Source organism: Candoia aspera, chromosome 7 (assembly GCF_035149785.1).
Source record: "Candoia aspera isolate rCanAsp1 chromosome 7, rCanAsp1.hap2, whole genome shotgun sequence".
In the NCBI taxonomy this organism is placed as follows: domain Eukaryota; kingdom Metazoa; phylum Chordata; class Lepidosauria; order Squamata; family Boidae; genus Candoia; species Candoia aspera.
The window spans coordinates 66,275,212-66,347,300 of NC_086159.1; the positions used below are offsets into that span (position 1 = coordinate 66,275,212).

Sequence of the window (72,089 nt, forward strand, 5' to 3'; positions counted from 1 at the left end):
TCGTCAGAGCCACGAAGGTGGAAGATCTGCCGAAGCAAAAGTAAAATCATCTTTCAACTTCTTTCTCGGGATTTAGGATGGGGGAAGAGGCTTCGATCTCTTCATAAAGGGTTGATTGGTGATAAAAAGGCAAATAGACACAGAAGCCCATTTTGAGGGAAGGTTAAGGGGCCCGATCCGCGACGATCAGACAAAGAAGCCAGCAACGCCGGCGTTGCATACAGAAAGTGCACGGAAGCGAAATTCGCCTCGGCAGCCCGTGGGCGCTTCTTCCGAGAGCGCTTAAGAACGAAGGGCCAACTTGGCCCAGCGTCTTGCAACCGCCCGAGGCACCCTCGCCCAACTGGCACGATGGCGGCGGAAGCCTGGTTTTCCTGCTTTGTAACGCGCTTGGCAGGTTCGCACAAAGAGAAAGCTCAGCCCAGTTGGAGGGGGAGGAGGCTGGGACCGACCCTTCTTCTTTGCACTATTTCTTCCCCAGCACGAGTGTCGCCTTTCTCTGGCGGCTGCTCCACACAAAGCTGCAGAAAAGGCGCGGGCGCCGCGTTGGAGAACCACGGCGCCAGCGGCGCCGCGCGTGCGCAAATCCTCGCGCATGCTCCCTACGCGCGGACCTGCAAATTCTGAAGGATAACAGATTCTAAGACAGCCGACGGGCGAAGATACCCGGCCGCCCGGCGGCGGCGGCGGCGCTCGCCCAGCCCCGGCCGGAGCGCCCCGGTCATGTCGGCGAAGCCAAAGACGCCGGGCCACTGAAGAGCCATGGGCGAGCGTTCCCCTCCGGCTGGCCGGCGGACCCAGCTCATTTCCTTGCTGGTGCTGGAGCAGCGCGCCCAGGAGGTCACCTTAGACCTGGAGCAGGGGCTCTTGGCGTGGCGGAGCGCGGAGCCGCAGCCGCGCAAGGGGCGAGGTGAGTGGCCGCCGGCGACCTCGCTGGCTTCCGAGCAAAACAGGCGAGCTTGGGAAGGGAAACGGGGCACACCAGCCTGCTCGAGGCACGCCTCGGTCCGGGGCTGGGGGTCCGATCTGGACAGATGCACCTTTGGAAGGCACGGTGCTGAGCGTGTGCAGAGTGCCCTTGCTGACACCCGGAGCAGTCACCTTCTCCTTAACTTTCAAGGTCCAGAAGACCTCAAAGGGTCTTGGGCCCTTTCCTGTGCCTGCTTCTATTCAAGTGGAGAGGACCTTCGATCTACTGTCAAAGGCAACACTTTATGTGTTTGGGGAGTGCCCAGGAAGTTTGGGGTCAGTAGAAGAAGACTGCAGGTACTTGTCCAGGCAGTCACCAGGAGTCAACACTGACTTGAAGACACACACACACACATACACAAACACATAAGCACTATACAAAAGCAGCTGTAGCCCAGAGAGTTTTGGAACCTGATGCACCAGAAATTCGTCTCTTAATTTTAAGAAGTTGCCTTTTGGCATCTGAGTAAAAATAGTGTCTCTGCCTTTGAAAAGTTACTGAAATCCTTAAGCCTTTCAGAACGCTTCTGGCCAGTAAATGAGGGCCCTAATTCCATTCTTTTTTCTGGGGCCTATGAAAGTTGTAGGGCATAATTGTATTCTTTTGCTGTAGAGGAAAAACCTCACACCCTTTTCAGTACTTGTTTCATCATATGTCACCATTATGATCCCGTACTGGGAGAAGAAGGAAAATTAACTGGATTAGTTGGCCCAGTTCTGAAAATGCCTTTTACAAAAGTAGATTGCTGGCAAGAACCTCAACACTAAATAGGAAAGCCACAAGTTTAACTTGTCCATCCCTTCCCCAGCCACCTATGTTTAAGTATTTTGAAAGCAGTTTAACAAAGAAACACACAAATATTTGGCAGCTGTTGCCTTCCCTCATAATGGTAAGTGCAGGATATTTAAACAACTGCTGGGAAACTTTTTATAATGATTTTATTAGTCTTCGGCAATGTATCATTCCTATCTGACACTTTAAAAGGACCAACAAATTGTGGATTGGTTTAATGTTATTTCCATATACTGCACACAACAGCAGGAAACATCTGCTTTCTCTGCCAACGTCTCTAAAGAGCCTGTTGGCACAATCTGTAGAACTTCTACAAATAATCACTAGTATATGTACAAGGGAGCATATATATATTTGAACCCTGTTTGAAAAGTTTGTCTGTTTGAAAGCAACAGCAGTTTGTCTGATCTCAGTGTTGGTAAGAACAACTTTCTGCCGTGCTATGATTGCATGTCTGATATGCCTGGATCAGCTTCCTCAGCTAAAGCCATCAGAGACTTTTTATGGCCACAGAAGCCTTGACTTGCTGTAGCTTCAATGGCAACCACAACAAAAATGCGATTTGGAGAACTTTTGATGTGAATTACCTTTAGTGGCCATGCAGGCAATGGGTGTGTTGGGTGGATGTACTCTAACCTTTTCTCTGAGAGATTTTATACAGTTCTAACTTAACCAAATGTTGAGGTTCAACATAATCTAAAAGGCGGTCTTGTCATGTAAGACTCACCTGTCACTTGTGGTGAATAATGAAGCCAGTCAGCATATCTGGTTATTTTAGAACATACAGCCACCCCAGTGCTTCAGCTTGTTCACAGGTGGTTACATCAATGTCTATTAATGCTTCTTGGCTATTCCCAAGGGCTCTCAAGCAAAGGAACCTCCTCCTATAATTCATCTCTACTACACTCCTACATCAATTTGCTTTCCCCAACCTGGGAACCTTCCACATGAGTGGACATCAAGTTCCTAATCAGCATGTCCCTTGCTGAGAATTCTGGGAGTTGAAATGCACATATCTGGAAAACCCAATCATTCAGCTGGGAAAGGATGTCTTACTGGCTTATCTGAACTACAGTCAGATGAAGCTACAGATCATAATTAAGTGTGATTTTAGAAAGACTTCCCCTCTCTGTAAACCGCCTTGCCTGAAATATGGCATTTTAGCGGGGTGGGGGCAAAGAAAACCTAGATATGATTTACCATTGGCAACAATCCCATATCTTCTCCACACTTTTGTTTGTCCACTGATTGAGAAAAGATGTTGTAAGCTTTTAACTAATAGCACAAGGAGCTGTCCATTTGAAACCATCCTAAGGTTCTGCTTTCAACACAGGCAGATAATTTCTAGCCTTTGTTTCAGAATAGCTCAGGATGTTTATTTCATCAGCAGCACTTGCTGCATAAAAGCTAAAGCCACATCCTTTCTCAATTCTAGACTCCACAGTGTCTGCCTCCCTATACCTTTTTGGCCCTCCTAAGCAAGGTGGTGATTCTGATGCTTTACAGTGATCTCTCTTGTCCTAGTATATAGTTCCTCCTGTATTGGGAATTTTTTTTTTTTTTGCAAGAAATTAGCCTTGTTCCTGGCTTTTTTCAGATAAGCAAACATATTTTGCTTCAGTTGACCTTTGGAAATTAAATATCCCTTGTTTTATTTCTACATGTATATTATATAATATGAATATATCATAATCGTGAATGCATTATAATTTCCATGTAGTTATATTACATGAACATATTATTAATGTATTCATAATCATGAATACATTATATTTCCCATGTATATTATATTACATGAACATCATATTCTATCTCACTGAAGAGCAATATATTCATATATTGCAAAGCACTTAAAGGGATGCTTTGCAGACTACTGGTTGGCACTGTGACACACTGAATTTCCAAACACAGTAATCTGGGTGGTTAACGGTCTCTCACCTCATCTTTGATTACTTTATTATTTAATTGGTAAACAGAAAGCTTTGTTTAAAGTGCCTCTTTGTGGTGATAAATTAAAGCTGAGAAGACACAGAAAACAAGCATTATACCACTCCTCATCTGAGGAGGAACAGCTCCTCAGATGAACAGGAAAAAACTGCAACTTCTGGTAGACTTATTCCTGATTCACAAGAGAAAGTAGCAAAGAAAAAAAAAGTTATGTAGAGTTGCATATTACCTTAAATGCTTTCCCTCATGATTTATACCCTTTTAGAATGACTGAATTTACAGTTAAAAACTGCAGTGGATGGAATGAAACTGAAATTTTTGGAGATGAAGCAGAAATTTTATATCCTGGAAGAGAAAATGTCAGAGTTAAAAACCTTAGTATTCTTCACATGGAAGAAGAATCCCTCACCTTCAAAATCCTGATAAACAGTGTGATATCAATGTTAAAACAGTGTTGAAAGGAAGGATCTTGATGAATTGACCTGTTTAAAGAGTATATACCAATAATTTACCATTTTTAATCATGCATTATGACATTGAGCATCTATAGTTTACTGATGAAGTTATACTATTTTTAACCACAAATAAAGGCCAGATTGCTTATCATATGGGCTTTTGTTTCCATTCAGTACAGAAGACCAGACCTATTGTGAGATTTTTAAGATGTACAATGGAGAATCATATTGTCATGAGCACTGATGGTGAGCAGGAGGGGGCCCCTATCCAAGGGGGAAAACACATGCGTAGCTTAGAGACTTTGAGCTGTCATTCAGAGAAACCCAGAACAGACTCGCCTTGAGTTTTGGGGCTTATCTGTCTGGGCTTTCCCACACTTCTTCAGTTTGGTAGGATTTTCTGTCTACAATAGCAGTAATAAAACACTAGAGACTTTCTCCCCATCTCAGCGTGGTCTTTGCTTAGTCAGGACACATATCCTACTTTTATCTTGACAAGTGGGATCTTTGGAATGGAATGCAAAGAAGATAATAATGTCAATGATTTTCACAGATTTGCCTCAAGAAGCAGTTCAGAAATTATTCAGTAAAGCTCATTTGGCAGCAAAAGAAAAGCGAATTAAACATTTTTCCCCCAGCGGTTTTTTAATTGGTTTATCTATGGATTGCAGCAGGAAGAGGTTTTTTGATCCAAAAATTGCAAAGAAGTTGATTGTTTTGAGATCATCTGAATGAAAAAAAATAGTCTTTTTATTCAATACTTTTCAGAGATGGGCAACCTTGGCTTGGGAGAAGGAGTTTCTGAACTGTATATTGAGAATGCCAGGTTTTTTCAAGATCAAATTAAGGATAGTAGAATATAATCTATGAGACCCATCCCGCTAAATTCAGGGTCTATCTTCCCATACCAAGCCTTACCTCCTTCCTGCCTTACTTGGAGAGTCCTGCCTCAAAAGCAGCCCCTGCCACAGAGCACAAGAATGAGTGAGCTTTGGGGAGGGTGACATTGCTTGCCGTGAAAGGCCTTGTGGTGCCAAATGCACCACCCAGCTGACCAGGCCCCCCTCTTGCTGCCAGTGCTTAAGTAATCCACTTTGCATTTACTGGCAGTTAGTACCCAGGCTTTGCTGGACAGCATCCTCAGCTCCTACAAAGTATCGTTGGAAGATGCAGACAATGACTAGGACAGCCTACAGGTTCCAAGCATGAGATTTTTTTGGAATGTGACTTCCTATTGTTTGGCTAGCTTCATCCTTCATTTCTGCTGACAGTGCAAAAGGTTAAACTATTCAGATTGCAAAGGAACAGTTGGTGCTTGGCTTGGCACTGGATCATTCATTACTCATCAGCAAAGCACCTATAATAGCTATTCTTTGAAATCAAGTTAAAGAAGAACAACATTCTTAAATACATAGTCCTAAACCACCTGAGTGCACAATCTCATTAAATGTGAGAGGTTTAATACATAAAGATTGGGCTCTTAACGCCCTGAATCAGCAGGTGGCTTGGTCAGGCAGGTGTCATGATCCCCAAATCTTTTTTGGAAATCCTTTTTAGCCTGTTTCAGCAAAAGTACAAAAATACTTCTGCTGCTGCTACTTCTCATCAGAGTGTCTCTGTTTTGTCTGAGGAAGGTCAAGTTTTAATAACAGCCTTCAGAGAAGGTGGAGAATGAGATACCTTGACGGAAATCTCATGGAGATCTGTTAAAGTGCCTTACTTATAACAGGGCTATGCAATTTAAATGTATTTTAATAGACTGGATTCATATGCAAGAGATTAACCAATAGCTTTTTTAACCATAGAGCTTGAAATTAAGATGTATTTAAAATGAAATTAGCACCAAACATGCTTAGGATCACAGATAGACTCAGCTGAGAATTCCCCCATGTCAAAGTATATATAAACAGAGTAAGTAAAGTTTGTAATTGCTAGCGTTAACAGTTTCCTTTCTTGTTCTTCAGTTTAGCAGCTTAAGAGAGAGACATTATATACAGGCACACAGACACATAAGTATACATACTGTACCTTTAAATTGGGATCATGCTAAAGCTTAACAAATTCTGTAAAGAAATAACCTATACTATCGGAAAGATTATACTTGTAGAGCATCTTTTGGATTACTTGTATTTAAAGCAAGAGAGGGAGCTTTCTCTACATTTTCCTTTTCTTTCTCCAAGCTCTTCTTGTACAAACTATGAAAGCCTTCTTCACTATTTTGTGAAAATACTTACAAATCTGGCTTAAACTTTGGATATGAAAGTATAGCTCGCTTGAAACACAATTATGACCTTGCAAAATGATGCTAATGTAGTTGTTACTGAAGTTCATTAACCACAGAATTCATAACCCTGTTCAGTTATCTTAATCTGATTGAACTATTGCAGTAAACAGGAAATCCTTTTTGTAATCAAAATATGTTACATTCAAATTAAACATGTAACCACCCAGAGTCCCCCATGGGAGAAGATGGGTGGGGACAAATTTAATAAATAAATAAAAATAAAGTATGAAGCCATGTTTTTCTGTTTTAAACTAAAATAATAAAGCATGCTTTTGAACATTATGAACAATAACACCCCCTAACATTTACCTGAGGAAGACAGGAGAAACAGTCACTTCACAGGCCGCATGAAACAACAGAAGAGGTAGGCTTTAGAAAATGACATAATGTGATTTAAAGGTAATTTTCTACATCTGTTTTCTCAGAATTAAATCCCCTTAAGTCTGTATGAGACTTACTCCTTGGTATGTATCCATAATCCTTTAAATACTTAGACCCCTTACAAAGAAAAGTTGTACACTTAATAGGCCAAGAAGGATTGACTTTTATTTTGTGCATAGCGAATGTAATGGAGAAGTATGAACTAAGCTTTTGAAGGGTTACTTCAAAATGAGCTTGTTAAATCTATGTCAGCCATATGCTGTGTTGGTATAACACATTAGTGTTTGGTTGGTATTCAGGTTGTGTGAACCCAGGGCACTATGGCTAGTTTATATTTCAGTGTGTTGGGTAAGTTCAGTAAACCATGGTTCAGTTAACCATGGGTCGGTATGTTGTACAGAGACAGAGATAGTCCTGCTGAAGGGAAGAAAGGAATTTCTCCCTGAGATTTGCCCACAGTCCCAACCCAATTCTTTGGAAGAAATGTACCTGGCTTTAACAGAACTCATTTCTAAGATGTTTCAGTATTTTGAAACTTAGAAGATTATGCATTCCTTTAGATGGGCTGAATCCTCCTTTACCAAAAAATATCTGCTACAGTCATAAACTGGCAGATCTGGGAGAAAATCTTAACTTTATTTTCTTTCTGACCATTAGCTTTGTATGCCTTGTCAATCAGCCAGAACCCTTTACTACTTCACAAGTGTTTTTACTAGACTACTAGCCTACAATACACATTAGTCATATCTAGTCCTAAAGCAGGGTGGGGGCACCCCAGTTTTTTATGCTTCTTAGAGAAGTTTCTACCTCATGATAGGGGACAAGATAAATATTTTAGGCAGGGAAAATGTATATTTCAGTCCTCTGCCTGTATTATGAAACAGCCAAGATAAAGCTCGCTCCTTTGAGTCTTGAGAAAGAAGCACAGAAGCCACAGCTGCCAAGCAAGAAAACCATTTTTCCTCTTTTGGTGGTTCAGGAAGAGGGTGGAAGGCTGGGGAGATATTGGCTCATCAGCTTTGTAAGTAACGAAAGGAAAGTCTGCCTGAGTCAAACTCAGCTGCCGATAACTTCTTATAATTCTTTAGCAATAATATAGAAGTAGCTTGCTATTGCCTTTTTGGGGAATTTTTTGAAAACCTTCTACTTGGGACTTTTCTGGTGCTGGGTTCATATATTGCAATAAATCAAAATACTGTAGCATTTCTTTAGGTTTGGAGTGAGTACCCAGAACTTACCGGTTATGGCTTAACAAGCAGTTCTAATTGTGGCAGACATAAATGAACTATGGTTCTGAACAGTGTGTGGCCCCAGTGATATAAGCATTCATGACCATTCATATCTTTTGGTGAGATATATGTTTACCAGTAAAGAGGCAATCTGAGAATAGCTCTTAACTTCTCTTAACAATTCCAAGAGATGCATTCATTGCAGAGTTCTGATGCAAGATTTGAAAGCTTTGGAAGATTTTAAAGCAAGATTTGAAATACTGTATACCATTCAAACCCAGATGATGTCAGCTAGGGGTTGGTACCTACAGAGACTCTGGACCATAAGGTGTATGTGGTATTCCATTTAATGATGAAAAAAAAAAGGCTTGGGAAACTTTCTGTGCTGTCGCATATTCACAAATGCTGAAACACATTTTATCCCTAGCAAATCTATCCTCTTATTTCCCTTGATTTCTTAATCTCAGTTAAGATGAATCGCTTCCTCTCTCTGTCATGCCATGTCTGCCCTTTAACATCTTTAGCATTTCCTCCCTTCCTTAGTCTTCCACACATTGTAGGCATGAACTTTTTGTCACTGATTAGTCAACCCTAATATTTTAAATTTATTCAGTTTTTCTCTTGTTGTTTTTACCTTTTAGTTCTTATCCACTTTCAGGAGCAAAGTATGCTCTGTTTTGTATCTCAAATTCATCTTTTCCCATTTTCAAGTTAGAACTGAATAAGTTGGACATAGATAGTTCTTGGGTCACCACATGATTGGACAGAACTTTGTTTTTCCACTCTAGAGTGGAAAAAGGATGAGAATGGTAGCTTGGATTGAAAACATTTAAACTTCTTACTATGTTTTTATCTTCTCTCTCCTCAGCACATCTAGTATGATCATTCTAACATTCTAGGAAATTAATCCAGACGTACTAATTGGTTTTATATACAGCTTTGATGCCTTAATAATATTATTTCATATTTTTGGCCAAGAGACAAAGTTGTTTGGAACAAAATGCAGGTTTTCAGAATCTAAGTAACCTATTTCCACTTTCATTCAGTTGTCAGAAAAGCATTTGACATTCTCAAATGATATCCAGAAATGAGGATCATCAACAGTTTTGTAACCAAGTTTTTCACTGACTGCCATGGAGAGATTTGCTTGGTCAGACAAAAGTCCTCCAGGTTTTCAGCAAAGTTGTTCCCCATTTCAGTGGCAGGGACTGAACCTACAGCCTTTTCCATATGAAACATATTGTCATGAGTACTGATGGTGAGCAGGAGGGGGCCCCTATCCAGGGGGGAAAACGCATGCGTAGTACTGAGGAATTAAGCAGCCATTCAAAGAGACACAGGTCAGACCCGCCTCAACTTTTGGGGTTTATCTGTCTGGGTTTTTCCCACGCTTCTTCAGTTTGTTAGGATTCTGTTTTATGTAGCAGTAATAAACACTAGAGACCTACTCCTCGTCTCAGCGTGATTTCTGACTGTTAGGACACATATGCTCAAACATCATATAGTCCTTCAAATGTCAGTTCCTGCATTGCTGTTCCATGTGATACATGGCATGTGGAACAACTTAAAAATGTTACTCTTGGACACTGTAATATGCATAGCTGGGTTTGTTTGTTTGTTTGTTTGTTTATTTATTTATTCATTCATTCATTCATTCATTCATTCAATTTGTCTCCTCCCATCCAGATTCTTCAATCTGGGCACCTAAAAGGTATGGCTGGAGAATTCTGGGAGTTTGCGTCCATACATTAGGATAGTGTGCTCATGTTGAGGAAGACTGATTTGTAGGTTGATATGTTGCAACTTAAAACTGCTGATCAGGGAAGAGCAAATAAGAGGGCAGTTGTGCATTGCTTAGTGGTCACTCTTTTTGCCCGACAGTGTTGAAGTTGGATTTCCCCAACCTTCAAAGATATTGGACCCATAGCTCCCATAATTTGCAGTAACTTTAATGAATTGCCACAGGGATGATAGGGGTTATAGTTCAGGACAAAACATTGCCAGTTTGAAAAACTGGGCAAGTGTGTTAAAACTAAAACTTCCTTCGTTTCAGTCATTCCCTCCTGGGAATGGTTAATCCAACAAACAAGTCTGCCAGAACTATGATGAGTAATAATTATTACAAGAAATGCTAGGGGTTACAACAGAAGAACTCCAACAAGAATCTACTTTTCAGATGAGGCACACATACGTAGGCAATTTATGGCAACAAAACTCTTGCCTGTTTTCTCACACTTTTATGACCAAAGGGGCTGGAAGCTTGCCACTTTTGTAAAGGTGGAACACTATGCATTTGATTGTGTCACTTTTACAGTATTATATGAGCAAGATAGCTTCTACAGTCTTGGGATTGTAATGCACCATGGAGTCTTTAAACCAGTGTTTTTCAAACTTGGCAACTTTAAAATGTGTGGACTTCAACTCCCAGAATTGCCCAGCCAGAGCGTTGAAGTCCACACACCTTAAAGTTGCCACGCTTGAAAAGCACGACTTTAAACTAATCATTCAGGGCTCAGAGACAGAGCATTGTGTCAGGCATAACACACTGGTTGCTATGCATGCTTTTCAGAGCTAAAGTAGCTCTTGTGCATGCAGTTCATTGTTATTTTTGAAATAAACACAGCTTAGCTAAATATAGCTTTTTCCAGAACTATGTAACTGTCTGGATTTGAAGGAAAAAAGGTGATTCAGCATAAATGTGGGAGTGCATGTAGCACCTATTGACATCTTCTTAAAGCAAAGGGGTCTTTTGGGGAAGATCACATGGCAGCTTTTTTTCTTCGATTTTTTCACCTCCTATAAAAGTTGTGCCTTTGACAGCCATGTGTTCTATATTATGCCTAACCATAAGAAGCAGATCCATATTCTAAAATTTACTCCGAGGCACAAAGAATAGATTTTATTCCTGAACGTTGGCTGCTTGCAACTGTCCCTTTCTTTTATGAAGTCGACAATTGCCATAAACTCCTAAATTATAGTAGCCACAGCCTGCCCTGTGGTGGTTTTCATTTCAGCCCAAATCTCATTATTCTCCTGGCATGATTACTGAGGGGTCTGCCTCCTTTGAAAATGATTTGGGGGGGAAAAAATTGCTTCGAGCCTTACAAGCACAGCACTTCACTCAAAAAGTCCCCGGATGGGAGGAGATGGGCAGGGACAAATGTAATAAATAAATAAATAAATAAAGCATGAAAGCACTGTGTCTTTAGTGCAGTGTTTCTCAACCTTGGCAGCTTGAAGATGTATGGACTTCATCTCCCAGAATTCCCCAGCCAGCATGGGGAAACACTGCTTTGCTGTAACTCTTAAAGCTCCTGCAGAGCCTGGAAAAAAGATGTGTGTGCTTTAATGAGTCAGAGAGATGTGTTGTGCTTATCCAGTGTTTGAAGCACATCCATAGAATAATTTCTGCAGGGCGCACAGTCGTAGAAGCCACTAATTTGATATACTAAGCACGCTAAGTCCTGGATAGTATTTGGATGAGCACCAGGAAGTTCCAGGGTTGTAAGCTAGACTGAGAAGGTGGCAGTGGCAAACCACTTCCATCCAGTTATCCAGAGACTTACATGGCCATGGCATGAAGGCACCAGGAGCCAAATTCAACTTGGGGAAGATTTTTACTTTAGTTCTTTTTTTGTACTATAATAAACAAAATGTTTATTGTCATATAAAGATTGCCATCCTCTTGTCCGGGGCACAAAGAATCTAGTGCTGAGAACTCTAAAATAATACCGAATAACTAGACTCACATCACTGATTTCTTTCCACATTTTAAAATAAGAGTATATGCATGTCACTTGGATTCCCTCCCCCATCCAGTATTCCTCCAAGTCTCCCACAGTGAAATCCTTTCATTTTTGGCTCTACCAAAAAAGATACAGCGCAGTACATATTTACCTGGGAGATATGTCCAAGAATGGGCATGCACTTTAAGTATGTTTTGGGAGACTTCCCATCCTCTGGCGTAAAAGGCTGGAAACATCTTGTTACACTGAAAGGCTAGGACTAGGTCTGTTCAAGACTGTGGAGAAATGTCTTAGAGCTTTGAATAATACTAGACCAGAAAGGCCAAAACTTGGCATAAGATGGGGAGCCTATTATCTCCTATTTGCCTTTGATCAGCCTTGTTTTTCCAACTTGTCAATTGGGTTTTTAAAAAGTATGTATTCTCTCAATCCTCTGAACAGACTTATTTTGATTTCAGAAATTGTAAGAAAGGATTTCACTCCCCACAGACACTCCTTCCTTTCACAAAATGTATTTTGGGTTTTTCTGTTTTTCTTGAGCAACGTGCTTAATTTAAATATTCCTCTGGAGTGAATGCCTAAAGACCATTTATGCTTTTGGTACAAAGATCCTGTTCTGGTCTCAGGCTTCCCATAGACTTCTCATTGGCCAACATGAGCAGAAAACGCTGCATGAGCGATTCCTTTGGTCCAGTTTGTTTGTTTTAATGCCCTTCCTTTTTTGCAGAGAGCTATGCTGTGCCCATTTCTGAGATCATTGCTGTCGAAGAAAAAGAAAGGGAAGCGAAACCATCTTATCCCGGAAGATGGCAAAAAATGGCAAAGCCGCACGCATTCATTGGTAAAACAATAACCAATGTTTTAAAGCAAATAATTTTTAAATGAGTAGAGTCTGAGGTATAATAAATGTCACATGCAACAATTAACATGCTGGGTTTGCATAATATATGGAACCAAACAAGCTGGATTTACACAACTTCCTAAGTTATTCTCCCTCCCCACATGCACGCACAAACACACACAGAAAGTAAAATATCCTGATGAAACTTAACGTTCCTCTTCTATAATAGCTACAATTGTGACTACCTTATCAACAAGTCGCATGCCAATTGAAATAGGTTATCACTAGACAGATAGTCTGAATTCACTCGCCCTTCCCCCCACATTTGCTACACTGGAGCATCCAAAATTATTTCTATGCAGAAATCCCTCTTTGCAGAAAGGGGATTATTAAGTTGTCTTTTAAAAACAAGTCTTTTTTTTTCCATTTTCATATTTCATCTCTTGCCATTTGGTTCCTTGAACTCTGGATTTTTACCATGCCACCTGTTCAGATTTCAAAACTTTCATAAATGCTGCAAAGTAACGTTTGCCTGACTTTCATAGTCTCTACGTTATATATAACAATATCCAAATATTCTGAATTGATGACATAGTTTTAAACACCCCAACGTAGACAACTAAATGAATAAAGAAATAAACTGTGCCCAAATTGTTAGAGTTTCCTTTCTTTCTCTGCACTTTTAAAACTCATAGGCATGACTGTCTGTGACAAATGAGCACTGACAGGGTTTTTTTTTACACACAGTCTTTGAAAAGTTACCTTCTTTACAGAATTAAAAGCATCTTCTCTCTTTATAAAATGAGCTTTTAATTGGGAAGCCTCAACCCATTTCTCTGATCTTCCATACCACAAAAAGCCTCTGTAGATTAATAATTGTGGGGCGGGGGGGAACCCCTGAACTACAAATAAGTTCAGTGTTGTTGGTATAATGTAATGGTTGAGTATTGGATTTGGACCATGGACACCTGGTTCAATCCCCACTTGACTGCAGAGAGCTCACATGTTTGGGCTCAGCCCACCCTTACAGAGTGGTTGTTACAGGGATAAAATGAGGGGAGACCCCCACCTTGAATTCTCAGGGAAAAAGTGGGAGAGAAATTCAATCAGTCAGTCAAGTGTCCTTAGCCAGCACATTCTGCTTCTCTTTCCATCCATACGTACGTAATATGCAGAAAATAGGACTGAATTGCTTATTTGCTGCTTTAGCTGAAGGCGTGTACATAGCACTCCCTTATCTTATTTTTTTCCACAACAACAACATTGTAATGTAGGCAGGGCTGAAAGTGAAAGACCAATGCAAAGTCACCCAGAGAGCATCTGTGGATGTAGGAGGATTACAACCTGGGGGTCCCCACTCCTAATCCAACACCTTAACCATAACACCCCCCTGGCCCTCAGTTATTTTCTAGGATCGTTGGTAAATTGGGGCTGTATACATTCCCCTAGAAACCTTGGGGAATATATATAAATATAAATATAATCCTCTCCAAAAGCTGCTGCTGAAATGTGATTCTGAACAGAATGAAAAGGGGGAGAAGGGGAAATTTAATGCATGGGATGTATTCAACTGCATTTAACCTATTTGATTAAGTTTAGACCAGTGTTTTCCAAACTTGGCAACTTTAAGATGTGTGGACTTCAACTCCCAGAATGCTGGGAGTTGAAGTCCACACATCTTAAAGTTGCCAAGTTTGGAAAACACTAATTTAGACTTATATTTAAATTAAATCAAAAAAATTTTTTTCCTGGTCTCTCTCACTTCTTTGTCTTGGCACTACTACTTTTTGGTGTGTAGCTCTAGCCACTCATAAATCCAGTGTGGACTGTAAGCCAAAAAAGGTTGTATTCCCCTGTTACAATAGGTTTACTACACATTATGTAGTAATATGTAACATTATTGCAATCTGTGCAAGATATGGGAGGGGACAGAGAAGGAGCAGAACTTTGCTGTAAGTTGGGCACATGTTTTATGCCATTGCAGATAAATTTAGTCCAGCTAAGACTTCCTCACCTGGGAAAGACACTATCTCAAAGGTTGGCAGGGAGGCATCTGATGATGGATTCCTCACCCACCCTGCCCAGGTTTCAAGTCTTTTCTTTTTCTCGGGGTCCATGGCCTTAATCAACTAACACACAGGAACTTCTTTAAACGTTCTCAAATGCTGTATAAATGCTCCGGGTTATTATATTTGAGCAACATTGCTTGTATGGAACTGTGATTCTCTCGTGTGTGTATGTGTATGTTTTGCAGTGTATTACGTAAAGAGGGCGCAGCATCACCGCTGGCGGTGCAGCGAAGTGACTTTCTGGTGTACTGATGAACATCTCTGTAATCAGTGGATATGTATGCTGAAAGAACTACTTGATTCACAGAGTACGTTGCAGATGAAGAATGCCATTCCTTTGGTTCTTTTTTTCCACGGGGCTAACCAATTTTTGAGAAGGGAAAAAAAATCAGGCCAATAAAGATGGGGGCTTTTACACTGTTTTTGCCTACATTTTGAATAAGGTGGGAAATTGCATGAGTGCAAGCAAAGCAAAAGTGCCTTGTCTTTACACTAGCTGAGGTGTATTTAGCTGGAATATGTGAAGAGGCATGATCCATTCTCCAGCTATTGACATCATGGGGAGTACAATCCTTAACAAGGTTTTATCTATTTTCTAGGCAGACTAATGTGCTTAAATAACATTTGAACCTTAGAAGAGATGTCTTTGGAATGAGAAAACTTCAATAGTGGAACTCATTATTGGCCAGCTCTCCCTCTGGAAGTCTTTCAGTAATGACTGGGAGGTCCTGAGCTGAGATGGCCTTAGCGTTAGATTCCCTTCCCTGAGCAGAAAGAGAGATTTGAGGGTCTGTAGTTCAGCTACTTCTAGAGTAGTTGAAGGACAAATAGCCTCATGGCCTGCTTTCTCTTTTTCATGTTGGCAGCCTCCAGACCAAAGCACTTGCTTGTATATATTAATCCACATAGTGGAAAATTGCAAGGAGAGAGAATATATGAACAAAAAGTGGCTCCGTTGTTTAATCTGGCTTCCATCTCCGCTGATGTTATAGGTGAGTTATGCATTTGGGTTTACTGGCTCCTCTAAATAACTGCTTTGAATTACAGGATCAGTTTCCCCCATAAAGCAGACTTCCCCAACCCAGTGCCCTCCAGAAGTGTTGAAGAAATCCAGGAGTGGTGGTTCTAATGCACTTTAGTATACTAAGTTGGAAACAGCTTCTTTTAGAAATATTCTGACAAGTGGTTTCCAGATGCTGTTCCTGTGGGTATTAAACTCCAAAGTGCTTGTCTACATAAAGAGGCGTTTCGGTGTTCTCTCTTGAACTTGAAGGGCATACGCAGAGCTTGGCACAATTAAGCCAATTGATTGGCTGCCTTGTTTCATTATACTTAACTGCAGCCCATAATTTTGCATCTGTCAGGAAAACCATTTGGCCTAGTGAAAGAGAGGTATCTACTCTCTAAATGATCCTCATTTTGACCAACCCCCCATTCCAGCATGCCTTCTGGATAGACCCTGTTCATCTGTGTTGCTTTTCAAAATATTGCTTTGAACAGCAGCTGCCACTTCCCACCTGAAATTCTGCCCCCCCCCTTCTTCCCTTTGGAAATGGCTCCTGAAGTCTGTTCAAGAAAGTCACTTAAATGGACTCAATGTGCAAGCAAAGGCCTCTCAGTACAGATAATCTGAGTAGATGGCTGTCCTTAATCAACTGGTACAATGTAATTCTCAAACACTGTTAGCATGGTTTTATCCATTTCTGTAATGTTTGAATAAAGCTTTCAATAAGACTTCCTTAGGAATAATCTTAAAGTAACTTTGTTACTGTTTGGCAGCAAAAGTTTGAGGCTGTACATACATATCAAGTGCCTTCATGCCAGTAATCACAGTGCAACCCAGGAAAACCACACCTAATGCCAAGAAGACATTGAAATAGTAATTACACAAATCACTGGGCCCATCTTAGATTGTACGCTTGAGCTGCTATATTTGCACAACCCTTTGAAGTCCAGGGCAAGATTGTCCAACCATGCCTATAATCACAATGCTGTCCTTATCACACTATTTTCATTTTCAGTAAGCAACATTATTCAGAGTGCATAAAAGGGACAGGAAATTGTAAGAAGAAATTACAGGAATGAGATAAGAAAAAGGGGGGGGGGAAACACCATGGCTAAAACTAGTTTACATCAACCCTATTCGCAAAGAGGTAAAACTGAAGATTACAAAACTACAGATGATGAGAATGGAGTCCATGGGGATTGAGGATGATAGATTTTGGAGGCTCTGGTCGTCCTGTCTTCCCATGAGCACATCCTCCCTCTTCCTCCCATAAAGGCAATCTGTGCAAGATACATTCATCTTTGCTTGGTGACGGCTGATCTTGCTGGCTCAACCCAGTTGCAAAATTCCACTTGCTCCACTGGAGACTATTTGTTTAGTCCAGTGCTTCTCAAACTTGGCCACTTGAAGATGTGTGGACTTCAACTCCCAGAATTTCCTGGCCAGCACATCTTCAAGTGGCCAAGGTTAGAAGCACTGATTTAGCCCATTCCAGCTCTTTCCAAAACAATGTTTCAGTTCCACCAAAATCACTCTGCATTTTCTCTGAATCTTAACCATTCCTTACACCAATTACATTGTTGCAGCTATCTTATATGATACACACACACACATATCATACAATATATTTCTCTCATCATTTTTTACAATACTCTTTCTCTTATATACATTTTTTCTCATTCACAGCCCTTTTCACTTGATCATTGCATCAGGGATCACGTCTCATACTTTGTTAGCGTATACTGGATGAGGAACTGAAACACTACTGTTTCTCACCCAATACAATCTGGATGAGAAGATAAGCGCACAGGGACAACCCTTAACAGCACACCAGCGTATGACCTGAGTTGCCATACCCAAAGTTGTGTTCTTGGGCAGTTCCTTACCTCTTTTTCAAACCAGACAGATATTTAAGCCAAATAACGCTTCCCAAATTCAGAAGAGCCCTATCCCAGAAAGGATTTAATGCCCTTTGCAACAGCTGCTTTTGAAAGGAAATTACAGGAAGTCTGTACTGGTATGTGGAAATGGGAGACCTTGGGAAACAAGAGAGATGTACTTTCAGACTTGCAAGATTGATGTCAGCCTTACAAGGTAGTCCAGATAAGAAGCACACCCAGAAGTACTAGCTCTAACTTTATTGTAAGGTTACATTAACAGCTGTTCCTCCTGTCTCCCAAGGTCATTCCCGTATACCATTACAGAGTCTCATTCAAACCATTCAAATTAGGATCCCTAATCTAGAGACACCCTTTCATACCAACATACTGTTGTACACATCCCACCACCTAGGAGTTATATGCAGTGTACTGACACACATTCAGGTTGCAAGACAGACCATTTTGAGCAGTACTGCTAAGTAGTAATTTAGCATCCTCCTCTCTTGCTGGGTCACTTTTCATCAAACCCTGATAATTATCATGCTGAAAAATGCTTCTAAATGATTAAGCAAAAGCACCTGCCAGAATGAGTTGCTGAAGTACTTCCCACAAATTAATCTATCTATGGAGTCCTTGGTGCTCTCTGAGCCTTGTTGTTTTCTTGCAGATGTTTCATTGCCAGACTAGGCAACATCTTCAGTGCCCTGAAGATGTTGTCTAGTCTGGCAATGAAACATCTGCAAGAAAATAACAAGGCTCAGAGAGCAACAAGGACTCCACAGTTCAACCCTGAGCTACAAATATTCGCTTCTATTAATCTATCTATGTAAAGTAACTGATTTTTCTGGACTCCTGCTTCTTTAAGGTTCTGCTCATTACTGGCTAAAAGAAAGCTGCATTTTTCATTACAGAGGTTTTGTTGTATTCTTTTAAGGAAGTTAATTGCCACTTAGTAGCTGCTAATTTTTTTAGTGTTTTCTCTTACACGACTGCTTAATATTAACTTCCCTATATTTCTGTAATGGCCCATTTTCCCCTTGGGTTTGCCCCAAGAAATTACAATTGCTAAGTTAACTACTACAGTGCAGATTCTTTCGTACAGCTCAGTTATCTGACATGTCAGCGTTGGGTCAACATGGTTTACACAGGCATTGCCTAGTATTTGCTAGTGGAGATGCCTTCAGCTCTATTATTTTATTTGATAAATTTATATCTGTCCTGTTCTCCAGAAGCTCAAAGGAGCTTCTAATATGATATTTTTTCATATCAGCTGCACAAAAACAACTCTGGGAAATAGGTTGGGCTGAGGGAATGTGACTAATATAAGTCAACCTCTGAGTTTCCAGGGCTGAGGATGGGTTTGAACCCCATTCTTGTCCAAAATCTTCACCTCTAAACCAGACTTGACTATCCACTCTAAGACTGGCCACTGAGCTGTATTTATCCACCCAGAGTCATATATTTGAGATGGGCAGCTATATAAATCTATCAACTAAATGAAAGGTAGACTAGCCTCCTCGTGGTGCACCCCAGGCAACGTGACTTGTCACGGCTAAATGGTCTACACATCTGGCTGCTGGACCTCACAAGGATTTCCCAGCAAGAAAAAGCAGCATGAACACCGAATTGCTATGCCCTACAATTAAAAAAAAAACAACTAAAAGAAATAAAAATAATACTTGCTGGGTTTTTGCCAGATGAAACTTTCCAATTTTAAGAGATGCCATGAAGATCTCACCCTTTCAGAAAATAACTGCCATGGTGGACGTGGCCATTTACAAAAGGGGAAACTCATGATGCTAAAAGAAATGCTGCCAAAGAACATCAATATTCACCCTGAGAAGTTTTATTTTTGAATTACAAGAATCTTTTGGAAAATATAAAGTCAGATGAAGCAAGGACCTCAGCTACAGCTTTATTGGACCTGTGCTACTCAGTGCCTTTGGCAAAAACGCACTTTCCATCAGCTGGAAAAAAATGAACCCCAACCAAAACTGTTCTAAATGATCACCAGCAGTTGGATACATTCAAAAATTGTTTCATGGGCGTAACTGATTTTATCCATTCTGTTGCAAATATGACATCTTAAACTACTGGTCCATTTTTCCTCACACAGTCACCGAACATGCCAATCATGCTAAGGATAACTTACTTGAAGTTCATCTGGAGAAATATGATGGGTAAGTTCTCTTTCTCTCACATTTTCTTCTTGGGCTTAGAAGAAATGTACAGACAGGCTATTCTCTGTTTGCAACCAACAGGATGAACCAGGAGCTTCAGGGTGGGGGGAGGGAGCGCTGAAAGGGTGAAGATGGTGGCTAGAACCACATAATGGAAGCCTCACCCCTTGTTAACATGCAGGGCTTTGATCATGCACTTACGACCACCATCTTGACTTCTTTGACTCCCTCCCAGTGATGCCCCTGGGATGAACTGTTTTGTAAGTCATTTGTACTCTTTAACATGCAGCCGGCTTCCCTTTGGCGTCTCTGTTTCTGAATTTGTCTGTTTTGCCAAGCTTCTGCTTAACCTACCTTCCCCGCCGCATTCATAAACGTAACCCCAAGGAATCAGCTTTGCTTTATCTGCTCAGTGCAACGTGCGTTATATTTTGTGGCTGTGGAATGGAGGCGGGCTCACAGCCCGCTGAAGCTTGCGGGGCGTGTAAGTGGCGTTCACATGTGTCTACTCTGTGTCTTCAAAGAGGTACAGACAAGCCTAATACCTTTCCAGCTTGTTAAAATAGAGTCAAAACTCTCTCAGGCAGGGACATGCAAATTAAATAAAAATCAGGGTTAAGCAAGTTAAGGACATGTTCACATATTCTAAAACCGAAGCACATACTTTCACCCATACAAGTATACGGAACATGCATGCATGCACGCACACACAGGCACATTCATAAAATATACGCACACGCATACGCTCACACCTAGCCATCAGCACACCCACACTTTCAAATAAAACAAATCCTCTTTATAACTCCCAAGAGTCACAAGATGTGGCAGTATATAATTTTCATAAATAAATAAATATTGAGCTGGACCTCCAACAGCCACATGGGCTGTTTGCTTTTACGTAAATGGCTAGCGTTTTCTGGGATAGTTTCTCGACTTTACAATGTAGCCCTTCACTGTTGGGCCATCCGAGTGCAGTATCCGGTCTCCTGTCCAAGTGATAGCCAGGTCTGAACCTCCTTTGCTTTGTTTGAGATCCCCCACAGTCAGCTGGATGCTGCTGCTTTACTATTGCTTTTGCCATTGTTATTTTTTACTTTCCTGACATACCTGATTGAAACTGAAAATTATGTGCTCATCTCAGGACCTTATGCTCAGCCCTGGACTGAGGAATTCTGACAATCTTTTCCCACTGAAAATTGGACTGGTTTGCACAGTATACCTTCGTTCACTTTGTAACAGAGGTATTGATTTCAGTGGAACTAGCCAATGGTTCTCAGGAGATCATGTGGCTCTTCGTGCCATGTCTTGGACTGGCCCAGGAGGGTCTCGAGAATGGGCTCTGGGACAGATTCAGCCCTTACTCCCATCTCCCTGGTGCTCCATGACATCTTGCTATTCCATCAGCTCCTCTCAGGCTCCTTCCCTGTGGAGGGAACATGCTGACTTGAGATCAGCCCTGCCTTTGTGTGTTCTCATGCTGACCTCTGCAAACACTGCAATGCAATGTTTGCAGCATCTCCCCTAGAGCTGCTGAGTGGGGCAGCTTCCCACCCGTCCTGCCTGCGAGCTTCCTCCTTCCAAAAATGGCCAGTTTGCATGCCGCCCCAGCAAAAAGCAACTGCGGTGGGGATGGGGCAGATGCTGCTCTCTCCTGTTTTTGGCATTCCTCCCTCAACTGGTTGGAGAGGAGCACTGGGTGACTCAAAGAGGGGGAGGAAAGGGCGTGGCTGGGGGCCACTCAGCAGCACACTGGGAAGACTGAAGCAGGTGGCCATGTGGAAGGGACCTTAGGAGACAAGAGAAGTAATGCAATGCACTGCTTAGAACTGAATTAATTAAATATTAATTAAATTAATTAAAAATTAAAATTAATTAAGAATTAAACATTAAAAGTTAATTAAGGATTAAAAATTAATGTGATAAACTGCCTAGAATTAGTATTAAAATTAGAGAGAGCCAAGTTCAAATCTGTACTCCATCGTAAAGGCTATTGGATGAACAGTAAAGAATCACAGACATCAGTGATTGGCCCAAAATCAGGAGGAGTCTGGTCGCACCTTTTCTGACACACATTTTATTAAAAGGCATCCGATGCATCTGACTAAATGAACTGTGGCTTACAAATTTGTTAGTCGGAAAAGGTACAGCCAGACTCCTGATTTTGGGCCATTGTAGACTAACATGGCTCTCCTCCTACAATGAATGCATCAATGATTTGAATTTCTGGGAAGATGCGAGAGACAGAAATTTGAAAAATTAAAAAGAAGTCAGGTCAGCATTTTGGAAGAGTAAAGGGGGTTATCTCTCCAGTTAACCACTTTGAGAGGGCCGAAATGAGTGTGTTGGTGCATATAGCCATGTGTCTAACAATCATTCTCCAGACTTGGGTGATACATACTTGAAAGGGCTAGACCTGGCTAATACTTGAATGGTAGGCTGACAGAAAATCCCAGGACTATAGGCTAGATGACATTTGAAGATAAAAAGTACTCTACAACATGAGGATGGCAGACCCCTTCCACAGGGTCCTGTCAAAGTATACTCCTTCAATGGGTTTTCATAGTTATCTGGCATGAAGCTCAACTCAGTGGAGTGTTATCTGAAAGGCAAACTGGGAAAGATGAAAACAAGTTTGTTCCCAAAGAAAAGTAATATAAGGCAAAAGTAGAGTATGAATACTATCATGTTACATGTTTCCATGAAATACAACATTTACATTTCATATCAGGCAAACTACTGATGCTTAGAAACATACACATAGGCAGACGATACAAATATACACTAAAGAAAACCATACAACACAAATCTACATGACATTATCCAAGCCAACCAGTCAACCAATTAACTCGCACCACAGGCAATTACTAACAAGCAGCTTCATCACTTCCTTCTGATTCCAGAACGTGTCCCCCCTCCCCATCCAACTCCCCAATTCTTTATTCCATGTGGCTTGGTGTGACAGCAGCTCTTCACAATACTTATTTCTAAAAATGGCTAACAGGCCTGTGTGAGGGCCAAAGCATTCTTGGTAACAAAGATGGAGGCCAATGCACTGCCCAGAGTTGGGCAGCATATAAATATAATTTAATTTTTGATGATGATGATGATTTGGCAGTATACTCAGCTTCTCAGATAACTTTTTAATTAAAAAATACTCTAATTAAATCAAGAGAGAAAAGAAGCATGGCTGGTGGTCATCAGGGGAAATACCAATGGGTAGCATGACCAAGACTCCCAAAATGAAAACTACCCCAAGATAAAAAAGGAGGAAGGTCCATGTGACCCATTATTGGGCAGAGCTAAATGCTACAGCTTGAGCAGACAGCAAAGCAGTGCTGCAACTGCTTTCTAATTGTTTGGTTGAAATAGGGATAATTTATTCCCTGCTTACAAGGGACGCGGTGGCGCTGCGGGTTAAACCGCTGAGCTGTCGATCGGAAGGTCGGCGGTTCGAAACCGCGCGGCGGGGTGAGCTCCCGTTGCTCGTCCCAGCTTCTGCACACCAAGCAGTTCGAAAACATGCAAATGTGAGTAGATTAATTGGTACCGCTTCGGCGGGAAGGTAACGGCGTTCCGTGAGTCATGCTGGCCACATGACCCGGAAGTGTCCTATGGACAACGCCGGCTCCAAGGCTTTGAAACGGAGATGAGCACCGCCCCCTAGAGTCGGACACGACTGGACTTTACGTCAAGGGAAACCTTTACCTTTACTATTCCCTGCTTAATGAAAGCCAAGTTCTCAGTCAACAAATCTTGCTGCAAAATTGCATAATACCTAAGAATTCTGTGTAACATACAAAGTATTTATATATAGTAAATTTAAAAATTTTAACGACTCTTTGAGGGCGAGGGAAGGTTATTTCATATACATAGCCACACCAGTTGATTTCTCTTTAGTTCACTATGCTTGTGTATCCTATCTGCGGTCCAACAGAACTGGATTTGCCTAGGCAATGCTACATTGGTTTTGTTGGCTTTTGTTGTGAAAAGGGAAGGAATCCCCTTGATCCACAGACCTTTTTCTCACTTTAAATGCTGTAACACAATGTCCAGGCATGCACAGAGTGCTGGATTGGGGGAACCTTGTATGAATGCTAATTCAGAATCTTCCCATACCTGTTTATAGTATAATTAATTAAATCCCCAGATACTTGGCTAATGGAAGGTCTTCTAACAAAGTTTTAATCCTTCTCTAATTACTAAAACATTGAGTCAAGTGATATTGAGAGAAGCAATTCCCTTAGACCTGGAGATTGTAGGAGAGGACGGGCATCTTGTATCATTCTGGATGCATGGAATATATATGTGGGCATTGTAATTGTTATAGACAAACTGGCTGGTGGGTACAAGCTGACCAATCACCAGCATTCTCTACCAGACCAGTATCCATTCTAGCTGCACTATTTCTCCTTGTGGCCCCCTTTAAGTAAACAAGAGACTGACTAAGTACTTACACTTCTTTTTTTTTTGGTCCCCTCTCCCTTGTGGCTGGAAAAATTTATATTTAGATTTTTCCAGAGATGACAAACACCTCCCAGAAGATGATAAGGCAGAGAACGCAGAGCTGAAAGAAAAGCTGGCTTTCCTTCCAGCTAAACATGGCCTGCACAGCTTTTTGTCTCTCGTTGCAACAGGCTAGGGTGAATTACTGAACTGCTGGAGAACTCAGCAGCCTGCGATGAAATCACACATTAGTCTTGGTTTGAAGGAGAGCTGTGTCTGTCAGCTTCACATAGATTGGGCTCAAACTGTCAGCACAGCATTCCTGCAGCAGTTTTGCAAATGGCAACTGCTCCACTGTTAAGTGTTTTGCTTTTTTTTCTGATGGATGATTTTTTTCTTTTCCTGCCAAGCATATATCCCTATCATTAAAAAAAAAACAGCCTCAAAGACATTTTGTGCTGTGAGACAATTTTAATGGTTTTGACTTCCATTAACCTCTAACAAGGCCAGCACTTTTCCCCAACTGGATTAACACAGCAGAGCCTACACACTGTATTCAGACAGCTGACTCCATTCCTTTTATCCATATCTGTTCTTCAGACTCAAATACAGAACCCAAATTCTATAATGAACCAGCTTAAGGCAATGTTTCCCAACCTTGGGAACTTTAAGAAGTCTGGACTTCAACTCCCAGAATTCCCTAGCCAGCTGGCTGGGGAATTCTGGGAGTTGAAGTCCAGGCATCTTAAAGTTCCCAAAACACTGCCTTAAGTCATTAAATATGCTAACAGGATTTTCTTGTAAAAAAACAACACTGGCACATTAACACTTTTGCTGCTGTGGCTGAAGCTTATTTTTACTCCTGGGCAAGCCCCCCCTAGGCGAATGGGAGGGGGGGCTCCTCTCATTCATTCCAGTGCTTCTTGTAGAGCCAAGCACCATACAGGATTGTACTGTGATTAAAAAGCAAGTACCCGTTCTTTACTCCATTTGTTCCCGAGTAAAAATGACTCAGGAAGGCAAATGCAGTTTTCCATAGATCCATGGGCACAGTCCCACTTTTCACTGATGCCCACTGGAAAAATATGTTTGGCTTTCTATGGAGCAGCATTATTCCCATGTGTCCAAATTAAGGGATTCAGCCAATGCTAGCAAACCCCTGGAAGCAGTTTTTTAATGACCACTAATGTGACAGCCACTGAGGAGCAGTAGTGTGATAGGAAGCCTAACAGACCTTGGGAATACAGAAAAGAGGGCAGGACAGCTCAGGGAGGGAACAGACCCACTGCAGAAGAGAATATTGAGTCCAAGGGAGGGGGAAGCACAAGAAGGAGACTCATAGTGACTCCATCTTAATTATACCTTGTGTGGGGGTGGGGGTGTCTTTGAGTCAGCGTTGACTCCTGGCAACTGCCTGGATGAGTCCCAGCAATCTTCTTGACAAGATTTTTGGGAATGGTTAGCCCTTGCCTTCTTCTTCCCAGGGCTGAGGGAGAGACACTGGCCCAAGGTCACCCAGCTGACTTTGTGTCTAAGCCAAGGCCAGAACTCACAGTCTCCTGATTTCTAGCCTGATGCCATAGCCACCACACAAACTGGCTGTTAATTACACTTGGCATAAGTTACGTGGGAGAATTACTTTGGTAGGCTTGCACGATATATTACCCTACCAGCAATAAAATCTTTCCAGAAATCCAAGTGGATCTTGTCCCCTGAGTTGGCCAGCCTTGCAGGGCTTCACAAACAGTTCAGAAGTTGGACTAGGAGCAAGGGAGATCCAGATTCAAGTCTGTCCTCAGCCATGGCAGCTATTAGGTGACTTTTAGGCTCCCTGACCCAGTGAGCTACCTAGAGTCATTGGGAGTTGGGCGGCATACAAGTTTAATTTATTATTATTACTTCATAGAGTTGTTGTTATTGTTATTGTGGGGAAAAGTAGGAGGATGGGATGACACCTTGATTCCTGATTGAAAGGCAGATGTAAATCTAATAAATACATAATGAGTCTAACTTTGTTTACATTTGGTTACAGGTAGTCCTCGGTTAACAACTGACCTGTTCAGTGACCGTTCAAAGTGAGGACTACCTGTATTTGTTTATTTTGCATTAGTTATATCCAGTCTTCCAGTCCCTCACAGAATTTCAGTGGCAACTCACAATCACAAATTAAAACCAGCAGCAAGCAAAATGAGTTTTGTGTGATCTGGTGCCTTTCAACTGTGTTGAGCTTCAACTCTCATTATTCTCTCATTGGTTGTACAACTGTGATCTAATCTGTCCAATATATCAATGTTAGGTAATCTGGTATCTCCAGAAATTTTGGACTATATGATTAATAATTCCTTATAATTATTATAACAACTCCTTATAATTCCTGGCTGTTAACCATTACAACTAAGGAAGTTGTAATTAAAACATTTGGGGAGCACAAGGTTGTATTTTCCAATCATAGTTTATTGCAAGCCAACAGCCAGGATTTAAGAGCCATGGCAGCTGCTCAGATCAACTGCAGCATATAGAAGCATGTCACTGAATGCCAATGCGATACATGCTTTAGATCTACTGATGCTGGTGATCACAATTCACGAATAAGTCCACAAATGGAGCACTTTTTAAATATTTTGTTATACTGATGAAACTTCTATCATACCATTATATTTTTCAGTGGGCCTCCATCCATGCAACCAAACATAATGCTTAAAGCAGCCCTATATGAATGGATTATTATAATCATGCTTGCTACTGTCACAGCAGAATCTGTCCATGTGAGATGGCCACTTGGGAGGACTTCTTGAAGTCCCCTTGTCAAGGGGAAGATGCTTTTCAATGAGTGTGGCATATCCAGCTGGGGTAATCATTGATATGATCCAGTCATGGGAAATTTGAGGTCTAGGCACAATATCCAATCATCAAAGATGACAAAGTATCAGATATGTGGGAAAGATCTGTAAAATTAGCTACTCCCTTCACAGAGTTTCCATACTGCCCATGGAAGTAGACAGATGAAATGCTTTCCCATCTGCATATACAGCTTGAGTAGCTTTTAATAAAATAGTTATTTTTACATTGGGGCCTTTGACACATTCATGTATTGACTGTCAGTGTGAGTTTTAATTTGTGTGTTTTCCGGCAGTGTTGTTTGTGTTGGTGGGGACGGAATGTTCAGTGAAGTGATACATGGTCTAATTGGAAGATCTCAGAAGGATTCAGGCATAGATCAAAATAATCCCAAAGCACAGTTAGTCCAATGCAATATCAGGATTGGCATAATTCCTGCTGGTAAGAACTGCAACATGGTGAACTTTTACTGTACATTGTTATAATAAATTTACCACCTTGGACCAAAATGAAAAAGCAGTATTATTTATGTGGGGCAGCATAATGGTCAGCTAGGAACCTCAACACACACGGAGCCTTGCCTAGAACTAGAACTAGAACTAGAATTAGGCTTAGCTTAGATTGCCTAATATTTATTGAAACCTGTTCACACATGCATTTGTGAAGGGAAAATGGGGGTATAGAAATGAACAGAAAGGCAGTATTCCTCCTCAACTTCTCTAAGGTCATCCAAACTTATGGATGGGATGAATCCACTGAGAACCAGACTAGAGCCCAGGACTTGCACCTTTTTCTAGAGATTCAGTCTATGTATATGAATGCATAAACAGTTGTAATATTGTGGCACAATTAAGATTTCAAGGGACATCAAACCTTCATAGAACCTCAAAGACGCTATACCCATGTTCTTTCCCTTGTTTTGGAGATGCCACTTGAAATCCAGAAGGGGTCTCCGGGTGCAGAGAAAATTCTTTGGTTCTAGAACCATGAAAAGCATACCTTGTATCACAGTTCTTATTATGTGGAAGTCTTTGAATAGGATCAGAACAATATGGATGCATGAAACGTGGAGAGTATCAGACTGGAGAAGGCCAATTTAGGGGATGAGTTTTGTTTTAATGCAAAAGCTCCCTGTTTTGTGCTTTGTGAAGATTACTTATTGTCATATGATTTATGATTTGTCAGCATACTCCTTTTATGGGATTCTCCATTCTCATAATAAATTCTAGCCTCTAAGTCATATGAGACCTTAACAGTTGCTAGTATACCCAAACTGATAATTAGTAGTATAAAAAGTCTAAGAAAGCAAGAAAAGCATATACAGCATGATTTCTTTATAAATTGACATGCTAAGCTTTTGCATTTGTTACGTTCAATTTAGACAGCTAAAAAAACAAGTTAATATTTTAAATGGTTAGAACATTCCCAACTGTCTTCAACGGCTACCTGCTGTATTTCAGACTGTGTAATGAAGGTTTGTCATTACTGTGTGCGAAAGCACCGGTGAAGAAAAAACTTTAAATCTTGAAGAACTTTAAATCTCAAAAAACAGCATTTGCATGGAAAAGGAAAACAAACCAGGGGATAATGATAGAGCAACCATGTCTGGGCTGCAAAAATCCCACTGATCCTTCCCAGCAAAGAGGTAGAGTCTTCTGTATCTTTTGCTACCAACTAGCCATCATCTGGATTTTTGCAGCCCAGATATGGTACGTATCCCAACACTGTCAATTAGAGTTTCTAAATAATCTTCAAGGCAGTTTATTTTTTAATCTCTGGCTGCTCTTATTTTACAACTGAGCACTAGATTTCAACCTGGTTTCAAGAATCTCTCTTTCGAGAGGATCGGAAGAAAGACTCTTTTTCCAGAAAATTGATTTCCCCATACTCTTTATTTTCTGCCTGAAAATATACCTCTATTGCTTAGAGACCATTATGAATTATAGTTCCTTTTAGATGGGGATAAGTGTTCAAATTAACAGTTAATACAATTAAACCTGTGCTTTCTGGTGGGCTGTCAGCCTGCACTGTTGACGTATTCTATTGGAACCAGTTGACTCTGCCTTGATGTTAATTCACTTGCAGAGGATCCATTGGCATTCACTGTTGTGTAAAAGGTAACCAAAAATGTAGCTGGTTCTGCTTGTTCAACTGCACTTAGTCTGCCTATTTGATAAATCAAACTTTTGTTTAAAGTACACACTATGTATAGTTATTTTGTTCCACTCTTGGAAAGGATTTTCACTGCAGCTTTGTAACAAGGAATCAGTGTCTCTTTCCATCTCATTTGAAGCATTGCCTGGCTTATCAAACAGAGTATAGGAAAGCAAACTCCATAACTACGGCTTTCCAAGCTCCATAAAACAGGTAGCAAGAGAGCAAAATGTGCTTCCAATTCACTGAAGGAAGAAAACTTTGCCCTGAATATCCTTGAACGAATATCCAAATTTTTGCCAATGTCAACACACACAAGATGGTAACCACATGGAAGTTGTAAAGGTCTGGAAATCCAGATAACCCCTTTGCAATAACTTGATAAAACGTTATCTTTATAGATCACCCACCTTGGGTTTGGAGAGGGTGGCTAGCTGTATAATACGGTTGTTTTCTTCTCTTTTGAACTTCAGAACTATCATGGTACAGTAGTTCCCACAGAAGCTAGACGGCTGACTGAACAGCTGAAATCTGTGGCTCTGTGTGGTAGCTTAATCCTCAGTTAAGATGATTTTGTCTTCATAATGTTGAATTACAGATGATGTAAGGTTTGTTTATTTTCCAGGTTCAACAGATTGCATATGCTATGCAACAGTTGGCATCAATGATCCAGTGACATCTGCATTACATATCATTGTGGGTAAGTGTTAGTTTGCTTTCAGGCTCATTGACAACATTTTAAAGACCCCAAGCAAGTTTGTCCAGCATCGTTACTACTTTTGGCAAATGGAGATTGGCTGCAAAGCCAAAACATAGTTGCTGACCACTAAGGTGTCACTAATGCCAGCTGAGGATTTCTCAGAAGCTCTGCTATACCACTAAAATTTGTGATATGATGCTGGCATAGAAGAAATGGCAGTTGGACGTGGCCAGGAAAACATTCTGCTGGTGGAAAGTTATGTTGGGGGACCACTTCAGTTTACAGCCACCCACCTCTCAAAAGCACAGCTGATAGACAGCAGAACATTAGTATCATCTGTTCTATGGGAGCTTTACGTAGTATATCTCCTTGAGGTTATTTATTACCTTCATATGTGACCAGCCTCTAGCTGATTGAGAGTTGGACACTAGCAGTGTTTCCATGTATTCTGTGGAGAGGTTTGCCAAGATATATTTTCAGACTGTATGTATTTTCTATTTTCATTCCATGTTAGCCATAAGTAGAATATGGTGGTCATTATCCTAGTACAGGAGCATCATAATGCTCCTCAGTATAACTAGAATGAATTGCTTTGCTAGACAGTCGCAAGAGTCATAATAGCAGAGCCTTAGTTTGCTGACTAAATTAGTAATTATTAGTTAACACAATGTTTTCAGCATTTGCATTAGAGATCTTCCATCTCAACTATTATATCAATCACTGTAGAACCTCCTCTGATATTTTTATATACATAAAGAGAATGGGGCTTTTTTGCAGACTGTCTTATTTTACAAATGAATACCTCTTGTCAATAGGAGATAATCAACCTCTGGACATTTGTTCAGTACATCGCAATAATACATTTCTGAAATACTGTGTATCACTATTGGGGTATGGTTTTTATGGAGATGTATTAAAAGACAGTGAAGAGAAGCGCTGGATGGGTCCTGCCAGATACGATTTCTCAGGTAACATCTTCTATTTTTTTTGCATCCATCCCGTTTATATAAACTTACTGAAAACCAAGTAGTCAATAGATCTCCCCTCCCGCTGCTTTTTAAAAAAAATCTGTTTGATTAAAATTGCAATATATTTAATTAAATCACTGTTCCAGTGTTATGTTGTGGTTAGTTTTGGACTAGGACTGTAGAGACCTTGGTTCAAGCCCTCTCCTAGCTGTGGAAAATCAATAGCTGACTTTGGATCAGCCACTCTCTTAACATAACCTACCTCCCACTTTGGTCTTATTGTGAAGAAAAATGAAGAGAGGTAATCATGTATGCCACCTTGGAGGAAAAAAATGAGATATAAATCTAACAATTTTGAACTTTTTTTTTTCCTATCCCACCTTTCCTTCAGGAGCTCTGAGTAGTATCCCTAGCACAAATTTTTCCCACAGCAACAACCCAGTGTGGTAGGATCGGCTGACTGGCCAGAAATGACCCAGTTAGTTTTTCCAAGCTGAAGGTGGACTTGAGCCTGGGTTTGGGCTTAAAGTTTCCTGTCACAAACCCAGTCATTTGTGACTTATGCAGTGAATCTTGGTTTGATGCAGATCATCCATAGCTCTAACCCATACAATTGTTAGTTTTGTTTTTAGCTTATCAAATTATGTGACTCTAGCCAGTGTAGTTAACAAAACATAGTTCATTGCTTAGAGTGATGCCTGCACTCAACAAAGTCTAGTTAAGCAAATCATAACTTGATGTATTACTGTGATTGGTACTGGCTGATCAGGTCACTCCTCTGTACTACTTGACATCACTTCTATATCATAGTGGTCTGTGTCTGGAAGACGTGGCAGGCGTTGCTTTCCAGATCATTGAGTTTCCATGATAGGAGGTTTATACAGATCACATTTAGATGGTACCTAAAGGAGATCTGAGAGCCAGTTAGTCTAGTGGTTAAGGCAATGGGCTAGAAACCAGGAGACTGTGAGTTCTACTCCGACCTTAGGCATGAAAGCCAGCTGAGTGACTTTGGACCAGTCACTCTCTCTCAGCCCTAGGACAGAGGCAATGGCAAACCACTTCTGAAATCTTACCAAGAAAACTGAAGGGACTAGTCCAGGCAGTTGCTGAGGATAGGACACAATTTAATGGTGAGGAAGAGGAGGAGGAGATGATTGTTTACTAAGAAAGAAGTGACAGGTATGGCTCTAGAGCGTGACTCTCCAAGGAAAAGAATCAAATGGATAACTGCATTAATACTGAGTGCAGAGGTGGAAATTTAACCCAATAAAAATGGCCTTTATGTAAAGAGAACATGTAGACAATGCCAAGATGTTGCATGTAAAAGATCCTTATCTGGTACACCGAGAGAGCAAATAGCATGAAACATTCACAGAATAATGAGCAGATGTAAAATAAGTGTTTCTTCCAGCTCTATGGGAGAATAGGAGAAGACAACAATTAATTATTTCTTCAATCTTTTCTCCCCTTCCAAGGTTTCAAGACTTTCCTCTCCCATCATTGTTATGAGGGGACAGTATCCCTCTTACCAGCAGCACATGCCCTGGGTTCTCCAAGAGATAAGAAACCCTGCAGAACTGGGTAGGCTAAATAACTCAATTCACCTTGAATGCCCTCTGAGTAGAGAGAGAGTAATACATTTGCTAATGTGGCTAAATTCATTTTAAAAATGTAGAAAAAGAAGTTGAGTTAATCAGGCCCAGTGTTCACAAAGGCGATTCTAAGTTGTCAGGCATGAAGTTTTCCACTTACCTAAATTACATTTGAAACACTATTTATGACACACTGACATGCAGCAAAATGAATGGTGTCCTGTTAAGTCCATTTTGTCTACAGAGAAGAAGAAATATTTACTTACACACACACACACACAATTAGAATTTTTCAATACAGAAGTTATGTTTTCAATACAAATGTTAAATCACTTTTGTTCTTCAGGTGCCGTGTTTGCAAGCAAAGTAAACTACAGCTGGAGAAAGAACAGAAGAAGAAGGAAAAGGAGATTAAAAGTAATTTTATAGTTTGTGGGACCTGGGTTATTAATAGTTAGATTTGCTCATTTAGTTTCTAATGCCTCTGTTATTTGGATGACAAATATACAGAAAGATTCAAAATCAGAATGAGAAAAGACTGAATTTAGCTACTGTAGAAAGCCAGAGAAGACTCAGAGGGGTTTATGACCAGACAGAAAAATCTTTCTTCAGATGTATTCTGTTTACTGTTATTCTTTATTCAGTACAAATGCTGATTTACAGCAGATGCTGCAGTTGGCAATGGCTTTCTTTGGTACAGCTTGTAAAGCTATAGTAAATGCAGTATGTTCAATTACCAAACTTGGAACCAAAGGAAGGCTGAAATCTGACTGTATTTATCTTGGTATAAGAGCCACTGAGGTGATTTGGACTTAGTTCTGAGTTGATGTCCACTCTTATGAACTGTAATATAGCTGAACCAGTTTTCACTGAAATCAGTGGAATTCAAGTCAAAAATAATTTGTTCCATTAATTTATCCCCATGTAAAGTGGGGTATTTCAAGCAATACTGGAAAGGAGGAGGAGAAAGAAAAATCTTATTTTTTTCTACCATCATAGAATGGTTATTGAAATACTTTCAGTATCTGTCTGTTATTATCAAGTGATAATGATTATATGTCATCAAGATAGTGTTGACTCTTAGTGACCACAGAGAGAGTTTTTCTTCATGATGATCTAACCTGGTCCTTCAGGTCTTCCAACAGCGGACTCTTTGCCACTGTAACTGAGTCTATCCACCTTGCTGCTAGTCATTCTCTTCTCTTTCCTTCCACCTTTCTCAACATTAGAGCCTTTCCCAGAGAGCTAGGTCTTTGTATAATGTGTCCAGAGTAGGGTAATTTGAGCCTGGTCATTTGTGCCGCAAGTGAGAACTTGGTTTGATTTGTTTGGTGATCCATTTGTTTGTTTTCTTGGCTGTCCATTGTATTCTCAGAAGTTTTCTCCAACACCAAAGTTCAAAAGCATCAATATTTTTTCTGTCCTGCTTCTTCAAAGTCCAACTTTTGCTTCCATAGACTGTCACAGGGAAAACCATTGCCTGCACTAATCTGATCTTTGTAGGTATAGACACATCTCAGCATCTGAGTATCTTTTCCAAGTACTTCATGGATGCTCTATCAAGTGCTAGTCTGTGGCATATTTCTTGACTGCTAGTTCCCTTACTGTTGATATTATCAAGTAGATTTCCAGTTTTCAGCTGACTTCTCAACTCTCGAAGAAACCGCTTGATCTTGCTTCACTCCATGCTGTAAAAGATTCCTGATTTCAGTTAAAGTACAAGAACTGACCAGACTGGGTATTCTTACTAGTTTACAATTCTATTTCAAACCCACGCCAACACTGAAAAAAAAATCTAATCGAAATTCTTGGAATATTGGAAACATAAAACATGAAAACATTAAGCATCCCTGAACTAGGAATGGCCTTTAGACCCTGCTAAAATCCCAAGTCCTATCTCCTATGTGTAACATTACAACTGTTGGTTGGGGTTGAAATGAACAACGATTTATCCATCTGGACTATATTAGAAGAAAGAGCTATATAGGCTGCCTTGAATTCCTGGAAGACAGATTATAAGAAGCAATAAACAAATAAATATGAGGCTTAGAGACCTGTCAATAATATTGGAGCTTTTGAGAAGAAATCAGCACTAATATCCAAACTTGGATTCTAGTTAAAAACAGTTCATGCTGTTCTCTGAAGTCCTATTCTGCTGGGGACCCTGGGTTGAACTATACTTTATATTAATGCTGCTTTAAAAAAATAATGCAAAACATAACTAAATTTATTTTGAAGGAAAAGCAGTCACAGGACTGCCTGGCTAGAATCTCAGACACTGTGCTCCCAATACGTCTGACAGGTATCAGGTTGGGAAAATTGCCATACATTACTGCACCCATTATGGAGTCAACAATGTCTTAGAACATATTTCAAAATCCAAATGATACCAAGTTGAAGATTTGAGTTTCAACTCCTATGTAAATATATCTCTTTCAGGGGATGAGGAAGGAGAATGGAAGGTTATTAGAGGGAAGTTTCTAGCCATCAATGCTGTAAATATTAGTTGTGCCTGTCCACGGAGTCCTAAAGGCCTTTCACCAGCTGCTCACCTGGCAGATGGCTCTGCAGACCTCATTCTAGTTCATAAATGCTCCCGGTTCAATTTTCTAAGGTACCTCTTAAGGCATACAAACCACCATGATCAGGTGCGTATTTTTCTCTTCAACAGTTGAACAGAGGCACAAGCTAATGTAGATTAATAGTCTTGTGGTGAAACACAAAACAGTTGTGTAGTTTACAAGAAGTACGGATAATAGCTAGACTTTCTGCAACTTACAAGTCAGTGAGTGCTTCATCCCAACATCCTCCAGTTATGTATTGTGCATACTTGGAGGCAGGGAACCTAATTGGGTGGTTATTTTCACTGATACTGCTTAGTCCTTGCCAGCTTCATGGATGGGGCTATATAAACGCATAGAATCCAGCACCCCTTCTGACTAAGTGGTCTCCAATTAAACTTTTCCCTCACTTTTAAATAAGTGAACATCTGTCATTCATCCCTTTGTAAAATAAATAAATAATGCAGAGCTTTTGGTGACCCTACTGAAGTAGGAATCGAAACCTGCCCACCAAGTACGGCAGCTCCATCTATACCAAGAGCGGGATGGGAACAGCATCGCACTGATACTTTTTAAGGGCAGCTCTGAGACTGCAGGAAAGTGGGTCCCATGTGTCTATTACACCCCAAGCCCAGGGATAACTCAGACGCGGAGAAATGAAGACAACTCCCAGACTCAGAATTAGGGAGACATTATCTTCTTCTCAAGATAAGAAATCTGTATTTGGTTTTGGGAAAGAGGAGGTAAAGACCATGGTTTCAAAAGCCAGCCTAGAACATTCTCTGGCCTCATCAATAACAGCTCTCATTTTTGGTTCACAATTCAGGGGCATTTTGCTGTTATTAAGAGCAGGTGCAGTGAACAACGACAACCTCGATCTAATAAGTAAAAGTAGAAAAAAGTGAAGCCATTCAAGGGGAAATTAACTACCAACACCCAGACTGGGTGTGTCACGAGGAACAATGCACAACCAAAGTTTGCGTAGCAACTTATTTATGAATTCATTCCATATAATTCAGTGAAGGATTGTTGGACGTGCATCAGTTGAATGATTAACAAGCGGAGTTTTCCAATATTAAACTGAATCTGTAATAGGACACGTTCTAGGAATAATAACCAGTGTTGGGGAAATGTTACTAAGAATCCTGTAGGTACTGTGTTGGTTGCTAATCCTAACAATGCCAAAGTGATGACACATGCACTGTAATGCTATGAGACAAGTTACACCCTTTCGTACTTGTGCCATAATGTGGCTCACAAACACTTAAGGGGCAGTATTTGCGCATTTAATCCCTTGCCCCCCCCCTGCAGCTATGCCTAATAACCTAGTTCTTCTTTTCACTTGGTGATGGCCTCTTTCTCTCTCCATGAACTTCTCTGGGTAGCATTGGACAATGTTTCACAGTTTTCCTTCTGTAAAATGGGGCATAATAGAATTCTTGAAGAAGGAGCAGATCTAAAATTGCTTGTATATAACAAATCTGCTTCTGCTTCTGCTTCTGCAATGGCATTCAACCAGTTTAATGTAGCTCAGGTGAAAATGGCAGCAAATACAAAAATTACCTGCTTCATCTACAGAAACTGTTTTCTACATACTGTATAGTTTTTTCTGCCGGGTAGAGAAAAGGTTGTTAAGGAAATTGGATTTTATAGCGCAATTATCATAATCCAGACTTAGATATGCATAAACCTATTGAAATGAATGTCTGAGTACACCTAACTATATTTTACGTTTCAGTGCTAAGTGTCATTTAAACAAAATTTTAGTTAAATGCTATTTAGACAAAAAATCTCAGAAGACTGACATGTCTTTTGACAATTTTTAAGGCAACAAATGCTGTAAATTGCTTCCTGTAATTTCTCTGCAGTTTGACTTCAGCTTTGTGGAGGTTTATCGGATTAAACAGTTTCGCTTTACATCAAAGCACCTTGATGACGGTGACAATGACGACCAGGATACACGGAAAAAGCACTTTGGTCAGTTCTGTAGAGACCACCCAGCTTGCTGTTGCCTCCCTCCCAGCAGTACCTGGAACTGTGATGGAGAAACCCTGGATTGTTCCACTGTTGAAGTCAAGTGAGAACCTTTCTTTGAAAAAATGAATCTATGAATATAAAGAGATTAGAGCAATGTTTCTCAACCTTGGGAACTTGGTGTTGAGAAGCTCCCAGAATTTCCCAGCCAGTTGACATCCACACATCTTAAATTCCCAAAGTTAAGAAACACTGGATTAGAGTGTCATTTATGCATTAGTTCTTTCCCTGATAGGGTTTGAAAAATTGACAGCGTACTTTCACTGCCAATAGAAATCTGGTGTTTTTTACATATGCCTAGCTGTGCACTCTTAATTTTAAAAAATGAGATGTTTTACATCCTCTCACCTCAAAAATGTCAACGAGTTTTATTAAACAGAACTTTAGACTCCTATTTACTGCCTCTCACGGCAGTTCCCAGGACAGGAGAATGTTTCTTTCAGTGCTGAAAGAAAAGGTTAAACCTCCTGTTTTAAAAAAGTCATCTTCCCAGCCAGAGTCCAGTGCATGATAAAAAGAGATAATGATAGTTTGTTCAACCAAACTTAGTTAAACAATACCTAATTAGTCCTGGGGAATTCATTACTACAGAATCTGGTGACAGTCACTAATGTGGATAGTTTTGAAAGGGGATTAGAGAAATTCACAGAATACAAGTCTATCAAGGGCTACTGATCTTGAGACTCAGGGTTGGGAGCAACCTGAATCCATTGGTCTGGTTCAAACAGTACACTAAGATATATACTATAATTTACAAATTTCAGGCCAAATCCCAAGCAACTCCGTTTCTGACTTATATCTGAACCCAAAGTGTATATTCTTTGGCCTCAAGGTGCTAGAGCTCAGTCCAGTCAATCTAAAAGTTAATAAGAGATAAGAATGTATATGTGAAAATATCTTAATTTTGGCTGGATTATTCCATTTATTAATTACTGGAACTTATCCAAATAAAAAAATAGATGGGGAAAACATAAGATATAGTTGTACTTGGTATCTCAAGTTGCCATTCTGAAGAGGTTGTTACATTGAATGACTGAGAGTTTTTAATTGTTAATTGTTATTAATGATTGGCAGATTAGAATTGATGCAATTTTATCACATGAAAACTTCTACAATTTCTTACATTTGCAGGGTTCACTGCCAATTAATTAAACTCTTTGCAAGAGGAATAGAAAAAAATCTCAAACCTGAATCAACTTACAAGCAACTTACCTGAGCAATTAATTTAAGTCAACATTCCAAAAACATGAAGTAAAAGAAGGCAACATACAGACAAACAAGCATTTCAAGCATGTTAATAAATGTTTTTAAACTTGATACATTTTTCCGGTCAAATTTTAATTTTGGATTGATTTCTTTTCAATTAATGTCTTCAAAGATGGTGGATTATTTTAAATTATTTTAACGTAGAGCAGGGAAGGAGGTTTTTGGCTGATACTTGCTTTCTTTGTTACAAAAGTATTCTGTGGTCCCTTGTAGTAATAACTAGACAATGCAACTTGATGACATTACTTTGGCCTTGAAAATAAGTCTACAAAAGTAAGTAGATTAACTTGCTGAAAGTTTGTCTGCTGTGTTTCTAAGCTAGATGCTCCTTCTCTTAGGTCAGGATAGAAAAACAGATTATTATTATTATTTAATATAGCCGCCCACTCCAGTAAGTAATGGGCAAATTCTTTTATTTTTTTTAAATGGTTTCTGCCAAGCAAGAAAACTAGAAGCTTAGAGCCAGTGGCACAGTTCCATTCATCTCCTTTCAGTACAGTATCAAGAGTGGATTGGTGAAAGAGAAATGGAAAAGTTTGTTTCTCAATCTTGGCAGCTCTAAGATGTGTGGACTTCATCTCCCAGAATTCCCCAGGCAGCATGTAACTTGTTTCATGCACACTACTATTGCTACTGGACAGAACTGCCTCGTTATTTTTACCAATTGGTAGGCTAGTTACCTTTTTTAATTTAATATTGTTACATTTCTTTGGAACCCATTTAAATGAACACAGTATTTATACAGGAGATCACTTTCTCTGAAAGGAAAAAAAAATCTGGATATAACTGAATATCAGTTCAGGTTTCAGGTGGGTAATCAATTGCATGTTTAAATTAATCCCCTGCTAAAACAGTGTTCTTTATATCTAGCATGTATAAGAAAAATAAAAAAAAATAGACTACCTCCCTGATATCCTAGGCTTCTACCTGCACACAGAGCATTTGATTCTACATCTCTAGCCTGAAGGGTATTGTCAAGTAAACCCCCTCGGTTTTGCTGATAAACAAACTGGCCAGAAAGTGCTAGTATCACCTTTTACATGGTTTTGTAATGACCAAACAATATTTAAATGCTTAGACTGAGTCTAATAGCTGGTTAAAAAACTACTGAATTCATATAGAATTTAACAGATGGATACTATATTTATTTTGATATTCTGGATTGGTACATGATATTGTGGAGTGAAACTGCCACTGGTATAATCCTAAGTCCTCTTTGCAAGGGAGTTTGTGTTACAGAAGGAAAAATAGGACTTCTGCACAGGGGCCCACAAAGATAATGAAAATATATTCATACCCTTTGTAGAAGTTTTATATATTATTTGGACCAAACTTTGCTTTGTTCTGCTGTCTTTGAAATTGTATAGCTGAGAGGTCTGTTTTGAATAATTATTTTTTTATTTTTCTTCTATGTGTTTGTTTTTCTTGAGAATGCTCCATTCTTCTGTTCCCCCACCCCCTCAGTGGATTTAAAAGGAAGCAAGTACTGTTGAATTCAGTGGGAGCTGATTTCCATATAAATGTATAATATTCATTGTGAGAATTGTAGGATTCCTTGTATTTTCTTAGATGTCTATAATATCCAGTTAACATAAATGTAATGTTTGATAATAAGTCATTGTTCCATTACTGTACACATCAGTAATGGTAAACAAGTGTAGTGAACATATTTCTACAATCCTCCATAGGTTAGTTCAGTAATTTGGGATACAGCAGCCAGTTATTTCAATGAAATGTTTCTCATGAACAATATCCACTGGTTACCTTCCTGGGTCCCCAACCCACCCCAAAATTAATTGCTTGGAAATTGGTCCTGCTGAGATTATATTTAGCTGCTAGACATGTGAATAGACAACTAAGTGATTGCCACCAAAAACATCTGTATAACTCAAAATTGTGTCATTGCTGAATTATTATTTCTTTTGCCAACTTTGGTTCTACTCCAATGCTCCCAAGTTATTTTCCATTCAGTTAAATGAAGGAAGTATCTTTGTTGGATATTTCTTTGTACCTAATGCTTCCTTTACTGGAAATTCAATGAAATGGAGACCTAGTTTTTGAATCATTTTTAATGTACACTTGCTTAAGTTTCCCAGATATGTTTGTAACTCTAACTCTAGTTTATGGTCTTCAGCAGTATGATCTACCCTTTCAACATCAATATTGGCTTGAGTAAAAGAAAAGGGTTCTGTTCTCTTTAACATGTTTTAGGATAGGTTTAATATTGATTGGTATCCCAACAATTCAAAAAAGCCAGGTAAATAGCAGGGTTATTTTGCCAGCAAAGGGATGAATTGTGTAGTGACAAGTATTTGCTGGGAAATGTTCCAAGAACAGGAACAAATAAAAAAGTATGACTATTCCAAATTTTCAATAATCAAGTTTTGAAACAGAATCAGTAACGTTAAAAAAAAAAACCTCAGTAAACAAGCTGTTTAAAGGTTGGCTTGTAGTAATTTTACAATTATAAGATTAGCATGAGGTAATCTGCTTAAATAGCTTTCTGCCTTCCCTGGGGTGAGGGCACTGTTATATAGACAATTTTATTAGGACTGATCAACATATCAGCTCAATGTAGTTGACCAGACCTTATATTGTTACCAATATTCTGTGTCACACAGAACCCAGTTGTAGCTATAAAAGTGACTTTTCAAAATCAGAAAACAACGTGACTATCCAGCACAGTTGCGAACTCATGCTAAGCAGACATCGGAGTGATCACTGTTTCCTCAAACTGTTACAAAGCACAATTCATGCTTCATGTAGTGCATTAAGTATTTCTTATTATAAAGCAATTTCTCTCTATATAGAATGCAATCCTCTGAATGCTGATTTGAGAGTAACCTCATTAAACTAGCTGGGGCTTGGTGCTTAGAAAATGTACAAAGAGGTATTCTATCTGACTTCTTAAAGCTTAGTTTAAAAGTACAATCAGCATTCTTAACATGCCTATGTTTGGTGGAGAGCTCCATGTTGCTGTGGGGATGAATTTATCAGTCTTGCTGGTTTCAAGATTGAAATGCAACTTTGTTTTTAAACTGAAAAATATTTCTGGAAATAAAATTATACTGCAGATGTCATGTGCATTCCTCTTGTATCTGTCCAAGTTCCTGTATTCTCACTTTATCTAAACAACTTTTCTCTCCTGCTGAGTCACAACACTACCAACCATCCTTGACTCAGCAAAGAACTATATTCTGCTTGTATTGCTTCTGTTTCAAGATGCTGCAGTCACCTGACTTCCTTCCAAGGCAGCCTTTCTCAACCTTAGCAACTTTAAGATGTATGGACTTCAGCTCCCAGAATTCCCCAGCCAGCCATGCTGGGAGTTGAAGTCCACACATCTTAAAGTTGCTAAGGTTGAGAAAGGCTGCTCCACGGTAACAGGTGATAGATTTTATACACCTTGAAGCTGCTCTTGGATGATGTGGGATAACAGAACAGCTGAGGATAATCTGTCCCACTTGTGGGCTGTAGATGACATGAAGGGGGCTTCAGGAGATCCAGCAGAAGTAAGTTGTCAGAATATATTTGTGTTGTAATCAGGTTCCAGTGGAGAAAGGCATACAGTTTCTCTGTTGCAGCCATCAATGAGCCATTCCCCAAATTCCCTCCGAGATCATAATGTCGGCCTCTGCACTTTACTATATTGCCCCTTGGGGTGTAAATGTTCTCTGCAGCAGTCATGCAAGAGGGTCACTTGGAAATATCAATCACTGTTTCCCTTTCCAAAACAATGAGGAACAAAATTAGCCACCCACCTTATAGGTTGTTCTTGTGGGGAAAATAGGATTATGCACACCACCATGAGTGGTACAAATAAAGATCGGATATAAATCTAGATGATGATCTGAAATTAATAGAGTATGTGGATAATCTTCATATATCCAAATTTACCCCTACCCAGTACAGAGTGGCATTTGGGGCTCTCCCAAGGCTTGGAGGGAACAGAAATGAACCAAATAATTGTTTCTCCTCTACTTCTGAAAATGAAGTAAAATCCAGCTCCATAATAGCCAAATAGATGAATGGCAGCTCAACTGTTCAGAATATATATTTTAAAAGCTAAGGTGGTATTGTGCTGGGTAGAAAGAAGCAAGAAAAACCAAAGGGTTTTACATAGTGAACCTGTAAGAAAGGGATCCCTATCTATTACAGCTTTCCTCATCTTCAGCTTGGAACTCAACTGTTCACTCTAACTGAAAACCAGCCTTTTCAGTCCGGGGCCTTCAGATATGTTGAGACTTCAGCTCCTAGAATTCCCACCTCGCATAGGATTTCTGGGAGTTGTAGTCCCAATACATCTGGAAGCCCCAGACTTGGGAGTATTTATCTGTTTGATTTTTATCCCTCTTTTCAGTCAGGCACTCAAGGCAGCATACATAATGTGCCCTCCTCCTCCTCCGTTCAAAGCTATGGCAGGGTACCCAAACCATGCTAAGCCATGTTTTGTTAACTAAGCCACAACTAGCTAATTCACACAACACGCCAACTCAAAACCAAACAAACCACATTATGAGTTAGTAAAGGTGTAGAGAAAGTATGGCCACAGGCTGCATGTAACCTATCAGGGTGACTTCATTCTATGCACTCCCACTGCATTCTCCACCCCAACCATGACACTCCCCTTCATCCCTTACTTAATGTATCTGGAGCACAGCAGCAGCAGCCCCTAGCTGATCTTGACTGAAGTTGAAAAGCTAAACAAGGTTGCACCTGATTAGTACCTGGTTGGAAAACCATCAGGAAGTTCCAGAGCAGTAGAGTAGACTAGGAAGTTTGAAATAACATCCCAGAAGAAGACAATAGCAAAACACTTCTGTACTACTATCAAGAAAAACTTCATGTGGGTGTCCATGGAGTCACCAAGTATGGAGGTTGACTTGAAAGTAGCTTGACTATGTGTGCATATGTAAGTTCGTTAATGTTTGAGTATATGAATGTGCATTTATGTATGAGTATGCTTGTGAATGTAGATTTGTGAGAATCTTTGAATTTGTATGTGTGTGTGTGTGTATATGCGCATTTTACTTTATTCTGATTCTGTTTCCATTTGAAGGCCTTTCTCACTGTCTCCATGACTCCACCCACTTTGTAAATTGGGCATATTGCTGGATTCACACATTACACTAATTCATTCGCTTGTTTAATGTTCCTAGAGTGTATACAACTGAGGGTAAGAAGTGTAAGGATAGAAGTATGTACAGTGCAGTTTTATAAATATCTACTCAGAAATAAGCTCATTGAATTCAGTGTGGCTTACTTTTAGGTAAGGGAACTGTAGATTGGAACCCTCAAGTATAAGATTACAATTGTAGACTGCCTCACTTGGAAACAGGTTTTGTGCTTTGGAAATGTGAAACATTATATTGTATATATGCAGCACTGCCAAAAGAAATAGAATAATCAGGGGAACCACCTGTTTGCAAGAGTGCTTTAAAATTCCTGCACGTATGTTTTCTTGTTATTAAAATACCACATGAAGTTTAGGATCAATTTCAAATCTATTTGCTAGTCAGCTACATTTATGTCTAATGAGTAACTAAAGTAAAGGCTACAGCATTGCTTGGTAACCACAGTTATTCAAATCGGGGGAAATGAATGCATAAACATCCATAATTTTGGAGTCTGCAGTGTGGAATGATTTAAAGGCAATATTCAAAGCCAAAGTCTCAGCAAGGCAAATTAAACCATAATTTCCACAGAAATACAGAAATCACAGTACTTTGAGTTTACAAGTCAGCATTTTAGAGGAACATATGTTTAGATTGCTTCTAATTATTCTCATTAGATGCAGCATATATTATTTTCTATATAGACAAATATTCAGCCTTATGCACACATATATTTTACATTTCTCTCATTTAAATAAAAATCCAGATGATAGACTGATACATGAAATACCAACTATTACCAACTAAGTATTCTGCACAATCCTGCCTCAAAAATAACTCATTACCTTTTTGTCAAAGGAAGACTAAAGTCAGATCAGAAGAGACTGATAACATACTAGACACCTGCTTCTTCTCCATTTCCTGTTTTTATATGACATTGTTTGAGGAACAATTTTGGAGAATTCAAAAGCCTGCACACACTTCTATGGTGGATAGATTGATCTTAACAAATGCATCAGGATGGAATGTCTAGCAGACCCCTGGGAACACAGAGGGAGCAGGAGGACCATTATAGAAAAGATTCCTTAGTCCAGGGAAAGAGGGAAGTATACAAAAGAAACTCAGAGTAACTCTGACTTTAATTACACTAGGTGTTGATCTGGAGAACTGCTGTGGCAGGCTTTCAAGATTGTTACAATATCCTACTAACAATAAAGATCATTCCCGAAATCCAAGTGCTTCTTGTTTCCTGAGTTTCTCCAAGGGCTTGACAGATATATCCAAGTGTTGATTTTGGAATTATTTCTTTTATTGATGAACAAATCTGGCTAACATTCTCTGGCAACTGAAGAATAGAACCATTCATCTATTGTACCTCAACCATTGTATATATTGTAGGTAAAGGTAAAGGTTTCCCTTGACATTAAGTCCAGTCGTGTCCGACTCTAGGGGGCGGTGCTCATCTCCATTTCAAAGCCTAAGAGCCAGCGTTTGTCCGGAGAACCCTTCCGTGGTCATGTGGCCAGCATGACTAAACAGAACGCCATTACCTGCCTGCTGAAGCGGTACCTATTAATCTACTCACATTTGCATGTTTTCGAACTGCTAGGTTGGCAGGAGCTGGGACTAGCAACGGGAGCTCACCCTGTCACGCAGATTTGAACCGCCGACCTTCTGATCAGCAAGCTCAGCGGTTTAACCCGCAGCACCACCGCGTCCCGTATATATTGTGATATGGCTTTAAATTTAAGTTACAGGAGATCAGATGTTCTAAAGCCTCAAGACTAGCCCAAAATATTGAGGCAAATAAAACAGCTCTCAGAAGCCAATTAGACTGATAGGTAAATTGATTTGTGATTGCAGCAGAACAGTAACCATCACAGCTGAGAAGAGCAACAATCAGCAACAACCCACCCACTCTGTCCATAAAAACTCAACTGTTTCTCATTATTTGCCACCAGGGGCCTTTGATTCATTCTACTGATAGGGCTTGGCTACAGTTTTCTTGTGTTTTATTTTACTAGGAGGCAGGTCAGGGACAAAGAGGTACTTTGCTGTTATCATTGTGCCTTGACACTATTCCAGAACCTACCCATTGATCCAAATCGGCCTTCTGCCTGCCTTTATTATGCACAGTAGCTGACATTAGAATGGGCATGGGTGTTTCAGACTTTTTCAGGATATAAGGTGGCCATCAATCTGCCAGTTGCACCTTCTGAAAACAAGATGATTAACTGAATGGGACCAATCAGATCATTTTTATTCCAGGCCTGCAAAGTCAGAGAATTTTGTCCTGACATCCACACAATGACAGATCTGTCAGCTACATTTGTGGAGCTTGACATCACCAATGGATGGACAATCACTACCAAAAGGTTAGGACCATGACCAGAGAACACCTCCCTGTTCATCCTCATCAACAAGGTTAGCAGAGATCAGAGGCAGCAGTTGTGAGGGCTGAAGTGGGAGCCAGTGCTTCTAAAGGAGAGCACAATCATGGAAACATGTAACAACTCATTGGCTTCAGGGCTATCACATTCTGTGCCAAAAGCCTATAACACTGTGGAAAAAGCAGAAAGCAAAAGCAATGAGTTTGAACATTTTGGCTGTAAGAAGTTCTGACATCACTGGTGCTGGGAAATCAACTGTTTCATATGGCATGATTTGTGTCTGCAATAAAGTTTCTCACTGAGCCAAGATTGGGTGGTGACACCTCTGCCCAGTCTAGCCAAGGAAACACGTAAGCTATGCAGTATCACTAGTTCTGTGACTCTTCCTGAGTCCTAGTTAGTAGAACCTGACAGCACTTGGCACTGTAGAACAAGGGCCCCTCACTCCACTGTTCAATCCCCCCTGGAAGGGTGTTCTGCCACTGTATACTGTTTTATGTTTACAAGCAGTTGCAAGTCATTGTCAGTGGAGAAATAACTTCCTTCACATTGATCTCATCCAATATTGGCTACCAGATCTGGCCTGCCAAAATCCAGCCAACCACTACAGCAGAGGAAAGCAAAGGCTTTAGAGTATTCTGGGGGCATCCAGAGTTTTGTAACCCATTCTTCAACCAGAATGTACACATACAACACCTTCCTCTTGATGCAGAGGAGAATGAGAGGAAAAGAAACCAAGTGCGTTTTATTATTATTATTATTGCAGAGCTGGAGTGCAGCTGGCTGTTTTTGAGCGTAAGAATGAAGCCAACAGCCAGAGGTTCTCAGGGCAATTATGTCCACAAACAGAACCCCTCAGCTTTAAGGCCATAAGGTACTGGGCAAAGTGTGTGTGTGTCTTCCTGGCTGCTATTTTTCTGTCATTTGTTGTTTTTTAACTCGTCTTTTACTGTTTTAATTGTGAGCCACCAAGTGTCATGTATATGAGATGGGTGGCCTATAAATTTACTAAATTAATAAATGTGGAAAAGGCAACCAAAAGAAACAATGAGTAAATGACTATGGATATAAGAGGGAACTGCACCCTCACCCTGACAGGACAATCAACTATCTCATAATTGATTGTAGTTTGCAATATAGTTTCTTACCTAATCACCCAGAGTATTACACAGGGAGATAAGAGGGGGGAAAAATAGCATGTGCATCCTGATGTCATCATGCAAGTGATACAACTTGGGTATTCACATCAGGCGTTATGATGCAACTAATGCAAGTCACATCATCTGCACAATGATGTCATAATGTGTGTCATTGCTTTGACGTAATCACAGCTTGCAACAGACTCCTTTCTCTAGCTGTGTTGAGTGCCTGAGTTTGAACTTAGAAGCCTAGTTAAACCATATAAAATAGGGTGTCTGAGAATAATTGCTGAGTCTAACTGCAGTTGAGACCTTCTAATCTGGTTAGTTCCAGCATCTCACACTTTCTCACATACTGTACAGGGAAATCCCTATCCTAGGCCACATCTCTATCCCTGGTTGCCAAGTTTTTTAATACCTACCTTTAGGACTCCCTTTGCAGGGTAACTTCTACCACACACCAAAGTTATCTATTAAGAAACAGCAATGGGAGTTGGGTCTTTTGGCACTCAGGAGCTCTTCTGAAATCTCATCAGATTTATATTTCAAAAACCTATTTTTATGCAAATATGGTTTGGTTTAGGCTAAGCCTGTGGTTTGCAAATCATGACTTACAGCAGTATGACCTAGCAAAGCATGGTTTATTTGGAAAGCTCTGATTAAAACAAACCAGGGCTTAACACTGCATGAACCCAGCCAGAAATACTGAAAGACATTTTGGTTTCTGAGATAAAAAATCCCAATAGAATGTTAAAAATACACCAAACTAAAGAACTGAGCATTTATTATTTCCGATTGTCATACCACGTAATTGGCATATTGATATAGGCTGAAAGGAGGGACATTCTGTGAAATAATAATAGTAATAGTAATAGTAATATTATATTACTTGCAATTATAATAACTACAATCTCAGATCTTTGCTTATGGCAGGCTGCTTTGTCTGCCCAGTAGGAAACCCTGCTCAGTCTTAAAGATAAAAATACATTTCCTCTGGGATCAGCTTTTGCTGAAAAGATCCTGATCCGTTAGATGGAGTTGCAGTCTTGGGGATCCACAGCTGGATCCAAATGCTGCACAAGCAAACCCATTCCCATTGCTGCAGCAGCACAAATGGTTTTTTTTACTAGCAAAAGAACTAAAATAGACAGGCAAAAAAACCCACAAGGAGAATGTAATATTCTGCCTCTTCATATTCCTTGTGCAAAACTTCAGCCTGATTTTTTGAATAAAAAACAAGAGGCCTTAAATGCTGTGTTCCCATGACTACGGAACCAGTCTATTTATTTATCAAATTTTGTCACCACCCATCTCCCCCAAAAGGAGGATTCTGGGCAGCATACAATAAAGCTAAAAATATTAAAACAACAATAAAAGATAAATTACATAACATATCAAGTATAAAATAAAATCTACCCTGTTGAGCTGACAGAAAATGGCCAGGGATGCCCCAGTTGAACCGGGAGCAAGTCTTTGTAGAAGCCCAGTCACAGGTCCCTGAGAAACAGTCTCATCCTGTCTTTAAAAAAAAAGTCTGGAAACATGGAAATAAAAGAATTTAAGCCACTGCAGATAGAGTTTGGAGAGACTTACCTACCACCCGCTTCCAGCTCTCTCTTCAGTATGGCAGTGGGGAAGTGATAAAAGGAGAGTTCCTAGACAAATTGTGTTTTTGCAAGCTCCTTTAGATACTCTTCTCCAGGCTGCAGGGGTGACTATGGGGTGTGGTTAAAAAAAAAAAGTCAAGATGGTAACTGCAACAGTGCAATTGAAGCTCCACCTGTTTTTTTGTACATCACACATAAAGAATAGGCAGAGCTTTAGTTCCCCTGTCACAGCCACCATCTTGATTTTTTTCACCACATCCTGCAGAGACCCCTGCCATGCTGACAGTAGAAGTTAAACATCTGTTCTGCATTTGCACAACAGCCCTGAACAACCGCAGTGCAGAATTAGGTTAAAACTAACCATCTCTAATTTCTCTGCTGACTGCATTCTGATGTTTGCTCAACAGATTAGTTTGCCTGTTGGGTGAACAGAGCAAAGAGACCCTCTGTGAGCAAGCTAGCAAATTAATTAAATACCTAATCCAAAGCTAATTGTGAGCCAGGTGCTACTGTTGAAGAAAATTCATTCCTTTACCCAATTAAAGTATACCAACAAGTAAAGAAAAAGTTTTCCTTTTTAGAAGCTTCTTTAACAGCAATCGGTGGATTTCTCCTGCAGGATCAGATGCCAATGACTCAGTGAGCAATTTTTCCACCAAAAAGCCCAGGAATATCTTCACCCAGGAGATCTTCAATGATCTCCATTTTTCATCTATTCAAAAGAGCCTTAGTAGAACCCTGATAGATCAGAGCAAGAATCCATGGTCTTTTGTATATTTTTTCAGCAAGATGGTCATAAACCAGACATGAAGGAAAGAGACTTTTGCTGCCAAAGTCTTACTTTTATTGAGGTTCCATTAGCTATCACCACAAATATTTACTAAACCGATTCTCTGTCAACTACTCCATACAAGACTAACAGTAGCACCGGCAGAGTGAAGTGTGTTCTGATCCAAAACCTTTACTTTTCCATAGTACCCATGATCTAGCATCACTATGAGGCACTGTGGGAAACTGTAAATAGCAGCTAGACCCAGCCAACCAGTTTGGAGCACAGCTGTTGAAGTCAAATGAATTTACCAGGAATCACTGGCAGAGAGGATCCACCAGAAAACCTTTTGTGAAGTCTGTCTTCCAGCTTCTCAAACGTTTTCCCCCCCTGGAATAAAGGCTTTTGATTTTCTAGTTTTTACTGATCTGAAGACACTCTTCCCCACAAAATAAGTTCCCTCATAAAGTCTTCCTTTAGGACTCAGTTGAAGAATGGGAAAGAGGCAAAGGACCTCTAAAAAGAGGATGGTACAATGAAAGACAGGACACCTACATATGCACACTTCATAGCCGCCTCCAGTTAGAAGATCCCTGCATCATACTAAGAGAACTTCCGCCAAATTTGCTTTTTCTTGGAAAACTGTTTTCCCCATGCAACTGAATAAGCATGGTCAAAAAGACAGAAGGCATTTTTAACATAAATTGTATTAAAAGATTTTTTACAATAATAAACGACAAACATACATTATAAATTTATAGAAAAGGAAAAGAGTGAGGAAAGATATAAAACAAGTGAAAAAGGAAAGTAAATAGAGAAAAAGAAAAGTAAAATACACAAAGAAGCAGCTTCTGATCTTCTTTACAGCAGTTACAAAAGAATTTATCATCTATCCTCCTCTTTAAGATTACATCATAATTCTCTTCCCATATTCGGCCTTTTCTAATCATCAAATCCATAAGTCACCAATTCATTTTTTTCCGTTTTCAGCAAAAAGTCCATAATGAGTTTCTAATCACTAATAAATGTACATGTTACCTTCTCCCTAATCAAACTGCAAATTCTGTCATCTTCACCAGCCATTCCTCCGTTGTGAGTATTTCAGAAACTTTCCTTCTAAAGAGACTGAAGGCATTTTTGACACCACACCAGTTCCCAGCAAATCTGGACTGGCCTTGAGTCTTTGTTAGGGCTTGGAGCTTCCTGCACAAATACCACAAGCTGCCCCAACCCTCAGCTCTCTTCCTGCTAACATTGACTTGAAACCTGTACTGAGGTGTATATGGAACCACCTGATCCATCCCCTTACAACGTGCCTGACAAAGAATCAGAATCAAAAGACAAATGGAGATCCATTTTCACCACTCTTGAGAACTTTGCCTTGATAAAGAAGAAACAGTTCACTTAGCAAGACTAAGCATAAAAAATGGGCATCTGGTTGGCATTTTTTCATCAGCCAAAAGGCCCATGCAGAGATTTACCAGTAATACCCAGTGGTCATTACATAAATGACGTTTACTATAATTTAGTTAGGCTGATCAATAGCCAAGGTGGAAATCTGTGGCGATAAACATATATAAAAAGTGTGGAAGCTTGACTTTGTCTTCTAGCTCCCCCTGCTGTAAATTTCCTTTTCAATCCTTGCATTTCAGAAAACTCTCTTATGCTTCATACAGTTCTACGTTTGAATGTTTGTCTCTAATGTGATGGCCGGCCTATTTTATAGCACTCCTCTCGTCTTCCTCTTATACACGCCATGCTCTAATTCTCTTGAATCTCTGAGACTTTCCTGCTCAGCCATATAGAATGCAACCTCCAGATTCCCAAATTATCTTAAAGCACAAAACACAGTTTTTGCCATGGAATCAAACAAGTACAGATCTGGAAATACCTATATCAGGGTTTCTCAACCAGGGTTCCATGGCACCCTAGGGTTCCACGAGAGGTCACTAGGGTTCCCTGGGAGATCACGATTTATTTAAAAAATTATTTCAAATTCGGGCAACTTCACATTAAAGTAGTAAGTTTCATTCTTTATTTTTAGTTTAAGAACACTGTTTGTGCATGTATACAGGCCTACACGTGAAACGGTTATAATAATTTTGTAACTTCTGGCCTATATTTGAGCCTGAATGTGCAGGGGTTCTCTGAGGCCTGAAAAACATTTCAAGGGTTGCTCCAGGGTGAAAAGATTGAGAAAGGCTACCCTATATTGTAAGACTCCCAGTAACCCCAAAGCAGTAGATTAGGCCAGGCTGCTTTCATATTATTGCCAAGAAAATAAAATGGATGTGCCCATGTAGTTAGCAGTGTTCATGAGATGTGTAGGCCAAAATCAGCAAGCTGGCACACAGAATGTTGTGATGCAAGCCTTGCTTCTTTTACACACACATTGCATGCATGCTCAAAAGGGGCAGGACTTGCATCACAATGCTCACTTTACCATCTTGCAGATTTTGATCTACCCCTCTCCCTCCTGCTGGACCCAGCTGCATGCAGTCCCCAGGAATCGAGCTTGATGCAAGTCTTTTCCATTTTAATAATATTTAGATCTACACAGCCTAAAGTAGAAAATGAGCCAGAACAGATTTACAACAGGCATGGTAAAGTATCTTTCCTGCCTCACTTGGGGAAAACAGGGGATAAAGATGCTTAACCGAGAAAGTTGTCCATCAAAGGCAAAGCCTCTCCAAGGGTACTTGGCTTTGCTATGAAGGCAATGGCTTGTAGCTGGTTGATTACCAAATCCAAGCCGCTTCTCCTTTGAAGCCCTCAGTGTGTGACCTCTCCATTAGCTTAAAGCTTTGAGGTTCAAAGGAGTCTTAACAAAGTCTTTACAGCCTAGGTGGGAAAATACACTATAGCAGTATTTCTCAACCTCGGGGACTTTCAGAAGTGTGGACTTCCAGAATTCCCCAGCCAGCCATTATAGAGAGCAACCTTGGTTTTCACTCACCTTTAGACACATACACAATAGATACAGAACCATTAAGGACTAAGTGTAGACTATCTGCCAAGTCCAAGCTGAATCCCAACTGACTACAGAGTAACTGAAGCCATTTTTTTCAGGAAATGATTGGATAACATAAGGATTTCCATAGTCAGGGAAGACAGGAACAGGGAACAGAGTCACCGAATACAAGTAAGCAGAACCCCTCCTGGCAGCATGCAGGAATATCATTTTTATGCTGCACTAAATAACAGATCTATTCAGCCTGCATGAAGGCTAGCGTTTAATTTCTTCTGTAAGAGCAAACACCTACTTATTCAAACGTAAAGTGGAAGCAAAGAAGTGGCAGCATTGCAACCGAAACTCTCCCCACGACCTGAGTTCGATCCCAGGAAAGCTGGATTCTCTCTGGGTAGCCGGCTCAGGTCGACTCAGCCTTCCATCCTTCCGAAGTTGGTAAAATGAGTTTCCAGCTTGCTGGGGAAGGTGACGACTGGGGAAGGCAATGGCAAACCACCCTGCTATAGTCTGCCAAGAAAATGTCACAAAAGCAGTGCCCCCTCAAAAGGTCAGACATGACTCGGTGCTTGCACAGGGGACCTTTCACCTTTCACCTTCACAATCGAAAGTGGCTTTTTTTTTATCAGCATCCAGTTTCTCATAAGTTTGGGGAAAATGAACTGGGAAATGAATAGTGATGCTTCTACATTGCAAAGGTTGTGGAAAGTTCTTGGAGGACTTGCCCGCGCCCCACACAAACTTCCAGAATGCAATATGCCTAAATAAGAGGAGTGAGTTTCTTCTGCAGCCTAAAAGACAAAGATTCCTCTTAGGGTTCAAGTTTGAAAAAACAAAGCTGTATATTAAGAGATGATGATTCCTTCTGCCCTTCTGTTAAGCCAACCTGTGAGTAGTGAGCCTCAGGATTAGGCATTGTAGAACCTCAACAGGGCAACTCTACCATCTTCATCTCCAGTCCAACCACATTTATCTCCCAGATATTGTTATAGATCTTGCTTCCCAGTTGAGCCAATTTTTTTATAGCAGGATATTTATTTATTTAAAGCATTTTTAAACCCTCCTCTTTAGCCAACTAGGCTTCTACAATCAGTTGGGAGAGGGGGAAGAGACCTTCCTGTCTGGAAAATAATGATCTAAAAGATAAAACACAACAGAATGCAAGAATCGGGAAGGAAGAGGGGGAAAAACACATTCCAGCATTGATTCTTAAATTTAAATATCGATTCTTAAATTACAACCAGCTCAGTTCAGTGCAAAAGGTGAATGGAGCTTATGGCTCTCCTTTTGATTTGCCTTTAACAAAACAGCCACTAGAAATGTCAGCAAATATTGATTTAATTTGATATTTTATAGAACAGTATACAGAGGGATGCTCTGTTATAATTTCTGAAAATGAACTAATGGAGGTATACAATTCATAACCCAGCATTTTATTCAAAAAAGAACATTGTTTTTACACTTGGATGTGGCCCCATGTTAGACTGGAGTTATATACTGCATTAAGCCAACTCTGATTGATTCAACAAGTTTAAAATAATTCATGATTTAATGCAGGGGCAAGCTATCATTTTCAGACAGGGGGCTAAACTTTAGGTAAGACCTATGGGGCCATCCTCCAATGATGTAATGGTCTCATAATTTGGGAGGGGTAAACATTTTTGGCCTGTTAGAAGAGGTCAGGGATACTTCTAAAAATGAAAATGGTTGCATCAACTTTGGCTTTTAATTTGCTGAAAGATTATATCTTGGGACAAATTTGGGGCTATGTGAATACATGTCCCACCACCCTTTTGTTGTAGCATTTGTGTAGAACACAACCTTAGCACTGAAATTAAAAAGAACTGTCTCCACTGCACTGGGAATATGGACTGAATTGGATTCACACACCATATGAAGCCAAAAATAAACAAATGCCAGTTATGTGTGAATCAAGCTGCATTCTTTCATGTCTGTCAACACCTGTAATGAAATGATTCCTCTTCTTCAACATCCTTGTTCATCAGGCTAGTGTGATTCTTTCTCAGCAAGGCTTTTTCCCCTTATACACTTGAACAACTGAAACATTAATCCTACTCACCAATTTCCTTGGCAGGGATGTGTTACTGAAAGATGTGTTACTTATCTTCAATGCATGTCCCTGAAAAAAGGAGAGAAAAATCATCAGCTGTCTCCCACAGTTCTGAAATAGAGATGATACAGGGACATTTTAGTTGAGCTTTTAGGCAACTTTCTGATAAATTTCTCTTAGCCAAAGAGCCTTGTTACCTTTCGTTGGAAGGATTCAAGCAGACCCCCCCACTTCTCTTCCAAACTGCCATTTTTGAACCACTTCTTCCCCCAAAAATGCTTCCCACCAAAAACACTTCCCCAAACCAGGTAAGCTACTCAGAAGGTGTCTTTATGTTCTCATTTCTGAGTCACTCATTGCTTTTTATAGGACCTCCATGCTTTTCCCTTAATTTTTTCATCTCTTGCAGTTTATGGACTTTGCCTTTTCTCATCTCTTCAGGGTCATCTGCTAAGAACGCCTCTTTAGCAGAGACCTCCTAGATAGAAAGAATTACTTCTTTCCCTCTTTCCCCATCCCTCTGTTCTACAGTTTGCCCCTTTCTTCACAAACTTGGCTATAAGGAGCAAACAGGAGGGATGGAAGCTTATATTTCATTCCAGGATGAGCAGACCAAGATTCCACCACAAAATCCTGACCAAAATGCCTGTATTCCCACCCCATGGCTTCCCAGATGATGAAGCACTCCATGAACTGGCTACTTGACACCAGACCAGCCTTACAGCTACCTCAAGTCTAAGACCAGATCTACATCAAGTCTTCAAATAGAAGAACATCCTCCAGTCAAAATGGGAAAGAGCTCTGCAAATCTTACCAAAGGCTTCAGGTGCTTAGGGAAAGCTGATGTCCCTTTCTGCACACTCCCACCCAAATGCTGGTAAGAATCAAAGAAGGAAACATGAGAAGCTGAATTATAAGTGAGATTATGGGGGGGGGGGTCTCTCTCTCTCTCTGCCACGTTTGGTTTCCTTTTTTCTTTCCCACTGAAGGCAAGAGCTCCCATTTTTCTTTGTAATTAGTGTCCCAAGTGTTCAAGCTGCCTTAGTTAAACATTTGCAACACCAAGAAAGGAGTCTGTTATTCCTGTTTCCCCAGGAAACTTTCCTGTTTCCCCAGCCAGGGTGTTAGTCTGGGCAAGTGCTTGCTGCTCATTCACTGTGTTAGCACACAAGCCTAAGAGGGAACACACTGGAAGCTGAAAGGAAGGGTGTGGATTCTCCTTTTGCCCCACCTGGCGTTTTAGCGCAGGCATGAGGTAACATCCTCCTGCAGACAACATACAGTAAATGCATCTGACTTCTGGGCCAGGGCTCTAAGTCAGATTCCCTCCCATAAAGTGGCATGAGATTTGATATGAGGAACTCAGCCTGCAATATTACCATCATAACTTTGTATCCAGCATTTTAGAACAAGTGGCATGTGATACAGCTCCAAAGCAATTGGTTCCCTACATGTAGAAATGCTAGGACTAGACAAATAGTTTCCAGAATACGTTAGTTCTAAACCAGATTCTTGTAGCCTAAGGTGATGTTTGTGCAGTAACCAGGACAGAACACTATACCGTTGCACCTGAGAGCCAAAGAAAAGATCCATTCTGCATCTACAAGACCCCAAAGCTGCAAGAAGCCATGGACTGAACCTCTGACTTCTACGGGGGATCATGCTGGTTGCTGGAATCATCTGAAGCATCACTTCAGTGGGGCTTTGAGGCATGGACTTAATCTTTTAATCACCCTTTTTAGCCAAAATGTGAACTGGAAAACACAAGTTAAGGACCAATTCTTCTAAGCCTCTCCCCAAAAGGAGAGTCCTTTCAATTCCAGATCTGCCTCAACAAACTGCTCATCATGCTTGACCACTTCAGTATCTCAACTTGTGCTTCCAGTGCAACTTGACCTTGCACCAAGAGGAAAAACCAGACCTTCACTCTCCAGACTTAGAAGAGGGGGGACGCTTGTTTTGCTTTCTTATCTCTCTTTCCTACACAGGCACCTCCAACGACTGTGGAGACAGAACACCCTGACCCAGACTCTGCCCCTGGCGGAAGCCCAGCATCCCTTTGAACTTGGTGACGCCTGTAGTGGTGGACCACAGTGTCACTGCCCCCACCCCGGCTACCGCAGATCAAGCTCATGAAGGATCCAGAGGCTGACCAGTGGAGCTTGAAAGCTTTCTAGGACTCTGAACTATCTGGGACTTTGAAATTAGCAAATTGGGCTTTCTAATTAATTGCTTTAAAAAATATTTGGTAATACACAGATTTCTGCCTGGATGAGGGGGAGGGACCAGTTGGGGAAATAAAAACAATGTTTCTGGGAATTGTAAGCCTTGTGATAATAGGAATATTTGTCTGCTGTCTTGCCCAATGTTTATTCCCTTGCTTAGAATGTTTTAGGAAAGTTGTCCCCAAACAAAAACCAGCCTCCTCCCTTTCCCCAAACAGGTATTTTTTCATGATGATGCAGATTGACAAAAGGGACAACTTTGATTCATACAACGATCTACACCTTTGATTCACTATCTGGTTGTGCAGAAAAGGAAAAAAAATTTTTTTTCTTTTGCACAAGAGGAGGGATTGTTGGAAGGGTTCAAGCAACCCCCCCCCCACTTCCAAACTGCCATTTTCAAACCAAGTCTTACCCCAATAGATGCTTCCCGCCAAAAACACTTCCCCAAACTAGGTAAGAAGATGGAAACTTCAGGACAAAAGACTAAGATTAAAAATAGAAGGGAAACGACTTAAACATAAAATATTACAATAGAATAATAGGAGAATACCAACATGAGCCCAGAGGAACCTCCTGACAACCTGATCAAATTCCCCCACAAGCCGATAAGGCCAGGAAACTGAGGGGACAAAGGCAGAGAGGCAACATGCCTTAGCATAAGTAAAGGAAAAGGGGCTTCCCCTCAGAATAACAATAATCTAAACCCAACTGGCAAAAGCCACAGCCCGGCAGAGAGCTTAATTGGTCCAAGAGCAAGAAACCACAGAAAAATAGAGGGCGCAATCACAGGAATGCCTCTGATCTCTAGTCTCTCAGAATTCTTAGAGAGCACCCCCTTTCCAGGAAACCAACTAAGGAAAATCTGGCTAAGACAAAACATTGTCTTTTAGCACTCTTTTCACTAACAATAAGACCGGCGTCCCTCTATAAAGGGCTGGTGGGGAAATACAAGGGTGGCCACCTCTGACAGCTGACTTCCTTGTATTTCACATTCTTGGACAATAAAGCAATCACTTCTGTTCAAGCAACTGCCTGCGTATCTTCATTCCCAGCTCAGAACGGACCCTAGTAAGATTTCCTTCCAACTTTTTTAAACAATAAAATAATTTAATTAACTACAAGTTCATCCTTTGCTTCTTGTACTTGACCAAGGGTCCAAGGAGATTTATACCACTGATAGTCCTACCCCACTTTGGAGAAGATTTTCCTTTAAGCTTATCAAACATAATGGTTAATGAGATCAAGTTAGCAACCTTTTAAATACAAACATCTGTTCATGTACACAAGATAGTGCTTGTGATGTTTGTGGTAATACTTCACAATCAGAGGGAAGCATTCATTTTATCCAGATTTCTCCAAATTGGCACTGCAATTCCTATCCAGGACAGAACTGTACCACAACTAGAGGATCTCAGGTTGGGGAAGCCTGATTTAATCTTTCCACAAACTCTAAGGAATGTGCCTGTTTTTTCCAGTGGTTTCACACTCTGACAGAAGCAAAGGAACAGAGTTGACACTATACTGACATGCCACAAAAGAGACACATCCTTTTTAAAAGGTTTTGTTTGCTAAGAAAAGAGTGTGCAGCCACCTGTTTAATTAACTGTCTCAAAATGACAAAGACAAATTCTCCACACTTTATCTGTGTATTTCCTTGTACCACAATTAAGCTTGTGTACTTAACATAGCACGGAAGCAAAGTAAAGCTGAAAGTTGGAATCATTAAATAAAGAAGCACAAAAATCCAAGGGGTAGCTAAAAAACAGCAATGCAAAGACATTTTTAAAGGGTTATCATGCCATTTGGATATGATGCTATGCCATGCATTTGAACTGTTAACATGTATAATAGCAATATGTGTTCTTTTAATAATGCAGCAGTTGCATCATTAACAACATTGAATGGGGTGGTGAAGCGTTACTCCACTCAACTATACTAAAAAGGCAGCTAAGGCCACTTCCTTGCTAGCAGATTGTAGCATCATCCAATCATCACTGTTTCTAGTATCATCCAACAGTTATGAAGTCAGACTTTGTACTGCCTCAGTGATGGCTTGGTGATGCTATCGGTTATAAGTAAGGAAAAGCTGAAGCTTGATCATGATTTGCAAGCCTGAGATAATGCCAGACCCAGAGGTTTGAGGGGAATATAGCCCCTGGGGGAGGCTTACATTACCCAATACATTAAATCCATGGTGTGCAGTTTATAGCTTAGTGCTGGGATCCCCAGCATGGTGCTTAGGGGCATCAGTGCTCCCTAAACTACCTTCCTTGGTGTCTTGCAATCCCCTCCCCAACTCTACTTCTTAAAAGCGTTATTAAACATTATTTTAATTTTAAACAAAAATTAAAAGGAACATAGCATGCTGCAAAGCAAAGCATGACCATCAAAATGAAGAATATCTTGAAATATGTTTAAAGCAGTGAGTGGTTCCAATTCAGTGCTTTGCTTGAAAATATGCCCAACTGCCTAGAAAAAAAGGAACAGGTAAACTGGGAATTCATAGTGAATATTCTGTAGAACTGCAGAAGGTGGCAAGTGATAAACTTACTAGCCTGGTATATTGATTTTTTTTAAAATAGTAATTTTATTAAGAATTATACTTACAAGAAAAAAACTAATACAGACTAAAGAAAAAAAAATAGAAGGTGCAGAAAAAGAGAAAATAGAGAAAAAAAGAAAAGAAAAAATAATATAGTAAGGAAAAAGAAAGATATAAGGAAATTACTTCCCCCTTCATCACAAGTATAAACAATTCTAATAACTTATCACTTTCTCTTAAAATACAACAAATGATCTCTTCTTCCCATATCCCATCGCTTATCTATAAACAAATCCTTAAAACCTCGTCATTTCAGTCCTGATCAGCAAAAGTTCATTAAGGGTTACCAGGAATAACAACATTTCTATTTTAACCTTGATCAAATGAACCAACTTTATATCCCTTCCTTTCACTTTTAACGATCTTGATCTTTAGTCCCTTCAAATAATGTTCTAGAACTTGATTGTTTTTTCATTTTTTCTTTGTCCCTTCTCACAAAATTCTTCAAAGCTTTAACAAGCCTCTTTTGTAAATCCAGTATAGGAAAATTATCGTCACTCTCTTGGTTTGTTATTTGTATATCCCTTTTAATTATTAAGACATCAGCTAGTTTCTTTTGTATGTTCAGTGTAGCATCTTTTTCCATGCCATTCTCATAGCCTGTCATTTTTAAATCCGCTTTCAGATCAGTCTTGGTCTTGTCCAATAAAATGTGTTCCTCTTCCATAACATCTTCTAAACACAGTCTCTATATAGAGACAGACACTTAAAATTAACTTCTGGGTCCATTGCTTGAAAATATCCTCCAATATGTCCAGTGTTAAAATATTTTGCTCCATTCTGTATTGGTAAGTCAAATTTAAGTGTTCTTCCCCTTTAATTGTAATCTTTAATTGCTTCTAGTTTCCTCTAGAATCCAACCTTAAAAGATCATCCTATCATGTTTTTTTTTAAGAATTCAAAGCTAAAGCATTTTCCCATGGGAAGGATTCTTATAATTAATTTGAAAATCTTATTTCAAATCCATCTGGACCATTAGTCTGTTTGTAACTTTCCAAAATCAAAGTTTTAATCACCCTTTTGCTGTTTATTCAAAAAACAGATTTTTAAAAAATCCTTAAACTTGTATATAAAACTTCTTTCGCTAATGATTGAAGGAAACTCACCTGGTGTTTTCAGACTTCTGGATCCAAAGGTTCCTAATTGTCCTAACTACCAGGAAACACACTGAGACAATGAACTGGTCTCTAATATTTATTACTAGTACTTAACAAGAATCCTAACAAACTGAAGAAGCGTGGGGAAAACCCAGACATATAACCCCCAAGGGTTAAGGCGGTCCCGATCTGTGTCTCTTTGAATGGCTGCCCAATTCCTCAGTGCTACGCATGCGCTTGACAGTCTGGGTGGGAGCCCCCTGCTCGCCATCCTTACTCATGACACTAATAGCTGAAAAACTGTTAACAAGCAATTTCCAAATGTAGTTAGAAAAGGAAGTGTGCGAACCCAGGGTCCTTTTGAAGGTGCCAACCATGATTTGAACAAGATGGCTATTCCCTTATCTCCCAGAGCTCTAAACTCACCAGGAGCATCCATCTGGTGCACTTGTTGGTGATCTCAAGTCTTCTCCTTGTCTGGAGAGGAATTATGAAGAGCCAATCTCCTTGCCGGATCTTCATTCCATTGCAGTTGTCAGCTCCACTTTTAGTGGACCTGTCGTCATTTCGCCATTTCTTCCCCAGAAGAAGTCCAGTGTGTTGATATTTTGCTAGTGACAGCCTCCTTTGTTGTTGTTTTTTAACATGTCCTGCATTTTTCAATACCATCAATGATCCTTGATTCTGGTCTTATGAGACAGCCAGAAAAAATTCTGTTTTTTGAACATAGTGCTTCTACTGCTTCCATCTGCCTTCCCTGTGTTTTTCAAGGGCCTCGGGATGTACTGGGTCCTCTATCAGATAGCACTTCATAGGCAGGAATTGGTGAGGTTGTCAAACTTGCCACCAGCCCATGGTGAGATTTTACATCCTGCCGACTACAGAAATATCTGTGTGGTTTACAATAAAAAGGTAATTCTGAAAGCTAAGTTTAAAATTTGGCCTCTACGGATAGCAGATGATCTGCCTTGCCTTGCAGGGATGTGCCTGCGTGAAGCATTCCGGCTGGGCCAATCCATCCCATCTGGCTTTTTGTTCTGATGGAAAGCAATCTTCAGAAGTGGGTGGTTGTCACACTTCCTGAGGTCCTTCAGAGAGGTGGTTTAAATCTTCATTAAAGCAAAGATCCCTTTGAAGAGCTCCCTAGCTGTATTAAAACTGAGTTTTAAATACCAACCATTAAAGCTGTCCAAAGACAATAAGAGCCCTTAAAAAATGTGAACAGAAAGGATAGCTTCTCAACTCCATAGGGAGTGCATTCCAGAGGACTAGAACAGCTATGGAGCAAGCTCAAACAGGGTCAAAAAGAAGTGGCCTCAACCTTTTTTTCCCCTCAATTCTAGTCAAGACTACCTCAGTGCAAGCCAAGCTGTTAATTAAAAATGCAGCAAGGCAGACACCAGCCAGGATGTAAGGTCTATTCAGTGAAGCAACATGGTGCAATAAATGTAGCTGCCAAACAGCTGCGGCACAAACGAGCCTGCATATAGGCAAGATGCACCTTCAGGCATCTTAATCTGTCCACTCCATCTGCCTTGGAGCTGGCTGTGGTCAATGAATAGCTTGTATTAGCCCATGACTATCTCCCCTTGACAAAAGAGGGAGAGAGGAAAGGGAGGTGGGGGGAATGAATGACTACTCTCTAGAAGACTGTCTATTTTCATTTTAGCCACTTCAAGTCACTGGAGTGTTCCTGCCAATTTCTCTTTCTTTCTTTCTTCCTTTCTTTCTTTCTCAATTGCTTTTCAGCAACGCTTATACAGAAAGGTTGGAAGTAATTTCAAATTCAGACCAACCTTTGAGGAAACAAGCCTGTCTGGCATAAACCCATTTTCCATAGCCATACAAATATCTGGAAACCATGGACATCCAAACTAGACATGGGATCCCATTACTCAATTTCTTGCATTTTAGTAATGCCAATAGGAATGCCCAGTTCAGAGCACTGGGAATCTAAATATCCCTATAGAGCTTTTTTGAAAACAAACCAACCAACAAAGAAAATCAATTGGTTCAGGCAAATTGGGAACAATTTGAAGATCCTTGTTTTACAACTTGGAAGTCTGATTTTGCACTCTGATCCATCAGAGTGCAAGTGACACCCAGTCTCTATTCAAGTTCTCAAAATTCTACATTTCAGCTATGAACAGTTCAAAAGCTTTCTTATCTAGACTGTACAGTATGTTCTTATATCTGAAAAAAAGCAATACGCAAGAGAAGGTAACTTAGAAGCATCCATTTTGGAATCTAGTTGGGAATCAGTATGGGATAAACAATCTTTGAAAACAATTTCAGCTAAATGAAGTTCCCTGTAAGACAAGTGACAGCACACACCAATAAGATGACAACACATAAAGCCCACTGTGTCTCTACAGTTCTGGGTTAGGCTTCCTTTCACTGTAAAGACTTATAGTTAGTTGCTTTAAAACTGGGCAGACATATGGACAATTTAATTAAGATCTATCCAGTATTGTGCAACCAACGTTTGGAACTATTAACGTATTCTGTTCTTAGCTCTTTCACAATTTTCATATCTGATAGAGTTTTTCACATTAAGGTCTGAAATGATTACTGTTGGGTCTAGACTTCATACAGAAATACCACTGATGGATAATAGAAACATTTGCACGTATCCAAATGTACTAATAAACAATTGGAACTATAGATTCTACCCATTATCTGCCTTTCCATAATGTGGAACCTTTGCTCTTTTCTAAAAGACACATTTCCTTGTAAAATAAAGCCTATTAAAGCAAAATAACCACATTTGATACAGAAGGTGCTATGGAAATATTGACGTAGAGCACATGCCTTGATTTATTACTTGGGGGCTCTGCAGCTGAACAGTAGAGCTGACATCTGAAGAACATTGCCTCTTTAAGCCAACAGAAAAAGTTTGCTATATGGTGCTAATTTTGTCATGATTCTTTCACACATAAAGGAGGGGCTGGCATTAGGTAAATGTGTCAAGTGGCCCAGGCAGCTGCAAGTCTCAGTCATTTGTCCTGAACTTCCAGCTATTTCTAGATTGCTAGATCTGTATGTGCTATACCATATAGTTAGTCCTAAACCCCAAAGCAGTCCTTTGCAAGTGCACCAGAAATGATTCAATCCTGAAAAGTCTGTTCTGCTGACAGAATGGGGCTTTCCATGATCAGAAAGTTTCATTCTCTAAATGTTTGGCATGCACCAGAGATGGAGGGAGAGAGAGATATGGACCCCATGAACAACAGAACTTCTGGCAAGTTTGGAGCAACAAACCCATTTTTAAAAATGTTTGCTCCTTTTTTTTTATCTTGCATGTCCCACCAGTTAATATGTTGGGCTGCAAATGATGAGCAGAAATTATTAACATGCTTGGCAATTACCCTGCCCGCTGATTTACCGACCGCATTTGAGTGTTGTCAGATAACATCTGAGAAAGCTATTTATCTAGCGGCTGGAAGCAGGGACAACTGGCAACTCTAATTGTACTTGACAGAATACAGAACACAAGACCTTTCTCCATCAGGCTCTCATGCTCACTCCTTTTCAAGCAGATGCTGCTACAGCTTCAGGCACTTTTGTCTGCTAATTCCTGGTCCCGATAGAACTTATTACGAAGCGCACCTGTCAGCAGAGACATGGCAAATATGTGCCAGTGCATGTAAAGGATAACAAGCAGGAGAAATGCCACAAAAGAAGTCCTTGCCTGTCACTTGCAGACTGCCTCCCAAAGTGAGAAATTACCCAAGGAAGGTCCCTGTCACTTTGGCAGGCATGACAAGTCCTGGGGCTGCAGCTGCCAAGGAGAGGTCATATTGGAAAAAGTACCAAGATGTATCCCTGTCCAATTGCTTTAGAGCTGACATGCTCCCTTAATCCTTGCACACCCAATGATGTTTTTTAACCTCTCTGCTTCATTTCATGGGCTCATGCTTAAGTCACTAAGTCACTTTAGATATGATACTTCTCCAATAAATCATAACAGGACAGTCTGACGAAATGAATAATTTCATTTTTCATCTTGCTGGTTGGCATATTTTTAATTTTTTTCCTGCATTTGCCTACCTTCAAGTTACAGACACAGTTTGACCTCCTAGGTAACAGCCATGATGAAGGCAGATAATATAGGCCAAGAAATCACATAGCTATGCTGTTGATGGAACAGCTGCCAGTGGTTCAGAGGCATGCAAAACATTTTGAAGATGAAATGTTTCCAACCTTGAAATGTCCCACTGTGACCTCACTGGAAGTACTCCCACCTAGAAATAAAGCATTCCAAGGACAAAGTAGAGGTCCCAACAGTCTGTTTGGAGATTAGAAACCATATCTGATAAGGATGGAATTACCTATTCCAATGTAAGAATATTACTAGTGAGGTTGACTGCTCCAAGGTCAGAATGGTAATTCCAAGATTGGAACATTTTGACCTCCATATGATTTATACAACTCCATATGGATTTTTTTGGGAATCCATTTTGTAGCGACATTTCTCCTGTGGTTTTTCAGTCATTCAGGCAGCTGATTATATGCATTTATCGTAGAGTTTCATTCTGAAAATTGTTTGCTGAATTTTCAAGAGAAGGAATAAACAAATATAAGAATATAATTGATTATAACTTAATCAGACTTTAATTAAAAACAATAAGTTGTTCTCTTTTTTGTGTGCCTATAATTAGGCTCGGTACAAGTTGCTAAAATGCAACATCAACAATCTGGTACAACAACCCACTACAACCCAATTTAAGATCACTGCCCAGAGTCACTAGGAGTTGGATGGCATATAAATTTAATAAATCATTATTCTTATCATTATCACAGCTTAAAAGTAATCTGAATGGCTCATAACATTTAAAGAATTATTGGGATCTATATCTGAGTTGGAATAAGAATTGTGCATAAAGAATTGATACTTAAAACCAATTTCAAACACCAATAAGTGAAATCATAAGGTTTAGATATACTCATATACAATTCTTTAGTTTAAAAATAATCACAGCACTATCCTACAGAAGCATACTCAGAAATCCTATGGAGTTCAAAATAGTTAATGATGTAAGACTGCAGCATCAACTATTTTTACACATAGAGACATAAATGGTTCCTCAGTGATTTCAAAATTATATATTACTTTCTGATTTGCATATTATCAGATATGCATAGTCATCAAGATGTTCAGTGTCAAAAATCCATGTATTGCAAAAAATAAATTTCTTGATTCTTTGATATATAAAGTGATTTGTATTTTGTGTCTTCACTTATCTGCACCAGGAAAATAGACTCTTACCAACTACAAAGACTAGGTTAAGATATACAAGGTGTCATGAATACTGATGGCAAGCAGGAGGGGGCCTCTATCCAGGGGGGAAAACGCATGCGTAGTACTGAGGAATTAAGCAGCCATTCAAAGAGACACAGGTTTATCCGTCTGGTTTTTCCCACACTTCTTCAGTTTGTTAGGATTTTCTGTCTTATGTAGCAGTAATAAACACTAGAGACCTATTCCTTGTCTCAGCGTGATTCCTGACTGTTAGGACATCAATCCTAACAAACTCCTACTCGCATTGAAAGAGGGAGGAACAAAGAAAAATAAAGGAGAGACATTTGGGAAAATATCTTTGGAAAACCAGGAAATTCGGCAAGCCATCCAACAATTGGCAGCAGCCCCGCAACAACACCAACAACAAATAGATCTCCAGATCAACACATTACAAGCAGCTATGCTACAGCAGTTACAACAACCAGCTCCAGTTAACCCACAACTGGTGCCAGCAGCAGCAGCAGCTCCGCCAGTAGTCTTGTGATCCCAGGGCAGTCTACCAGAAAACTTTGGAGGAGAAGCAGGTCAGTTGAGAACTTTTCTCACACAGTGCACAATGTTTTTCGACAGCAGACCGGCAGAGTTTCCCACAGACAGAACCAGAGTCACTTTCATCCTAAGTCTGCTAAAGGGACCAGCAGCCAAATGGGCTATTCCCATGGTGGAGAACAACGACCCAATTCTCAACGACTACCAGAATTTTCTGGCAGGGTTCCGAGCACACTTTGACGACCCAATCAGAGAGGTCACTGCCAGCCGGGAAATTGGGAAGCTCAAGCAAGGCAACAAGAGAGTGGGAATCTACATTGCTGATTTCAAGCTGTTAGCAGGAGATCTGGACTGGAATGAGAGTGCCTTGAAAGACCAATTCAAACAGGGGCTGGATGAAGAAATTAAAAATGAATTAGTGCACCAGGGAACACCAGCTACCCTAGAAGGTTTATATCAGTTGTCTGTGGTCATAGATGCCAGGCTAGAAGAGCTCAGACAGATGCAGCCGGGGAGAGGCAGGGGCCTCAAGGCGCTTCCAGGATTTCCAGTTCTCTCCGTAGCATCTACTCACTCAGGACCAGAGGAGCCGATGCAGATCGGGGCGAGCAGGAGGCTTATTTCCGAGGCTGAGAGACAGAGAAGGAGAGAGAGAGCCCTCTGTTTCTACTGCAGAGTCCAGGGGCACATGGTGAGAGCTTGCCCAGCAAGAAGCCAAGCAAATTCCGTAAGAGCCCCAGGGCAAGAAGCTGAAACGAGAGCCACCTCCGCCTCTACTTCCAACCAGGGAAACTCCGTCGGTCTCCCTCCACAGAGCTCAGCAGGGAGACCATCAATCAATTAAGAAGTACTCATTCCAAGGATTCCAGGCAATCCTTTTACTACTTACCAGTCATAATGCATGTAAACCCAGAGCACCAGGTCAAACTAGAGGCCCTCATGGATTCCGGAGCTTCCACCAATTTTATTGATGTACAGACCGTACAAGACTTCAACATCCCGACCATAGAATTGCCACGTCCCATAGAAGTGGAGACCATTGACGACCAGTCCCTCAAGGCAGGGCCAATTAGAAGGTTCACAGAACCTTTGTAACTAACAACGAGAGACCACACTGAGTGGATGCAACTTTATGTTACGGCATCACTTAATGTGCCTATAGTCCTGGCCACACCTTGGTTGAAGATCCACAACCCATTGTTGAACTGGACTACGGGAGCAATCTCCTTCCCAGCTAAGGAATGCCAGCACCACAAGATTCAAGCCGCTGTCCTCTCTCCAGCAACCAACGAAGCCATGGAAGCAGGGGGGGTCCAGTTGCCAGCCAAGTATGCAGATTTCGCAGACATTTTCAGCGAACAAGAGGCCACAGCACTACCCCCCCATAGGGACTGTGATTGCACCATTGAGTTGATACCAAGAGCCAAGATTCCAGCAAGGAAACAATATCCCATGACCCCCAAGGAGCTAGCCACCTTAAAGGATTAGTTGGATTCTAATCTCCAAAAGGGGTTCATCCGACCATCTACTTCCCCAGTGTCTGCTCCTACCTTCTTCGTACCAAAGAAGCCTGACCCATTGGCACTGGCAAACCAGGAGGCACCCATGAGAGTGGTCCACAATTTCAGTTCCCTCAATAAACTCATGATAAAAGAAAATTATCCCCTCCCGCTAATATCTGATCTGCTGGATCGCTTACAGAAAGCACGCATTTTTACTAGGTTGGACCTCAGGAATGCGTACCATCGGATCTGGATGAAAGAGGGGCATGAATATCTGACTGCCTTCGATACCAGGTTTGGTAAATTTGAGTACCTTGTTTTGCCCTTTGGCTTGAAAATTTGGCAGGAGCCATATTTTCCCGATTTATGAATCAAATTTTCTCTGATTTACTAGATAAGTATCTAGTCATTTATCTAGATGACATATTTTCTCTGACGATGCTACAACTCATGTAACCCATGTATGTAATGTCTTACAAAGACTGAGAGAGAACAAGCTGTTCGCCAAGCTAGAGAAGTGTGCCTTTGATTTAACTGAATTACATTTCCTGGGCTATAAAATATCAACAGAAGGCATATCCATGGATCCTTCTAAGGTCCAGGCAATTCTCTCTTGGCAACCCCCCCAAAATGTGAAAGATGTACAAAGGTTCCTAGGGTTTTGCAATTTCTACAGGAGATTCATAAATAAATATAGTGACAGGGCTAAACCCCTCACACAACTTTTGAAGAAAGGATCAAAATTCATTTGGGGGGAGAGAGAGCAAGCAGCCTTCCAAGAATTTAAGCAACTCTTTGCATTCCAGCCCCTTTTAAAGCACCCTGATCCCACGAAGCAATTCATAATGCATTCAGATGCTTCTGATATTGCCATTGGGGCGGTGTTATTGCAATATACAAACACCGAGAATACATTGCTTCCTTGTGCCTTTTTTTCACGCATGCTCTCACCAGCAGAGAGAAACTATGATGTTTTTAACAAGGAGTTGCTAGCAATTAAAGCAGCATCCCAAGAGTGGAGGCACTGGCTAGAAGGTGCAGCCTTTCCTGTGAAAGTTTGCACCGATCACAAGAATTTACAGCTTCTACAAAACACCAGATCCCTCACCCCACGCCAAATCAGATGGAGCCAATTTTTCTCCCGTTTCAATTTTGTTATTTTTTATGTTCCTGGGGCGCAGAACTGTTTGGCAGATGCCCTCTCTCGATCCATTCAGGTAACCCCCACTACTCACCAGGTGGTACAGGCTACTATATCACAACCTCACAACTTTGATCAGTCTATGAGGGGGAACCAAACAGAGATTTTAGCAGCAGGCAGACAAGCAGAGGACCTATTTACAAGAGTCAGAGCTCAGCAGCAACAGGACCCGTATGCCAGGGCCAGGATGGATGACCTCCAGAGGGGCCCACAAGACACTGCCTCCCCCTTTAATGTGGGGAGCAAGCAGAGGAATCCCAAGCAGAGGAGTTCGTAAGTTTGCAGCCCCCACCCCCGCCTGAAGCCTTCAGACCAGAAACAGAGGAGGGAGAGCCGCAGCCCTCCACCTCGGGCTTGCATTTCCCAAGGGGGAGGGGGTAAGAATCTTCTAATTATCTAGCTATTTTCCAGCAGCAGCCACCTGGGCCAGAAGCGTTATCAGACCTGGAGAGCAGCACTGATTCGTCCTTGGAGGAGTTTTCCTTTGAAGAATTTCCATCATTGCCCAGTTCCCATGGGAGCTTGGAAGGAGAGATGGACTCTTATCAGACCTCTGGAAGGGAGGGGGCTGAAATGGAATGTGAATCTGGCGGGGAGGGTGATGTCATGAGTACTGATGGCGAGCAGGAGGGGGCCTCTATCCAGGGTGGAAAACGCATGCGTAGTACTGAGGAATTAAGCAGCCATTCAAAGAGACACAGATCAGACCCGCCTTAACTTTTGGGGTTTATCTGTCTGGGTTTTTCCCACGCTTCTTCAGTTTGTTAGGATTCTGTTTAATGTAGCAGTAATAAATACTAGAGACCTATTCCTCGTCTCAGCGTGATTCCTGACTGTTAGGACACAAGGGTTCAATTAAAAGTAATACTTCCATCTCTACAACTTTAGTATAAATAGGATTAATTAGTTCTACGACCCATTTGTTTCTTTTCTTGCTGTCCATCAGGAGTTTTCTCCAACACCAAAATTCAAAAACATCAATACTCTTTCTATCCCACATCTTCAAAGTCCAACTTTCACTTCTATTCTTATAGAGGAAAAACCATTGCCTGCAGAATTTTGATCTTTGTAGGTCACAGCATTTGAATATTTTTCCAAGCCCTTCATTGCTATTCTATATTCTACCAAGTAATCTACTCTAATGTGGAGCATATTTCTTGATTGCTGGTTCCTTTATTGTTGATTGTTTGGGTGTGTCAGTCTTGACTCCTGGCAACTGCATGGAAAAGCCCATAAAGTTTTCTTTGCAACATTTTTGGAAATGATTTGTCATTGCCTTCTTCCTCGGACTGAAAGAAAATGACTGGCCCAAAGATTCCCAGCTGGTTTCATGTCTAAAGTGGGACTAGAACTCATAGTCTCCCAGTTTCTAGCCTGGTGTCTTTAACCACTATCCTGTACCAAACTGGCTTTTATTGTTGATAGTTGAAAGGCAGAAGCTATCCAACTCTTCAATTTTTTCACTGTCAGTTCCAAGACTAATTGTTGTACTTGTTGTCATTATTTTGGTCTTCTTTATAGATCATCTTAATCCTGTTTTTTTCACTATGTTCCTTGACTTTTATTACTAGAGATTGCAGATCTACTCCATTTTTGGCTATCAGTGTAGGGTCATCAGCATAGCACAGGTTACTGATGTTTCTTCCTCCAATTTTAAATCCATACCCATCTTCTTCCAATCCTACTTCCGGCAATATATATTCAGCATATAGGTTGAAGAAATAAGAAGAGAGTATACAGCCTTGTCTCACTCCCTTGCCAACCTGTTTTGCCATATTTTGTTGGACTGTGGCTTCCTATCCTGTGTATAGGTTTCGCAAGAGGACAACAAGATGTTCTGGGATTCCCATTTTTCTAAGGACATTCCACAGCTTAACATGATTAACACAACTGAAGGTATTTCTATAATCAAGAAAGCACATATTGACTTCTTTTTGGTATTTTTTGGCTTTCTCAATTATCCTGCATACATCAGCAATAATGTCTTTTGTTCTTCATCCTTTTCTAAAGCCAGCTTGAACATCTGGCACCTGTCTTTCCATCTAGGCCTCTAATCTGTGTGCCAAACATTTAGACACACACACATACCCCTACTTACATTTTATACATATTTATTATTCATTACAGACCTGCATTCTGTAGTATGCATGTATGTGTATATGTAATCTGTAATTTCGGAAAACATAAACCAAGTTCTGAGCTAAATATAAATATAAAATGTGTATCCTTGTGTACTCAGAACCAATATGTTCATGTTACTACTCATGTAATTTCTTATCCTTCTAGATGATGGTTCCTCCACAATATCACAGTCAGCCCCACTACGTAGACCAGACCAAAAAATCGACTCCACAGGAAAACTAAACTACTTTTATTGAGATTGGCTACAATAACAGAATCTTTCAAATCTGATTGTGTTCTACCTTCTCCTCCACCTTATAATTAGTGAATTAGGGAGATGTCTGAGCCGCTTTTGAATGTTGTCTGAACATTCTGGACTTAGACCATGTTTTACCCCTTGTTGTCATGGCAACAGAGGTTGCATATCTCCGTCAAGGTCATCTTTTGTATTGTCTATACAGTGTGAGTTAGGACTCATCCAGGCAACTACTTTAATGGGCCCTGTTCCAGTCCATTAAGTAAGATAATAGTATGCTGGTGCAATGTGTTCTGTCCCTGCAGCTACCATCTAATCTGCCTTAGTAATGAGGCTGGAGAATGGTGCTGTCCTGACAGCTTTAATATGAGACAAGTGAAGGAAAATGATTGGTGGCTTTCTTGTCAGCAGGAAAAACATCCACCAATCTCTCTCTCTTAACATGAGCTGGGAGGGAGGAGGGACCTTTGGACAGATGGCTAGACTAGTGGGCTTCCATCCCTGTTTCCCACCATCTGTAGGGTGGGTGGGGGGTCCCCGGTAAAGCAGAAGAGGCTCTCTCTTGCTTTACTGGGAAGATGCCACACATTTTACATACTGGCACTCTCTCAGGTTAGGGTTAGGGGTTAGGTTCAGTTTCTTCTAAATCCCTTGACCTCTGTTAGTTTTTTGCTCTCTCTCACTCTTTCTCATACTGTCTCTTAGCCAGTTTTTCTCTGACATTGGTCTCTCTTGCTTGGTCTTTTACCCACTCTGAATCTTTTTTTTCCTTGCTTGGTCTTTGGTGCTCTTCCTTTCAAGATTGGTGTCAGGCCTGGCCTACCTCTTCCTTTGAGGTAGGCCAGGCCATGGAACAGACAACACAAGGATTACTGGAACTCTACTTTGTTATGG

The 72,089-nt window shown here is 40.4% G+C and overlaps 1 protein-coding gene across 1 annotated transcript; it reads left to right on the forward strand.

Annotated features, from left to right (window-relative positions):
• Window positions 1-619: 619 nt before the first annotated feature.
• Window positions 620-41,419, forward strand: CERK (ceramide kinase). The gene is made up of 13 exons (XM_063307949.1): window positions 620-910; window positions 12,532-12,645; window positions 14,900-15,022; window positions 15,581-15,706; window positions 19,717-19,780; window positions 27,357-27,502; window positions 29,841-29,915; window positions 30,731-30,883; window positions 32,362-32,467; window positions 32,825-32,895; window positions 34,918-35,126; window positions 36,908-37,116; window positions 38,205-41,419. The coding sequence occupies exons 1-13, from the start codon at window positions 763-765 to the stop codon at window positions 38,287-38,289; spliced, it is 1,629 nt and encodes a 542-aa protein (XP_063164019.1). The 5' UTR covers window positions 620-762; the 3' UTR covers window positions 38,290-41,419.
• Window positions 41,420-72,089: the final 30,670 nt, after the last annotated feature.

What these genes read in the sequence shown, in the direction of transcription:
- CERK (XM_063307949.1), top strand. Translation starts at nt 763, where the DNA reads ATGGGCGAGCGTTCCCCTCCGGCTGGCCGGCGGACCCAGCTCATTTCC. An exon ending in GCAGCCGCGCAAGGGGCGAG is followed by an intron (nt 911 to 12,531) that starts GTGAGTGGCCGC and finishes CCTTTTTTGCAG; the next exon opens with AGAGCTATGCTGTGCCCATT. An exon ending in TGTTCCACTGTTGAAGTCAA is followed by an intron (nt 37,117 to 38,204) that starts GTGAGAACCTTT and finishes TTACATTTGCAG; the next exon opens with GGTTCACTGCCAATTAATTA.